Below are 72089 nucleotides of genomic sequence, written 5' to 3' on the forward strand. Positions count from 1 at the left end.
GTTTGTGAAGTTGGGGCGTTTTTATTATTTTATTATAGGGCGGATATAGAAATTAAACCTCATTTTATAAGCAATTTTGTGCTGTATGTAAAATTTAACTCTAATAAGAGTGCTTAAATTAAATATAAAAGCGGTGTTTCTTATCAGAATTGATGCCAGTTTTTTTTCTATATTGCCAGATTTTGCAAATTTTTTAGCGAAATTTTTATGGCAACACTATAAATTTCTGCGAAATTAATATGGCAACGCTATTCAGTGCCCGTTTTGGAAAGTTGTAATTGAATCAATTAATGTTATGAAAATAATTTAAAGCAATCATAATTTTCGACTAAAGTTATTTTTATTTAACAAACAAAATTTTAAATAATATTTGAAGTTCATTTTGGTATTATTGTAAACAGTTTGTTTTTGGGACCGTCGATATTAAACACCATTACTTAAATGTATATCCTGTGTACTACTTCTTATACCAGATAAAATATATTTTTGAAACTTTAAAAGACGGTCTCAATAATTGTCACAAAAATATGGAAGAAAAATTGAATAAGAAATAAAAAAAGAACAATATAAGAGAAACTTTTTTGTTTATCATAATATTTTGGATTTTTTAGAATTACCCAGAGAGAAATTTTCCATGGAAATGAAATGGTTGTTTGGTATTTAAATTTCATTCTAAATTCTATAATATATATATAGCTTTGTAGTATACATGTATTGTATAAAATAATATATTTATGGCAAAATTAAGTGAATTTTTAGGTTAGGTAAATTTGATCCTATCCAACAAAAAAAGTTTATGAAGATTTCAAAAGAAAATCTTATTTCGAAATAATTTTTTTTTTTTTCAATTTCCTTATTATTATTAAAAGTCCAATGTGAGTAATAATTTTTTATTAGCAAATTGTGGCTGTTGTAAATTTTGAGTAGTAGCAAGTCCATGTAGTTTACGGCAAATTATTTAATTTAAAAAAATAAATTGAAATCTGTTTTTGCTTTATGTTCTTGTCTTATATATTTTGTATTCTTGCATAAGTGTAGGATGAATTCCGTTTCTGAGAAAAAGAAAACCTTTTGCAAAGAAAGATGACATAAGTTTAGGCGTTCCTTAAATATTTTTTAAGTTATGTTCTATTTTTAAATTTAAGCTTGTCGTTAGGATAACTACTTAAAAGTTGAAAAATATAAATATTATTAACAATAGAGCTTCAATAGTGGAAACGTAATATAATATTAAATTTTAAAGTTCCTAATCAAAAGTACAATTTACGTACTTTTGATTATAGAACAACGTTACGTTCTGTTCATAAGTAATGTTTTTCAAATATTTTTTAATATTGCTAAATTCGAATATATAATTAGAGGCGCTCACATTTTTACAAAAGTGAGTTATTATGTTTAATATAGAGCTGTAATGGCCTAAAGAATTGTTCTAGATTTCCAAAATACTTCACTTTTCATTCTATTTGGACATAAGTTCGTTTTTGCCTTTTAAACATTTTCTTAAAAATTAAATATTTGAATCGCATTTTACTCAAAATGTCATTTTCGAATGTAGGCTACTAATGTGATAAAGGCCTCAATTATTATCGTTAATGCTACAATTATTATCGTTAGTGGCGTCATAAAATCGAATTCTCTTTCATCTGCGACCAATATCTAATGATAATGCCAAAACTAGACATCTTCATGATGAATTATTTGTTATTGCTAAATTTTGTATCTTTAACAGTCAATATCTCCAAATCAATAATAGCGAGTTAGCTAGTTGCAGCATTAAATTCACGATTTTTAAGTGTATACAGGTGACTATATTTAACAAATTTTGAATTTTTTCGAAAATAAAAACAAAATTATGATTATTTTTAAATGAATTTGAATTCTTCCCAAAAATCAAAAATTAAAGACTTGTTATAGAAATAGAAGCCATATGGATATCAATTAAATAGATTCCATATCGCGAAATTTCTTTAAATCAAATGATAGACAAGCTGAAATAATAAAAAAGTAAATCAAATATTTGACATTGATAAGAATAAATTCCAGTCAAAGAGGAAAGTATTTGACTGTATCAATTGGGTCTTGCTTTAAATAAAAGAAAAATTGAAGAACTTTTAGACAATTTTCAATTAGGAACTTACCTAGGCCTCCCTTTGTAGTATAGTTTACAAGAGGCCAATGTCAGTTCTAAGAACAGCAACATATTATAATAAATTAAAATTATGCAATTCAAATACATATGTATATTAGGAATATAGTTTTACATATAGCAAACAATGCTAATTTAATCTTGAAATTTAATCTTCTTCAAAATATTATAGATTTGTATTTATTATTTATTTTAAGACCTTGTTTTTCCACCTTCCTCCGAATTAAATCAAAAAATTTAGTAAATGCTTTCATAAATTTTTAAACAGCCATTATAAATATTATATTAATTCATTTCTAATTTAAAATTTTAAAAAATTAAAAAATTTAAATACATACATTAAGAAAAATATTATTAAAATTCTGGCATTTGACTTTTTAACCATTTTAAATGTGATCCAGTATGTGTATAAACGGAAGGATAATTTCTTTGACCACATGGAACGTAACCCCAAGAAACAACACCAACTTGAACTACTTTATCATCGTATTTTTTTATTAATGGACCACCAGAATCACCATTACATGCAGAAATTTTTTCATCCCTTGAACTTGAACATATATTTGTTGAATGAATTGGTGCATCTTTTGGTAATTTTTCTTTACATTCATCATATGGTAATAAATCAGTTGTTACAGTCATTAAATTTTTTGGTAAACCACCACCAGATGGATTATCACGACCCCAACCAAATAATATTCCCTCACCAGTTTGTTGATTTTCATCTTCTGGCAATTCAATTAATTGCACTTTATCATTTAATTCAACAGAATTTTCTAATTTTAATAAGGCAATATCATATGGTCCAACACCACCTGTATACGATTCATGACCAAAATTTTCAATAACTTTTATAGTTTGGGCATCTTTATCTTCATTACGATTATGTAAACCAGCAACAATATATGTATTTCTAGTAAGACAATGAGCAGCTGTTAATACCCAATTGGGTTGAATTAATGAACCACCACAAAAATGTGAACCATTAATACCACGTTTTAATGATACAATATAAGGTGCTGAATGTGGTGTTGCTTCTTTACCATTAATAATTCGTCCTAAATTTATGTCATCTTCTGGAAAACCAAAATGTGGTGTCTCTTTTGTTAATCGAGCAAATGCAATCGAAAGAATCCCAATAAAAATTAATTGCTTCAATGTTATATACATTTCGTTCTATGTATATATGATCAATATTATTTATGAATTGATGCAAATAGGAAAATGCTAAACTGACGAATGAAACAAATTTTCATTTTTACTTTGCCTTTTTATATGTACGGTATGAATTTTTGAGTTAAATAAACAATATTTGGTTTAAACCAATGATATCAGAATTTATCATTTTGAAATTTCATGCTGTGAAATAATGTGGTTTTGTGTTTTTTTTTACTACTAGGTTTTTTATGTTATAGTTTATTGAATACGTAACTGTACAATATACTTTTTGAAGGTTTTTTTTTGTTCTAACAGCAGGACATAAAATAAAAAGAAATTCTTATCAAATTTCGAATAAATACCACATATACCTGTTGCATTGAATAAAATATATAACGTACGAAATTAACGTTATCAGGTAGACTATAATTATAGGTAATAGTAATGTTAGTACACGTAATGTTCCATGGGAAAGTTTTACTTAAAGTATTAACCAGTACAATAAGGTCTTGCTTTTTGCGGCAAGTGTATATAAAAAATTTGTAATAAAAACTTTACTTGCCTAGAAAAAGTAGAGATACATTTCGTAATTTTCTAAAATCGTATAAAACCAAAACAGAAGTTAAAATTAATTTTCAACTAAATTGTAGAAAAGAAATTAGAAAAATGTGGACTTACGGTATTAAGAATGCAAAAATCTTTTCTAATAAGAAATAAATCTTAACGACTTATGTTTCAAGCAAGAAATTAAAATGTTCTTCTTATTGCTGGAACTTGAAATTAGAAAAAATTTAAACCTTCCATTTATAAAAAAAATTTACAGTTTATTCCTTTTAATGCGAAACTCAGGATATGGTAAAAGCGATTTGTCGATTGTAATTATAATGTAAAGGAGAATTCCCAGATTAAAAAAGTTCACCTTCAAAAGCAGACACTTACATTTCAATCTGAAAAGTTAAGGTAAATTTAGTTGGACAAATAAAGTGAGATTTGAGCGTTCCATGATTTTTGGTGACTGTCTATATACGCAAACTTTCTAAACAACACAAACTTTCTAAGCCTATATTATGTGGGTTTTGTTTAAGAAATTAGATGAAGTACAAACTGAACAATTTCAAAAGCGAATTAAAATAATAAATGCATAAAAAGAGACCTTACTGTATTGTTAAATTTAAACTTTTGACATATTTGCCTTATTTTATATTGTCACAATAATTTTGTTAAGGTTAAGTGATATCAAAATTGAATTTTTGTTAAACATTGGAAGTTTATAAGTACATACGAGTACACGCATACCATTTCTAAAAACTTTTCTCTTACAAATAGCCTTAAAGCCCAATTTTAAATTACTACAGTTTTTGTTCCCTTTCATTCTAATTTTTTTAATTATAATTTTAATTCTATCATGGGTAGGTAAACTTGTAATGAATTTAGATTCAAAGAAAATACTAATAGGAAAAATTGTGCATTTTTTGTAATCCATTTTAATAATAGTGTTTAAAATTATTCAGTTGCGGAACTAGAAACCCAGATTGCATATTTCTCAAAAGTTTGAGCAAAATTTTACATTCAAACTTATTTAATAGTTATTTTGAGAAATTTTGGAAGTTGTTCTAATCTGCCACAATTTTTTAAAATAATATTTGAATTCTTTATTTATTATTCCTTTATAATTTAAAAATATTCATTTTTTAAAAGCCATTAAACAATATGAAAAAAACAATTGAAATCAAATTTGAATAACCAAAATTTTGTTTAAAATTTTCATTTTAAATTTTGAAAATATTTATTTTACAAAAAATATCTGCCATTCTATGAACCTTTTCATAATTTTCACAAATTTTTCCTTCTTAAGATTAATTTGAATATTTCTTTATAAATGGTTTTAAATAAATGGACCTGAAAAAATTCTTTGTTTGCTCCTTTAAATTTCATTGTCATTCTTGCTGTCATTAAGATGAGTGAGTATAAGAAAATTTAAAAAAAAGAATTACGAAATTAACTGAAAACAAAAAAAAATAAAATATGTTCTTTCAACCTTAAAATTTATTCTACCCTTTCTTTTTTGTTTCAAAGAAATTTACAGTAATAAACAATGTAAAAAATGATAGAAAGCAGCTAAATTACCTCATCAGAAAATCGTAGATATTAATTTATACAATATAGCACAATAAAAAAGGATTAAATGAAAAAATAATGGAATTCTATTTCATGCTATTTTTATGAATGCGGTGAGGAAAGTTAAAGAATTAGTAGTAATGTTACGGAAACTGATTAAATTTAACGCTACCTAAGGAAAAATAAAATCTGTTTCAAGGAAGAACAAAAACGGAAAGGAAAATGCAAGAAAGACTCCTTAACCGAACTCACGCGTAACTTTAATTTAAATTCAATTGAAATGAGGGTTAAAAAACGCATTAGAAAATAATAAAAAGTGCTTTTAAGACATTGTAACTTAAGAAATTTTGAAATATTATCAGAAATCGTATATTTTAAAATCTAGATTATTAAAATTTGAGTAACATTTAAAATGGCGTGGATTTAAAGAAAATTTATAAGAAGTAGCAAAAGATCAAATAACTCGGACAAGTGAATAAGTGACTTTTATAACTAGCAAATATAATTCTCATATAAGGAAAATACTTCTATAAAAAATATTTTCTATTAAAAATAGCTTTCAACAATTTTACGAAATTGCTTCATAAATTTTATTCGAAAAAAGAAAATAATATGCTTAAATTGGCTTCCTGATATGCTTAAATAAGGTTGCACAAGTATTAAAAACTTTAACCATTTTTAGTCATTTCTTGAGCTAGAAAAATTGTGATCAATAGAGTTTGAAGTATTTTAGGGTTTTCATGGAGAAAGCTGTATCTAATAAATATCTAATATTTTTGAATATCTGTATCTAATATTTTTTAATTTTAATAGCAAATTTATTGCAAGCCATGCTTAAAACACACGAGTCGAGTGAAAACACCCAAACATGCACAAAAATGATGCTCGTGATTTCTGAAATTTTTGATTAAATATTTTAAAATCAGAAAGAAGAGATTCATGACTGGAATAGTAAACAGCCTCTTTTGAAAGGTACTAATATTCACATCAGTGTCTCTTAAAAGAGGTTGTTACCCAAATAGGGAAATTAGCGTTAAAATCATCTTCAAGTTTAAATGATTTAAAATTAACAAACAATATCCCATCCATTATACAAAAATACAAAATGATAATGCCAAATGCTTAGCTTAATTGCTTTTTGTACAAGTTACTACAGAAACGTATTTCATTTAAAAGTATGAATCAATTTTAATATAAATGATTGACTTTGTATAAAATATGTAATACAAAAAATTTGTTCTCAAGTTGCCTCCTTTTCATTTTTATGAAAATTATTTAAAGTGGATAATATCCAGTGGATATGAAAATTTTTATTCCTACCGAATTTACCACCCCTTGTGGAGCTTAAATTTTTTTTTGTTTGTCATATTATTCATGATAAAAAATTCCAAAAAAAAAAAAAAATAATCAGAACATTAAAAGGAAAAAAAAATTTAAGTGCTACTTAGCTTAGCTTAAGAAATATTATTAACAAAAATGAAGAGTACAATATTGTAGAGTAAAGATGGGGGCACTTAAAATTTCAACACTACCTCAATTACCTATTATGAATTCATTAATTTTCATTTGTTTTTAATAGATAAACAGAAATTATTTTATTGTATTCTTAAAAAAAGCAGAGTAGAAGATAAAAACAAGAACGAATATTGAAAGTTTATTTTTACATTATGATAAAAAACGAACGGACACTTGAATTAAAAAGTAAAAAAACATCGGAACGCAAAAATTATGATGGATAAAAAATAAATTGTAATTTTTTAATGATGTGGGATTTAAAGAAGCTTGTTTTTCGTTGGTAATGTTGGTGAAGAATTAAGAAAAAAATTTTATTACTACAATATTAGCGATGATAACAAATACTTAAGTAAGCATTAAATATTTTGAAAGAGGATTCATTTTCTTTTACAAATTAAAATTGCCAGAATAATTTTTATAGTTTATAGCAGAAAATTTTAAGAAAAGTTAAGAGTCCTTCACATACATAGTATAATTCATTAAAAGTAAATCTTGATCTCTTATGAAAATTTCCTTCTATGCATAGTAATCCATCTTTTCAATCAAATTTCTATACGTAGTTTTTCTATGAATTTCATAAATTTATATGACAATACAATAGTATCATTATTCAGATTCCCATAGCACATGATTTTATGTCTATATTAAAAAAAAAATTCTCGTTATTAGCAGGTCTACACTAAAAATATAGATATGGAGAAAAATTTGTTTTGGGGACATATTTGAATTGACCGTTATTCTACTATTTCTGCTAGTTACTAATATTTTTTAGCAACGTTACGTAAATTGAAGCTTATTTTAATAATTTGAAAGAAAAAATTTAAATTTTAAAAAATTAAATAAATTATAATTTTGCTTTACTGCACCTTTTTTGAGTTTAATCTTAAAAGTGTAATAAGTTTTACATATAATGTGCAATCCTATTGAATCGGCGATTAGATTTATATTCAACTCTTAAGTTTATGTTCGTAAGCAATTTTCATTTATAAAATATCTGCAAAAATTTTGTGACATGCAAAGTGCATCTCGATAATGAAATTCGTTTTTATTTGCAGAACAGTTATCGTTTTTAATACAGAAGTTATTGGAGATTTCGTCTGTCATTTCGATTATTTTTAGCACTTTTCCAAAAAATTTTTTGAAAAAAGTGCTTATTAGTTTCACTCTGTCCGTCCGTCCGTCCGTCCGTCCGTCCGTCCGTCCGTCCGTGGACACTTTTTTTGTTTACAAAACTTCTACAGCCTTTAAGATAGAAAGCTGAAATTTCATACGTACATAGATCTTCACTAGAAACTTATTTCCGTAGAACAAAATTTTTACCTATCTCCCCCCCTCTAGAAGTTTTACCCACCCAAAACCCTAAAAATGGCCTTTTTTAAATATTTGTTGCAATGAAACCATAAGCATTTTTGAAATTTTGCAAACGCAGAAAGGCAGTAGCTTGCTTCCCCTAGCGCGATATGCTATAGTTAAACTTTAGAAAAACAAAATGGCCGTTCAAATTTACCGTTATCTAAAGTCCTTTTTTTCCAAATTTTTGATGTCATTTTTCTTCTAGACCCCAGCCTGTAGAAGCTTGAAATTTTAGGAGCTTTTAGACATTAACAAATAGTTCATTTCGTTTGAAGAAAATTTTTTTCCATCTCCACCCCCTCTCAAGTTATCACCTCTTGAAATTCGTAAAATTTGAATTTTTGACTCCTTATATTTCCGAAACCGCAAGGTTTTCCAAATTTTTATAAACGCAAAAAGCTAACGGTAAATTCCATGAAATTAAAAAATATAATTATTTTTCTTAACTCACACAATTAACCCTTAAAATCGAGCATTATGTTAACCCCATTTTATATTAATTTTTGCTTTATTTCAAACATTTCATATATGCGTCATCCTAAATATATGCAATTCTAGAAATAGTTTTGTATATGAATGAAAATAATTTTAATAGTTTGATAGGTATACAATATAGACTGTATATAAAAGCAGAATTTTCAGTTGTTGAAGGGAAAAGTGCTACAATACAAACCATTGGTTTGACCTAACTTTATTTGTTATTTGTGACGTTTTACCAACCTTAAAAACACAAGAATTTTCATACTTCTAAAGTTTTCCTTGTAAAAAATTCTTATCTTAATATTATTTGTTACTAATATCGATTCCTCTTGGAGCATACTGTATTTAATAGTCAGTTTTGAAATATTAACAAAAAAAGCGATTCCGAAGACGTCATTTAATTCATGGATGTTAAAAACTTCAATTTTGAAATTCTCAAAAACCATTTCTAAGGTGGAGAAGTATGATCTTTTATTGAGTAGAGGTTGTAAGCCATTTTTTCCGGTCTGGAGCCTATTTGATATTATTGAAAGCTTCATTTAAATCATTAAAAATATTCTTTGGCTTCTGTGGCCTGGCTGAATCGGCTCCAAAATTTGGTTAAACAAAACTCGTATTTTAATTCAATTCAATTCAATTCTTTATCATCTCATAAGAGCATTTTGCTCGTACAGCATATTTAGCATTGTGATGGTCTGCTGCACGAATATAATATTATTTTGTAAGTTATTTAGCCCCTTCTTGAAATTATCTTTCTACTTTCAATGCCGATTGTCGGAAAAGGTCCCGACAAAAATTATTCGAAGGCTTTTTTGTTGTATTTGTATCTATATAAGAGATCCTTTTGTTTCGGCTCCCTATTGTTTTATGTTTTGGGGAGGGGAAAGTAGAGAACACTTATATTTCGCCAAAAAGTCTAGAGTTAATTTCAAATTCCACTTTCTTGAATCATTTTAAATTTTACGAATTTTTATTGTAAATCAAACTAATTTAATTTTGGATTTTAATCTATAAACTTATTTATGTTTTTTAATTTTACTTTTAATAAATTAAACTTAGGCAGTTTAATTAAAATTAAAAACATTTTAATCTAATTTATTTTAAAAACAATTCTTATTTGGTATTCAAACATGTCTCTGCAGTTATGAGTCCCCAAACCCAAATTTTGATTTTTTTTTATTATTGAGAATTAAATGGATAATGTGGCACTGTTATAATGATTTCGTAAAAAAATGGTAATTATTTTATTATTCAATCCTTGGCTTCTGAATAAATTTCATTTCAGTAAAATATTAAATATTTGTATAATTGTTATCATGAAGGCTTATATTAATTCTTAGCGAATCTTTTTTGCCAGTCTATTTTATAATGTATGTATATAGATATAGATATAGTTATCCTATAACATTATTATTGTATAGGCAAAAAGAAATTCAACATGCCAATTTATACAGAACAATCAATCACACTGCCGTCTTCTTTTCAATTTGATGGATAAACCATCTTGCGGATTATTTTTGACATGACTTATGTAATTTTTTATATCTATTCAAAATAAATATTTACAACATTTTCTTTTCCTCAAAAAATGAATGTTATAAGACTTGTGATTGTGTTTATAATGCTATTTTCTTAATGAAATTTGTCAGAACTCTACTTTGCATTTCGAAAATCGTTGCCACCGGTACGTTATATAGGTCTACTTTAGTTAAAACATTTTAAATTATTTAAATAATTGCAGGGTAAATTCCAGAGTATTCATTTAGTATACTTTCTAAAATATGTAGCGATTTTTAAACAGTAAGTAGAATGGTTCGATGGGATTTGTAAAATTTTTCATATCTCCTCTCAAATGTTTTTAAAAAGCAGAATATACTTAAATTTAGTGACAGTAACAGTATCAACTGAAGCGCAAAATAATTTTATTCCTTCAAGAATCTTAAAATGGACAAACCCAATCCATTCAGTTCGTGGTAAATTAAGGTTCTTATAATTCTTTTCTTTTACAATTCAGTTTTTATTATAAGCTAAGAGATAAAATCGATTTTTCCAGGAAAATTAAAATTCTATATTGTGTATGTATAGTGTGTGTATGTATATAGAAGAATTTAAGCTAATTAGCCAGAATTATAATTATTCATTTGTGTTTTTTCTTCACTACTTTTTTGCTGTTGCAAATTTAAGATTATTATTATTTCTTTTTCTCATTTCTTTGTTTATTGTGACGTTAAAAAAGAAAATTGAATTTGATTGATTTTCTTTTTTATTCAATGGAATGTTATACAAGCTATTATTCATAATGTCCTTTAGAACGGTTCCCCCCCATCAACCACCCCAATAAGTTTTTGTTAAAGTTCGAATGAAAGGCGGCTTTATTTTTATTGTTTAATCAAAGGGAAATTATATAATATTAAATATGAAATTTTGTCAAATCAGATTTTTGTTGCTGGACTTTATTTCCATAGAATTTTGTTTTAATAAAACGAAGAAAAAAAAATAATTTTATCTAATGAAATATTAAAAGAAATTAATAATAATTTTTGACTTATGAATGAAATAAAAAAGATGACTGAATGATATTATCATTGTTAAAATATTATTATTAAAGATTAGAATTATGAAAAATTAATTAATTCCTTTTTGTATACACGACAACTCAAAATTTTTATGGATACCAATTTTGTAAAACAAAAATTTAAAACGTATTTTGAAATAGCAATATCGTAATAAAAAACATTACCCCCTTTTTAATAATTTAAGAAACAACTTAGCATTTGTCAGTGCTAAAAATTTGAATTTTGCTGGAAATAAATTGCTAAGAATTTAAGGGAGTAAAAAATTTTATCTCGCATTTTAATTGAAGCAAAACTTTCAGTAAGATTTCAATATTCTAATAATATAATGAAATTGCAATCGCAAATAATGGAGTCTTTGGATCTGTTTTGAGATAGCAACAATTAATTGGCGAAAAAAATAAAAAGGAAATTAAAAATTTTGAAAATTTAAGCAAATTCTATGTCTAGTTACTGCTGTACAGAATCCTCAATATTTCAGTGTAACTCATTTAATTATGTCTATTGCGGACAGGACTTTATTACAGGACTATAGAGACAAGTATAATAAAAATATTTTTTATTTGTAAATTTTTGTTTTTACATTCGATTTATTCTTAGCTTAATAATTTGATTTTTGATTTGCGTTTTTCATATAATTTTTAAAACAGCAATATTGTGGTTATTCCTAGCAATCATAAGCCTGAATTACTTTGACATATACTACTAAGTTTTGGGAAATATTCAACAAAAAAAAATTTAATGACCTTTTATATCCTGAAAAAAATTTTTACATCTTACATCGGATAAGGTACCAATACTAAAATTGGTGAATCCTAAATAGCAAGCAGGTTGGAAAACGGAGACTTATAAACGGTAAAATAAGAGTAATAAGGTCAACATAATTAAGTCAATAGCACAATATAATTTATAAAACAAAGAAATTTAAACAATTGTTCAATAATGACAAAAATTTGGAGGGAGGGGGGGAGGGGGGAATTTTTAAGCGAAATTCAATTCTGTGTTCTTTTGATTAGTCTCCTAGGTAAACTATTTTAAATGACAAAAATATTAAATTCAATGAATGCATATTTTCATTACTCACTCTCTTTCGTATTTGAAACCGGTATTATGTTACAATATTTGTTGAATAAATACTTTGCTAAAACAAATTTTTTTATTGCATTTTTAATACTTAACAAAGTTTTATCGTATTTTTTTTGAATACAAAGAAAGAGAGAAAAAAAAAGAGTAGCCTTTGGTTAGTCAATTTTAAAATCCTTTTTTATTTTTTTTAATTTTGTCTTCTTGTTAAAATTTTCATCTTCCTTTGATATGCATAGGAAGAATGGTTCTCAATATGAGGTTATTATGCAAAATCACCATTTTTGAATTTATACATATAAAATGAAATGTAATCTATACGTCAGTATAATATTATGCATATTATACACTAAGGATATTTGTATGAAAAAACCTATTATACTGGGTGTTTCTCGTCTGGTGACAAATAATTTCGAGGAGGATTTCCTGATCGATTTCCAACAAAAAATTGTATTAGTGCAGGAGGTGCAGAACACTAATTTTTGATCTACAGCCTGTTGATAAAAAAAGGTACCAGATTTTTCCTGTATATAAGTAAATGCTTATAGCTTCGGAACCATGCAACCATGATTAATTGATTTTTATTTTCCGTCCTACAACCAATTTGATTTAAGTCATAGTTTTTGATATAAAGCTCATTAAGGTCAGAATTTTTTTTTCGAAATTTCTCAAAAATTTGCATTTTAAGCATGTTTTTAAACAAATTTAACAAATTTTATTGGGAAGGCTATGAGAGAGACAGCAAAATGTTATATGGGTTAACTTTTAGATTCTATTGTGGTGCGTCAAAAGAAACAAAAAAAAAATAGTAAAAAAGAAGATTTCAAAAAAAAAAGAAAGAAAAATTCTAATTTTCACGAGCTCTACCTGGAAAGCTATCACACATATCAAATTGATTACAGCAATCAATCAAGACCGACAGCAAACAGCAATCAATTGCCTGTAAAACAGATCCCCGAAGTTTACTCTATACTGGAAAAACCTGGTACCTTTTCTTTTAACAGACTATAGCTCCATACATTTTTTTTGTTTGAAATTAATCAAAGAATCATCCCTTAAGTTATTTGTCGTCTTATGAGAAACACCCTGTATAACAAAGAGAACTATAAACTAAATGTTATAATGCGTATACAATATTAAAAATGGACATATAAATGTATGCACACTCACATAAATGTGTGATAGGTATAGAAACAACAACAAAAAAAATGTTATAAAGAAAGTTTATAAGAGGAATCCTTAAAAGCCTTTTAATGCTTCGGAAATCCTTTAGAAATATATTTTTATGGACGATAATAAAATCATTTCTGTAGAGAGTAGGAATTATTAAAATGTATTCTGATATTTTAATGGAAAAATACATTTATATATTAAAAAAAAAATAGTTTAAATTTAAAATCCTTTTTTAAATGTCTAAAGTTATTTTTAGGACTTCTTTGAAGAATATACACATATAGGTATGAATTGTAAAACAATAAGAATAAAAAAATAAAAAGTTATTAATATGACGATGATAGGAGTAACTAAAAAAAATTTGTGACCATAAAAATATTTTAAGCAGAAAATTTCATTTTAATAGGATCTAAGATATTTTCAATACTTTCGAACAAGAAGCATAAGAAGAAAACTATTAAGAACTTTGAAATCAGAAATTATTATCTTTGGTGTGTTTATGTTGTTTGTCTCATACATTTGCAAAATTGACTTAATTAAGCTGTAACAAAGATTTTCTATTTTAAAAGTCAGGAAGATAGAATAAAAAAATTTTAAATTATTTCGCTTTGGTGTATTAAAAATATTGCTTCTCTATTAAAGTTAATAAAATTCTGCCTCATTGTTCAAAATGAAAATTTTATGGCAAAAAATTTGTAGTATTTTCTAGTCTGAAAATATTTTTAATTAAAAAACAAACCCGTTAATTTTATTGGAACAATGACAAATCTAATTATATGAGCGTAAATCCAATTTTTCAGATTTTTGTATGACAAAGTTTCCTGAAATGCGGCGAGCCAATAAATATTATTGATTTTGAACAACTATTTGTATTAATTTCGATGGATATTTTAGTTGATTCGCAAACCTAAGATGCATAGTGATGTTGAAAAAATATTTCACATTCAAGTAGCAGTTTTCCCTTAAACAAATGGCGCAAAGGTAATTTGTTTTTAATATAATCTTCTTAGATTACTATTTAAAAATCTTTTATTAATATTACATACCAAAGTATAATATGAAATTATTGCATACATTCAGGATGGGAGAAAAAAATTGAGAAGCTTTAAACTAGCGGTTGAATTTGACGATTAAATAAATGGTTGAACATGCATAATTATATTTTTAACTGTAACGGGTAATTATTATTTTTATTGAAATAATTATATGTATTTCATCAAGTACAATATTCAATACATAGTCAAAAAATTGAATTTCACGAATTTCAGAGGCAGCCACGATTTACGACAAATTGTTTTAAACGAACGGCCGGGAAAAAAGTTTTCTTCGCCATTATATTAAAAATGTCATTATTATGACACAATGTACACACGAAAATTTTAGGATAGTAAAGCTAATTTTAATTGTTAATGTGCTTTGAAAAGTACTTATACTTATTTAAAATTAAGATTTTTCTTTAAAATTTCTTTCTTGAACACTTTGAGAGTTTGGATTGTTTATGTTCTCTTTTTATAGTATTTTTATGTTTATACAGGGTGATTCAGTAATCATTCGCATAATATTATATACCATTCTTTAGAAGCTTGTGAAAGTAGCACCAATTGGGATAAAAAAAATTTTCAAAGTTTCAAAAAATTTTATACGAAATTATCGGGTTGGAGAAAAATTAAAACATAGACGAAGAAAACAATTGGATTTGTTCCAAAGTGTGGATGCTTGGTATTCCGAAAAACCATAAAATACAAAACAAAATAATATATTGCTTTCAAACCATGTGCCATGCATTCTTTTGTAAAAACTTTGTTGTTTATTTGAAACTTTTATCTTTTTCAGAAGTTATACGCAAAAAAACCTGGGCAAGTAGAAATTTCGCCGTTGAAATTTGACGCCAAGTTTTGAACAAAAAATTTACTCATTTTTGACCCAAATGATGATCTTTGTTATATCACTGATTACTGAATCACCCTGTTTAGGTACATACATGCGATAAGTTTACCTATGGCAACCCATATAAAAGATTCTAAACCAAAGCAAGTACAATAAAAAATAAAAAGGCAAGAACAAATATTCACTGATAAAACAAAGCTTTTTGCTAAAGACATTGTTAGCAAAACAGAAATTCATTAAAGTATCCTTCTATTTTTGAGGTTTTTGTTAATTAGATCCCTGATGGTGTCCTTTTGCCGCATTCACTTAAACTTTAGTAAAAAAAAAATTAATTAAAAACTCTTTTATATTCTATTTATTTTGCATATATCAAGAAAAAAAAATTCTTTTTATTTACTTAGATGCTTTTAACTTTTTTTTTAGTTCTTTAAATAAAATTCATAGTTTTAGTTTAAGATTGAGTAAAACTTTTTTACTGTACATAAACAATACCAATCATGTGGTCTTCTTTTTTAATCTAACACCATTATAAATTTAATACAAAGTTGTAGAAAATTTAATGTGATCTTTTACAGCATAAGGACATTGCTGTACTATTGTAATATTAATTCTATATTGATACTTATAAAAAGATTTGACTCTGTAAATTTCATTAGGATTTTTCTGTTAATTTCTGATAATCTTTTTCAAGTGTTGCTTTAGGTGTCCGGAATTTCGGTTTTCATATAAATAGTTATTAATTTTGGAAATTCGTGATTACAGCGAAAAATAATCGTACATTTCTGTAATATAATTTTGTAATCTACGATTTCTTCTGGATTGATTAAAGCATGCTGTCATTTAATATTATAAAAATTTTGTAAAATTCTAGACAAAATTGATTATTCAGGCCTTAAAACTTTATCTCGCGTTAAATGTTTATAAAAATTATACGGAAAAATTATGTGTAATAATGTGTTAACCATATAAAAGGAACTGGGTTCGAAAAGTCAAACTATTCTTAAAGACAAACATTAATTATTATGCTAAGAGTTTGAACAATAGTCTCGCGAAAACTCATTGAAACAATGCTATAAATATTTCTGTTTGATGCAGGAATTTGAACTATAATTTTAAAATTATGTAAATTTTAAGATTTTACAGACATTTGAATCAGTTAATCTGAGTAGTAACTCGTTCGAGGTGTATTTATAATTTATAGTGTCCACACCATGGCTTAAAAATTTAAACACTCATTCTCCATTGAAATATTTAGCTTAACCAAATTTATATCAAGTACATATATCTGTAGGTCAATATCGGATATACCACATATGCAATATTCAATATTTATTGCATATTTTTCATTTTTTCAGAGCGGGAGAGCGTACTTTTTTAAGCGCGCCGAGCCATTCAGAAGTATGCTTGCTGTATGTGAAGGATTTGTGAAGTTTCAAAATTTTGAACTTTATTTTTAATACATATAATTAAAATTACATTAGCGTCAACACAACTGTTAATTTTATACTGCTTACTTAGTATTCCGATTTTCACTATTTAATATTCTAGTTCTTATAGAACTAATTGTGTAGAGTCAAATATCCTAGCTTTATATTATGGGACGTAATTTTAATTAAATCGTTTATTAGTGTCCATAATATGACTATGTATATATACAATTAAAACTTATTTAATGCGCTTGATATTTAATTAGTTATTTTGTTGTTTTTAATGAACTCTATCTATGTACTCTTAGTTACTTTGCATTACTCGAATTACATAAAATTTTCGTTATAAACAAGTAATTTTATTTCTTTCTTTACTCATTTATTTATTTTTAATTTAATTTTTTTTTCCTCTTTATTTTTTTGGGAGAATTACTCAAATAAATAAAGGATGTTGCCATGTATATTAAAAAAAATTTAAAAGTACTTTCAACTCAATATTTACTTGTCGGTCTCTGATATTTCAATCATCGTCATCATCATCTGTAATTTATATTTTTTATGGTACTATATAGCATTGCTGTTTGATATTTACATTTTACTACAGTAGATATTATACAGTTAGTATACTGCATTATTAATGTTGCTTCTGAGGAGTTATATTAATTATTTGTACATATTATACGTCATATACTATGTGTTATATTATATTGAGTACATTATATATTTACTTATAATGCATTTAAGGAAAAAGTAATATTTTGCTATTGCATTTTACATTAACATTTTTGCTAACTAATTATCATTAAAGTAGAGTCCAAGGGATTTACGCTTATTTTATTTATTTTTCCACTCGGATGAATTTATTTATCATACATGTGTATACATATGTACATCTTATGTTGTGTAAATTTAGTGAGAGTAATGCAGTATACATGTGTGGATGTGTATGAAAATAATTATATCTTACATTTCATTTACTTATTTTGGTTTGTATGTTGATTTTTCATGTTTTCGTTTCTTTTTTTGTTTGGAAATGAAAATACTTTGGAAAAATAAAGAATAAAAAAAATAAAATTTAAAAAAAATTTTAAAAATAATAAACAAAATGGAACGGGGAATAGTTGAAAAAGGATTTTAAATCTTTGATTTAATAGCAATTTGAATTTTTTAAAACTTTTTAATTGGAAATTTTTCAAAGGACTTTAATACATCAATTTATAAAAAAGAAAAAATAATCTTTTAATTTGTATTTTTTTGTACTTTTTGCAATGTGATGTAAGTGACATAATATGTAGGAAAATTAAAAAGGGAAATTGCACAAAAATCAAATAAAATAACTGTGTAAAGTGTGGGTAGCTACGATTCGCATAGTGTGGGTACTTTTTATCATAATATTAAAAAAACATGAGCCAATATTAGAGTTGCAATGGGATTCGCATTATATGTTGGGTTTATTACGAATCAGCTTGTGAATTCTCTTAATAAAACGTTTACTAAATATTAAAATTTTGAAAAAGAGAAACTATTTCTTTTAAACTTCTACATATGCTTTTAAAAATCAAAAAGAAAAATAATTCGAAGTTGATCATATAGAATTGAAAATTAATTTTTATTTATTGCTGAACGATGAATAATTCAGAAGATCAATTCAAATTTAAAAAAAAATTTTTTTTTAATTAAATCTCTTTGGAATATAAATTAATTTAAATGAAATCATGAGTATCAGTATGATTATAATTATACTATTATTTTACGATCTGCAATCGATTATTTCTTCTCATTTAGAATTAAATTTATACAAGGCTAAATTTCGTGAAACAAAATTTGAGTAAAAATTTTTTATTAATTTTTTAGTTTTAATATTAGCTTTGTGATTATTTATTAATTTTGTGATAATTAAATTTAAGTTCTCATGTTATCGCTCTTCGAAATTTATAAATTTCCAATTTTCGACACCATAACATATTTCCTAATTTCTGTAAATACAGGAAGCTAACAGTAAATGCTATACCATTAAAAAAATATAATTATTTTTCTTAACGCACTCAATTAAACTTTAAATTCGAGTATTATTTTAACGATTCTTTCAATTTTATATTTACCTCATCCTAAATGTATGCAATTTTTAAAATATTTTATTATGTGAATGAAATTAGCTTAAATAACGTAAAAGCTAGATAGTTTTAAACAAAAATGTTAATAGTCTGTTGACGTACTTTATTGAAGGGAAAAAAGTTTTGTTTTTTTTTGGCTACAAACATGCAAAATATGTTGGAGTATAGTAAAAGCGCATGTTTTTGTGAAAATTCGTATAAATATAAGAAATTTTTCGTAAATTGTACCTATCCGCTTTTGATTGTAAAGATAATTAAGACAGGACATTAAGATTTTACGATATTATGTGTTCTAATGATATTAAAATGATATTATGACATTCAAAAGTGGATGAACCTTCTTACTCTTTTCTCAATTTCACTTAAAATTTTAATGAATTTATTGAAATAATATGCGTGCTTTTATAATATGTGTGCCAGATTTTTAATAATATGTGTGCTAATATATATCAAAATAACTGATTATAAATGCTATAAAACAGCTTTTTTAAATTATTTAATTTTACATAATGTTGTTATGTAACAATATTTGGAATAATATACGTAATTTACCTTGGTATATTATAACAATGAACATTTAAATATAATAAGGGTGGAACCAATATTAAAATGAATTCAAATTTCAATAAAATTTTCCTCTTAACAAAATTTTGTAGTTAATAATATAGAAATTCAAATGAATGGGTAATGGTATTTATTTATTATGTAAGAAAATTCTCATTAAGCAAAATTAATGATTAAAATTAAAGTTTTTTTATTATTCTGAAAAAAAAACAAAACTAATTTATTTCATTACAAAAAAGTTTCCTTTTTCTTAAACTTTTTTAATGTTTTAATGGTTAAATTCAAAGATTATTTTACTATTTATAATATAAAATAAGTATTTGTAAGTATAACAATTAAATTCTGTATAAAATATTATATAACAAATGTGTATTTCATAGAGAAGTTAAAATACCTTATACCAAATAGAAAATGAGAAAAAATAATACAAAAATTATTTTGTGCCTGGAACATCCCATGTATCTAACATCAAAGATCAAAAAGTAAGAATTTAAATTAGAAAAGACAATTGATGCATTAAATTGTCTTTATATTATACATTTACGTTATTATATTGTATACATACATACATACGTGGATTGAATTTTTTTCTAATTTCCTGTTTATTTGATATTTTACTGTTATATTGCTATCGTAAACAGAGTTTCGAGCAATTACAAGTACACAAGGAATAAGATCGAATATACATGGGAGAAATTCGAGCAAAATATACAAAGATGACTTGTTATATAAATTGGGTTAGAATGTAATAGTACATAACTTGCATATAATAATAAGCACATGTAGGATGTAAGAGCAAAAGGTAGAGGTAGTGTGTACATTTTTGCTTCAATACTAAATTTCTTTTATTTAAATTGCTATCGAAGTTGTAATACGTCAATTTTATTCGATTTTTTAATTTGTTTTCTTTTTTTTCATTATGTTTTTTTCGTTCTTGTTTTGTGGAAATTTTTATTTTTCTTATTGTTATTACATTATTCCTGATGATGAACAGATGAAGAAACAAAAATTAGATAGAAAAATGGTTTACCACAATTCAGTTCTCGTTTCTTTTTCTCGTTTTGCTATAGAAATGATATTTTTTTTTTAATTTTATTTTTAATTTGAATAAAGAATTGAATTTTTTGTAATTTGATATTTTTTGTAATTTGAGAAAAGTTTCTTATTTTACAACTTTAATAATGTGTTCTTTAGGTATGGCAGGAGACTAAAATAATGGAAATACTAAGAATTTTATTTTAGTATAAGTATGTAATTTTTGTTTGTAAGTTTCCTTAAGTAGAATGCAGTTAACATTACATTTGTGTATGGCTCTGAATTAAATGTTTTTCAATAAGAAAAATAAATATTTTCAATATTTGAAAATTCATTTGTATACTGTATTTGAATTCATCTTAAATATTGGAAAAAGTTAGGCACAGCAGTTACAAATTAGCAAATTTATGGAAAGTTTTTGGAAAAGTCATAATCTAATTTAGAAAGCTGGCAAATTTATTATTTATAGTAGTTTCCTAAGCTAAAAATTTTTCAGCTGGTGTGGCTCAAAAAAATCTGAGTTACGAATTTTAAAACTTGAGCTCAATAACTCAGAGTTATTTCACTCTTTTGCGTGCTTATTGTGAATTTCATATTAAATAGAGACTTCTCGTATAAAAATAGTTGTATGCTTTTGAAAATACAAAAAATATACTCGCTCAAAACTTTACATTTTGATTTAGATGGTAATTTCATTGCATTACAGTTAAATTTGACTTAGACTTTTATTTTATCAGAATTGATTTTGTCTTCTAAAATAATATTCCAATAATTTAATTGTTTCATGAAATTTTGCACTAAAAAATCGAAAACTAAATTTGCTCTGCCTCTTTTATATAATATTATTTATTTATTTAATACAATTTTGTTTATTGATTATTGGTTACGCAAGGAAATATGAAAAAGAAAATGATTCTAAGGATATTAGAAAAAAATTGGATATTGTGCTTTGATGTCATTCTGATTGAGTTTTTTTACACACCCGGTTTACAGTATCAAATTTCCTATAAAAAAATGTATAGTACAAAGGAAAACAATTTAAAAGTTTACAATTTTGCATAAAATAATCATTTTATAAAATAGAAAACTGTGGTTGAACGATATTAGTTACAACACACATATTCTTGCACTTTCAATATCTGCACCTACTTTGGATGGAATACATTTCTGTTGAAAAATATTTTTATTTCAATGTTAAGAAATTTTTAATTGTATACAGAAACTACTTGTATTTGTGTACTTAATTAACAAATTTAAATTAAATTTGAGACTTACGCATTCCATGTAGATATGTTCAACACAAAAACTTTTTACAACACGATTCAATAGCAAATTTATAGCAGCTATTTCGTGGTTCCATTGCTAGTCCAAAAGAATATTTTTTATCTCAAAAGTAGACTAAAATGAATAGAATACAGAATGAAATCTTTTAATGTCAAATTTGTCATTAATAATTTAACTAGTTTCGTTTGTTTAACTCATTCCGTGGAGCGGTCATTCTTTATTCTATACTTTTTCTATTGCTTATTTAGAATGAATTATTTTCAATTATTTCTTAATATTTTTCCTAATATTAAAGTTTAATAATATGAAAATCCGATTAAATATTCTTATTGCTAAAAAAGAAAATAAAAACAAATTTTCAGTTGTAACAAAAAAAATACAGCCTTTGTATCAATACTTTGTACCTTAAAATCAATACTTTGTAAAACAGCACATTTCCTATAAAAACTTTAAATAAGTAATGACCATTTTCATATACATATGAAATAAAGGATGATATAATAAAGAGGATGACTTACAAAACCTTTTGTTTTCATTATGCTGTGTCTTCTTTTTCAAAAAAACAAAGTTGAATTTCACTGCTTCTTAAAGTATATTCTTTTATGAGAACACGTTTATTGAGGTTTTCTCATTAAATACTTTTATAAAACATTGATAAAGTCCTTACAGTTTTGCAGACACATATACATTAATTATACATTAATTATAAAATTATTGTGTTATCGTTGAACAATTATAATTCTGTTGAAATTCCAAGTTTTCGAATGGCAGTTATAAAGGCGAGAATAATATGAAAAATTTTGTAAATAATAAAAATAGATTTGAAGTTAACCAATCATTTTAATGCATGCAGTATATTGCTAATATTAAGTCTTATAATATTTTTTAACATTTGTATAGATATGATGAGCCCCAATCTGCTGATTTTTAATATTAAAAATTAATTCTTAGAAATTTCTAAACAAAGGGTTTCGAAATTTTATAAAAAGATAGAGAGACGAGCAGACAGGAGCACATATAAGAAGCATCTAATAACCGATCTTCCCAATTTTACTGGAAATCTATCAAAAATATATTTGTACTAAACAAAACCTAATACTTACTAGTTTTTAACTCTATTCTAATTAAATTTGTTTTTATATATATATTTTTGATTTGTAAACATATTACGAGTATTCATTAAATATGAAAAAAGAAAATATGAAAATATTTAATTTTAAAATATTATGTAAGGATAGATAAAATATTCAATAAAATATTGAGTGTGCTCCGGTGTGTATTATAAAATTCCTTTAGGAAAATTTTGTTTGATTTGCAATAATATAAAAAACAAATTATAAATTTACTAAATATGTATGTAATTATCAATGAACCAAGAAAAACAACATTATTGTTTTTCTCAGAATTTCTAAATATTTAATTTATAATAGAATAAAAAATATAGAATACCACTTTCAATTAATTTAAATTTTATGTTTTATATAATATAAATATGGGTTTTGTATTGATAAATTTTTAATAAAATATGGGAAAAACTAATTAGTTATTTGAAAAATTTTATATAAAATAAAAATCAATATTTGATTTTTATGAGATTTAGAAAAGGATTTCTTTTTCAATATTTGACTTTATTTATTTACATAATATAAAAATATTAAGAGAAAACAAATAAAATTTAATAATTTTATTACATTCTTATGAAAATATTTCAAAAGTCTTTGGAATTTAATTTGTAATATAATAAAATGCAAGTGAGAAATATACTTAAGGAATAGGTGGGTCTCACTACTTATATTTTGAAATGTTTTTCTTAAAAGTATTACATTTTGAATTGTTACAATGTGGACTAAGTAGGTAACGTTTACTTACAAATTTATTAGTGATCCAAATATAAAAATTTTTATTTAATACACAACATATACATACATATATTATATGTATATAATATATAGGGGGTTTCGTATAAGGCAGCAAAAAATTTCAGAGATGATTCATTGATCAATTTCCAGCAAAAAATTGTATAGATGTGGGAGGAGGGCTGCAGATATACTCGTTTTCGAGCTACAGCCTGTTGGAAAAAAGGTACCGGACTTTTCCTGCATATAAATAAATGATTATAACTTCGGAATCATATAGCATAGAGTTATCATTAAGAGCTTGTTTCCAGGCGGTTGATTGTTTTTTATTTTTATTATTAGTCTTACAATTAATTTGATTTGAGCCACAGTTTCCCAGATACAGCTCGTCAAAGTCAGGATTTTTGGTTTTTTTGTTTTGGAATTTTTAAAATACTATATATGTGTCCGGGACTTAATGATATTGCCAAAGCTGGGTGAGAGAATAACTTCAGACGAACAAAAAACACCTGGTGATATTTGACTTTATGGGCCTTCCTTCTTGAGTTAGGGGCTTCAAAGCTGGAATATGTGAAAACCGCCTAACTTTTACATTATTATTTATAACTCGGGAAAAATGACAGAAAAATCCAACTTTGTATATTCATTTTAAAGCTAATGAAATTCTCCTTTTAATGGTCTACCAGTAGTTGCAAAAAATTTTTTAGTTTCGGAGATATTTCAGTGAAAAATCAAATATGTTTCCAATAAATTTTTTTTTAGTCGTCATTTACTCAAAATTCCACATTATGCAGGAAGCAAAGCTCTATATTTTGACTTTCTTCTTGATATTACATAAGGTGAGAAATATTTCAGAAACAACATGTATATCGAGCGAAAAACTGAGGTCAAAAAATTAGAAAATTAACTAAAACGTATTTTCCATACAAAAACAAAATTTTTTAATCTTTATTGCGCAGTATTAACATGTATTTTCTGATTTTCAAAATGACATTTGGATTACCTTTATTTTCCTACAAAATATTTCCAAAAATTTCATGAAACGATAAAATCAACAAAAACAAGTTTTTTCGCAATTAATTATAATCCAAGAAATGTTCACTCTTCGATCTTCCGTGTATTTTGTTATTATTCTATAATTGCAATTAATGACCTTCACGTATAGCTAATATGGAAAATTTTAATTTTCTTATTACTTACAAGAGCGTTTTTTTATTAGGAAAGCGAAATTAAAGTAATCAAATCAAAATTTATCAAAATATGGTCTTATATAGTCGCAATAAAAAATATTTTATTTTCTGATTAAGAATGCTAAAATACTTACTAACTCTACATTCTATTTCATATTATTAAAAGTATTATAATAATAATATTATTATATTAGTAAATTCAGAAGTTAAGTAACTTGTTAAAAAAATTACTTACTTAAAATTGAAGAAGATTGGATAGTCGTGGATGTATGATTTTTCACTATCGATGTTAATAATTTATTAATTATTGTCAATATTTTAGAACCACCTGAAAAGTTGCATAATATAATCAATCTATAATGAAAAGGGAATAAGGATTACAAAATTATCAAATTATTTAAAATATTTTCTAATCTTCAAATGTTTACTGTCAAGTTGAATACTTTATGCGCAGGCTCAAGTCATTTTTTGTGCTGATTTTTAATATCCTATATTCTTCATATTAGTGTATTTCAAAAATATCAAGTTAAAACAATCATAAATTTGATTTTCCTTATAGTGTCAAATGAGCTTCTTGAATATTTTTTTCTTCCCCTCTGTGTGAAATGAAAGTGAATTGAATAAGAGAACAAATTTTTTGTTCTTAATTGTTATAATAAAATAAAATACTCATATTGTTAAAATATTTTTGATCCTGACCCTAAAATATTATTTTTCTTTAATAATTTTGTTATCAAGTCAAATAACTTACACCATTTTTTTTCTAATTTTCGAGTATTAAGAGACACAAAAAAATTGTTCACCATAATTTTCAGTCACACTAAAATTCAATTAAATTGTATAGTCTTTACTTAAAAATAAAAAAATATGTGTACGTGTATAAATTACATACCAAATTAAAAGCATATTCCAAAACAGTAAGTGATTGAAAAGGACACGTTTTTGCTTTTTAGTGAGCCCACGCTGCACAATAACAAAAATATAATTAATGACCTTCAAAAAAAAATTGCAAATATAAAATATATTTAAATATATCTAAAGAAAATTTGCTTCTAAAATTTCAAGCTATGCCCTTTTGATGTTCTTATATAGATTTACATTGAAAAGAAGAAATCTTTTGGGATTTCTATCAATAATTTTCTTATTCATATAGTTCCAGTATATACTCTATTTACAAATTACCCCTACCCAAACAGAGTAAAAAATAATTTCCACCCTTCAATTATCGAATATTTACAAATTTTATTAATATACACTATATAGACTACATTGTATACGCATAAAATTATATGCATGCGTACATATTTGCACGTACGCATGCATTAATGTTCGTTTAAAATATTTTTACTTTTGAAATGCATTCAATCATTTTATTGTCCTTGATTGTCTCCTTATTTAATATTTACTATAAATACACAATAACATTATTTAATCAGACGGAACCCCAGTTTTTGGTCTAGATTGAAATGTACATAAATATATACTTACGTACATAACTATGAAATAAGAAGGTGAAGGTAAAGATATAGAAAGCAACAAAATCCGCCACAAGCCAGACTCATAGATAAATTGTATTAATTGAAAGTATATTCAGATAAGTTGTGTGGTTTATTTTCCTTCATATTCTGAGGAAAGTGTGCGTACGTGTATATTTTATTATTTAATGTATTGTTGTTGTACAAAGAATTTATAGAAAAGAAAATAATCCACCCTAAAAATTTGTTACCCTTTTTTTTTACAATATCAAATTTAATAGTATTGACACACTCTCATGCATATACATAGCATTTTTATTTAAATATGCGTTTGTATTTCTGATGCATAAAATTGTTGATAACGATGTTTTATTGCATAGCCTATGCCTTAATATTCTAACAAAAGTTTCTCAAGATAAAAGATGAAAAATAGTGCTCGTAATTTAAATTAAGTTCTTATACATAATTCAATTGCGAAATTTTTCGTGAAAGGACGTGAAAATTTTCAATAGCTACGGCAATTAGAAATTTTGCTGAAAAAAAGTTAACTAAACCTTGACTTTATTTAGAGTTGTAATGATAACGGACTGCTAGTCGTTAAAATTTCATTTAACGACTAGCAGTCGTTAAACTGCTAAGTAGCACTCAGAAAACAGAACAAAAACGGTGAGCGACAACCACGGGCGATTTTCGTTGTTATTATTGTTAACCCAGAGCAAGAGCGGAACAACAAAAGCAATTAAACAGTATTTTGTATATAATGTCTCATACACATGGTAACAATAAATTATATCAAAAAACCGCAATTTTGCTTGATTCTGGGCAGTTCCATTCAAATATGTGTTTTATATATAAATTCTAATATTTCACCGCGGCTCTTGTTCGGTTTTCAACATTTACCAGGAACTGATAACGGGAGTTATCCAGGAGAGCGGGTAATGGATGACGTAAATTTTAATATTTTACAATACAAAAGCCAATTTTCCAAATGACAAATGTAATTTAAAGCGGATAGTAAAATCTATAGTAAATAAAGTTTTCAATTTTAAAAAATGGAAAAATATTTTTAAATTAAAAATATATGCTTTGATATAAGAATAGAATTCTGTGTGATAACACAATGAATAACTGGCTTTCACAAAATTATTTAAAGCAAAAAAACAGAAAGGCTATTTTATTTAATGCAAGAGTTTTTAAAAGCAAAATATTAAAATTTTGAGAAATTATGTTTTAAAGTGTTCAAGTAAATAATATGAAATAAAAATTTATATTAAAATTATATGAAATACGTCCAGAAAATTTTAATTTTCAGCCTCTAAGGCATCAAATATAATGTTTATATTATATTATTACCTTCTATTTTTTATTCATATCTAATACAAACAGCAATAGTATTTTAAATTCGTAAGTTACTTGGTGTGAGTTTACTATGTATAGTTTAAAATAAAATTAAAGTGGTAAGAAAATTCAAATTTTAAAGACTGAGTCCCTTCGAGGGCATAAGAAAAATATGGTTACTTTTTCATTAAAAATTGAACACGAAAATGTGTTTTTGTTGTTTTTTAAATAGGGTGAGAAAAATATAAAAATCGTATATTATTTTATTAAACAGAAAACATACATACTCGTATATTCCGTGAATTCAATGTTTTATTTAAATTGTAAAACCTTGTAATAACAGCAGGATATTGTACATACACGTATATACAACAAAAAAAGGGAACAATATTGGGATTTATAGTATTAAAATAAATATAAAATTGTTATCTATTAAAATTGATATTGTTTACATTGCATTATTTTTTAACAGTATTCAACAAATGTTGTATAAATATTATAGCAGAAATCAAATAAGAGGGTAGCCTTACCCTCTCCCTCATTCAAAATATAGAAATAGAAAGTGTTTCCTTTCTAAGCAAATTTTTATACGTTTAAATAGAAAAAATTATCGTGCATACAAATTAAGATTACGTCCAAAAATAATAATATAAAAATTTGGCATTATTGGTTTATTTGAAAATTACAAGTTTTTTTTTTGTAATAATTGTGCTCGTATATTACACTTTACGATAATAAGGGAGTTGATTTTTTGTTTTCTCTTGGAAAATAATTTAAAAAAAATTTAAATGTTTAACATACAAATACTCAGTTTGCGAATGACATTTAATAAAACGACAGAAGGTATTGAATAAATGCAAACAGTAACTTAAGATTTTTTGTGTCCTAATTTTTGAGATATATTTTCCATTAAAATCACCACACTAATTATAATAAAATTAACTGATAACGGTAAAAATTGGTACTATTGGCAATTAATTTAATTTGTTTATTTGTTAATTTTGTAACGCTTCAATTTTTTCATCCTTTTTCAAATCTATTTATTTATCCAACAAAATTAATTTTAGTTTTTTATTACAGTGCATTTTAAAATTATTCTATAACAAATAAAGCAATTTATTTCAATAAACATAATTGTTTTTTGTGTCTATTAGAAATACAATTTTGCAAATATTTAACATGTGCAAACATACCATAATACTTTAGTAATAATGTATGTTAAAGTAATTTTTTATTACAATGCTATATTTCAAATCTCAAGGGAAATCTGCTTTTTTAGAACATTTGTAAATTTTTTATATTAGGGTTGGCAAAGTCTTGTTTTTGTACTTAGAATTGCGTATTAAGACTATTTTTTGACCTAAGGCCACCAGGATGAAATTATTTTCCGAAATTTTGTAATCGGAAAAAATTACGAAAACCATTCTTAATGTTTTTACGACTATTTTCACTTATCTTGCGCTTGTAAAAATCTTTGTTTATTAAAAGATTATTGAAATCAAAACTGACTTACGGGACTGTGTCATTGAAAGGCGCCATATGATATTCTTTGGCGCCATTCCTATTTGCAAATGTGAGGGAAACTCGGTTGTTAAGTCAAATATTTGCATAACGGAAGGGGGGCACCATTTTGAACGGTTGTACATTTTTCTAAGTCATTGAAGATAATTATAATAGTCTATTTTTCTCAATAAATTCTAAGCCAGATCATGTAACGTGATGAGTCATACACCAAATTGAAGCTCAGATGTCAAGATTGCCACCTACGCTAAAATTGGAGAAAGCTTCAAAAGTCACCTAGAAAATTAACGTTTTTTAAAAATGCATAGTTAAAATTTCAATTTTTTCTTCAACTTTAAAGTCATGTGATTCCGAAATCTAAACAGATTATAACTAAATAAGATATAAGTATCCGTTACCTTGAGGTTTCTAAAGCATATTTAAAACATATTTGTTAATGCCGCTGTCTTACACAGTCGCGGAGTTATACTTAAAAATTCAAAAAGTAAAAAATCAGTCGAAATTGACTTTAAGCTTCTGTAACTCCGAACCTGTTGGACTTTAAACATTATCTTCGTACAAAAGTTTTGTCTACTCATAAGGGTCTAATCATATGTGCAATGGCATATTGCAGTGCACTTTGGTACGAGATACCCTGTATATGGCATTATTTGACCTCATAAGAAATATTTTGACTCCCAATGTAATAGTCGCTGTAGAGGATATTATTCCAAAAGATAACCTATTTCTAAATATGTTCTGTAACAAAATTTAAATACCGTTTAACGTTAGTTTGCAGAGATAAGTATGCGGTATTTTACTATAAATTCGCTCAAGTAGCTCAGTTTCTTCTCTCAGTCTATATCTCAGTTTCGTCAATGTTCTGCTATAATTTGTTCAGTTATTCAGTTATTCCTTTGCGAACTTAGTTTTAAAAAATTTAAATGGACCTTTTGAGAAAAAACTTTAACAATTAGGATTAATAAAGGAAATTTACCGTCAATTATTATGGGGTTAATATAAATTGCATTGTTAACTGGTAGCTTTTTTACTTGTACTTCTTGAAAATCCACAAGCATTGCAATATACTCGTACTGTCAATTATTTTTAAAAAATAGTAAAAAAATTAAAAAAAATATTTAAATTATCCTATAATTCTTTCCATACCTTTAATTATTTAACGAAAATTTTTTTAGTGTTCAAGATTTCCGAACTCAAATAATGCTTAAAAAATAACATTAAGTTCAAGTATAGTGATATTTAAGTTTAAGTATAGCATACATTTTTGTTATTCAAATACTCTTTAATCTCTTTGACTGTGTAAATTTCAAATAAAATTGTTTATTTCATTTATTTGCAACATTTTTTGCAGTTAATATACAAATTATTTATATTGTATATCATGTGCAAAAACTATAATTTTCTTATAATTAACAAGATTTCACTTTAAGTTCGTATACACACAATATAACAAAGGAAAAATAGAGAATTTTTTAAAAATTAAAATGAATCCATTCGTAATTTCGCTAATTAAGTCGAAATATTTGGGTAATCTATAAAATTTTTTGATTAGCAAAAATATCTTTTGTTTTTTTTTATTTTTTGTTCTTTTCAGAAATTTTATTTGGACAGCTAATTGGTTAATACAAAGAATTTGGAATTTATTTTATCTACAATTTAAACACAAAATGAGAACGCTAAAACAAAGAATTGTGATATAGGCATCAAAGAATTTTTTTAATATTAAAATATTATTTGTGAAAATATAAAATACATTCTTTTATTAATTAAATTTCTCTTTTTAAATGCATTTTTTTTTAATTATATTTCAATTAATTTGAAAAATGTGAAATATTATGAAATTATGAAGTATGAAAATTATTATATGGAATTAAAAATTTTCTAATTAAGTCAAATTTTTAAAAATTTTAAATAATCACATTTCACTTGTAAGTTCATTATGAAATTAGTTTACGGACGGAGGGACGAACAGACAAAGCTGAATTGACTCAGAATTTGACCATGATTAAAAACATGTATTTGAGTCTATATCTTAAACTATTATTTCAATAATATGTTACAAACGGCATGGCAAATTTAGTATACCCTTCGAATATACGTTCGTACGGGTAAAAACCATTATGCGTATATGAAAATGAATAAAACAATTAAAACGTTAAGATATGTTTCGTATATGAATGAAAATAATTTTAATAATGTAGTATATAGCTAGATTGCTTTTAAAAGTAGTATTTTCACTTGTTGAAGTGAAAAATGCTACATTACGAACCATAGGTTCGACCTAACTTTGTTGGGCTTTCTTTTTGGAAAAATAAATTTAAAAATGATAACGTTGTGAATTAAAACGTTGTGAAATTTTACTAATTAATAATGTTTTAATAAAAAATTATTTAAATTATTTTCTGTCCACTATACGGAGATGTTGAAAACAGAATTCAAGCCACTTCATTAAAGAAAATAAAAATATAAACTCTATTTAGTGGAATGGGTTTTTCATTCATCTACTCTTCCTGTTTCTTAAAAAATTCTTTTTTTTTGTTTGCAAATTTAATAAAACTAGTTTGCATTATTAATTTTAATAGTTAAATAGTTGACAATTACTAATATATACGCATTAATTCATACTTATTTACATTTTCATATTTTCCTCAAAAGTTTTGCCTTTATACAAATAAATTTTTAATGCTATATTGAGTTAAGTAACATTTTTTAGAAAATAATATTTACGTTATGTAAAAACTATAATTTCTATTAGAACAATGAAAACATCTAACGATATTGTATAAGGATTTCTTAGGTTAACTCTATAAGGACATTCATAAATTTTAAATAAAAACAAAGGTAAAAGAAGAACGTAATATGAAATGTTTAAAAGTTATGATAAAAGCATTAAAAAGCTACTTTTGCCCATTCTCTGAATATAACAATGTTGATGATTTGTACGCTAACTTTTTATAATCAGCAGGATTTCAAATAATAATGTTAAAGACAAAAAAATAAAAAAAAAATAAAAGTTCAACTGACAAGTTCAGAGTTCATTCTATTCATTTTCTGTTTTATTAATGTGACGATGCCTAAAGGGTATGTAAAAATTATTACAAAGGAAAATATACTTTTCTCTTTTTTTTTATAAAAATAATGACTAAACGATATTTGAAAAATGACAGTAAAGGAAAGAAAGCATGTTTCGTTTTTTTTTCTCAACTTCAACTTCTGTACTATAGGTTTCTCCATTTAAATGAGGTGAAAAATTTACAAACATTATTTTATTATAGTGCATTATGATACGAGGGGGCCAATATGTTGCAATGAAGGTATTTTATGGAATCTTCGTTCAAATGTTCTATAAGGAAAAAAGAAGAGTTTTTGTGATTTTGATGCATTTCTTCAATTTTTAGTGTGAGCTTGAAAACTCCCTAGTAGGGTCTTGACCTTTTTACAGGAGGTTCGGTTTGATGAACGTTTTCCATAAAAATCCATTACTGAAATTAGATCTTTTTAGTATCTCGAAAGCCGCGCGTATTTTTTAACGATATGTAGGGCAAGATATCATACTGTGCCGTCTTTTGCTAAGAATAATATTTGAATATGTGCTTAACCATTGCAAGAAAGTATCAGTTTTACAATTGCGATTAATTAATGATAAAGTTATACGTGTTTCGCACAATTACAAATATATCAAGATACTCGAATAACTTATATTGAAAATTTTACGAGACAGAAGGAAATTCTGACGTTTTTTTTTTTAAATTAAATATTCTAAAATAATCTAAAGATAATTTATTGAGTCAGCATCTTATTTAATCGACAATGGAATATTAAAATAAATAATTTGCTGACGTTATTTTTGCAAGTACATGTATACAAACATAGAAACTACAATATGCAGTTAAATTTTTATAAACTTTCTATCAGAATTTTAATGCTCATAAATCAAATTTTGGAATAATACCTCAAATAAGAAAAAAAAAATATTAAAATGTATAATAAATTTAAATTCAGTCAATTTCCCTAAGGAATCCCTGGAAAATATAAGAGTCAAAATAAAAACTATAACAATTTTACTGACATTGTTATCTTTAAAAAAAATAAATAAGCACAAAAACTATAAAAAAATATGTAAAAGAAAAAATATTAACAATTGCATTGCTCTGTGTACACTTCTCCCATCAGTTTTCCACTTTTCTTTCTTTTTTTTATGAATTAAATTCTAGCAATGCACTCGTATTACGACACCTCTTCATAACGTCACTATAACTCGTTGGATAGCTTTTCACCTATTCTTCATATTTTATTTTTATTTGTGAAAATGTGTTGGATGATTTTTAAGTTTACCTGTATTTTTCCTTTTAATGTTTTGTTCTTGTTTTTTTTCGAGAAATATTGCATGAATTTTTAAAATAAGATTTTGTTTTACATAAATGAATACCGTTATTACTGTTACATTTACCGTTACAAAATATGAAAAATAAAAAGGAAAACAAAAATAATGTAGTAAAACAATGAATTGGAAATTTTTTTTGAAGTCTTTTGATTTCATTTTTTTTTTTGTTCATTGTTGTTAATGAAAGGATGTTACTATTTTAGTAGTAGAAATGAAGTTAAGTTTCATTCAACTTGAGTCTTTGTGTAAAATAAACATAATTTTTTGCCAAAGTTCTGGCCAGTCTTGTATGAATTTTACTGACCATATTGAGCATACAATAACGGAAATATGTATTCAAATTTTACACGTCCAGCTTTAATACAAAATGTACTTTTGCAATAAATTTATTAAGAAATCTTAATAAATTTTCAGGACTTTTCTGAAGAAATTAATAAAGTAATAGAGAATTTCCATCAATACAGAATTTGGATATATTTTTACAAGCCTTATATAAAATATCTTGTAGAAGGAGCTTGCCAATTATTTCTTATGTTCACCTATTATAGAAAATTTTATTAGTAATATTATTGAATATTTCGTTGAATAAAACAAAAGTTGAAGAATGCAATTTTATTTTCTCTCTTATGGGTTTTGAGTATATTTTCTATTATTTTTTAACGAAAAAAAAATGTTTTTTTTTTTTAGTTATTTTCAGGTGATGGAACGGCGAATAGAAATTAGAATTTACTATAAAAATGTTGGTATGTAGCTTGAAGCGATTTTCTAACTTCATTCTATTTTTTTTAGTTTTATGATTTTTTATTTTTTCCTTCAATTTATTTTCCTTTCGTACTCATCATATTATTTAAATTTAATATAGAATAAAGTATCTTTGAAATAATTTATTATGTGAAAACTATAAGGTTAACATTTTTCAAAAGAAGAAAACTATATACAGCTATAAATTGGCATTAAATTAAATTATTCGCTCGTGAAGAAGATCTCCTCTGGGCCACCGTAGCAATTCGAGTCTAATTGCAGTCTCCCTACGCTAAAGCCTATAATATCACCTTTCCAGATATATCCACAAGAGAGTAAATTACAAGCCCGTATGATATTATATTAATATGTAATGTGTATACATTACACGTATTGTCATGGCATGGCGTCTGTGTATAATGGCAACTATACAATAAATAACATCAATAATATATTTGGCGTATTTCCCAAAAGAATCCCTGGGAAATAAAATCAAATCCTTTAACTTATGCAATATTATACGATGAAAGAATAATTTCAATGGAAAGTATTTATTACTGAGACCTAAAGCTGCCCAGTTTAAGATATACAAGCGAGAAATGTGCCATTTTACAAAGTTCAGTTAATTGATAAAGCATACTTTTAATTCCTGTTTCATTTAAATGCTTATATGCCGAAGAATTTTACACAGCTAATAAATCCAATCTTACCAAATTTTGGAAACTGGTTAAAAATTAATTAAAATATTCAAAAAGTGTTTGCATAAGTGTTACTAAAGGAGTTAGAATTTTGTTATATGTATTTTTCAAAATGTGATATAAGGAATAAAGGAGTTGAAAAAATTATGAAGAAATAAATTCATGAACACCTACAATCAAACATTATATGATAGCCATGTGTATATTAAAGAACATGTAAAATACAAATTGTACAGGGAAAGAGTGAAAAAGTAAAAAAGGAAAGACCATGTTTATTTTTTCTGAAAAAAATTGAAATGAATTTCAAAACTTCATGTAAAATGAAATTCAAGAATTTTTTATTCTAGATCCCTTTACAGCAATAATAAGTTAACTAACATTTTAACAGTTAAACAAGTACTCAACTTGTGTACACTACAAAAGCAAGTAAAAGAAGAAGTAAAAGAAATGCAAGTACAGAAGCGAAACATTGAAGTTTAAATATTCTGTTTAAAGGTGTTCTCGAGACTGAAAGTCCTTAACTAACTGAATACTTTTAGAGAATTTTATTTTTATTTTTTCAATTTACATAATTTCTTCTTATTTTTTTCTTCCATTTTAACAATTTTTGATTTACATACATATTAACTTATGACTTTCATTTTTATTGCATTCATTTTTCAATTTATTTAACTATTTCCGTATAATTGTTATATTTTCGCGTTAATTTAGTCGTAAGATAAAGTGGGTTTTTTTTGATGAAATTGTAATTAACTAGGGTACAAGAATGATTTTTGGTTGAGAAACATAATTTTAATATCCTGCTTAACTTATGATATGATGATATATAGGATTTTTTTTTAATATCCTGCAAAATAATGTAAAAAAATTTTTTGTGAAAAAAAGATTGTAATGGGAATATGAAAATGCAAATCTAGAACTCTCGTGATTTTCAATTCAAAATTGTAATATAAAATTTAAATAGCTGTCTTGTTCGTATAGCATCATAGAACTATTGAATGAATATAATATAAAGTTGTAATAGTTGAATTCTTAATGTTCTATTGAAACTGTTATATTTTTAACTGTAATTTTAAAATTAACTTGAGATATATACATTGGTACATTGACTGTCAGACTGATTTTCTTGCTTATAATTATACTTGTTTCTTTATTCAAAGGTAATGGGCTACTGTACAAACCATTAGTTTGATCCGAATATTGATATTCAGTAATCAAATCGTTTGTAATTTAAACTGAGATTGCTAGCGATCTTGTGATCAAATAGAATCAGTATTCCTATTCGATAAAAACAAAATGACTCAACTCCGTAAAGTATAGAATTATTATACTAAGTCGTCTTATTAGGTAAAAATTAACTCATAATTAGTGTTACTTAATGTTAATTTTTTAAGATATCACAAGTAATTTATATTGAAGAAGTTGCGATTAAAAAATATACGTTTTGTGGTAAAAACACCATGAAAACGGACAAATTTTAAAAAAATATATGTTTTGCTAATGCAGTATCTTTCTTAATTTCTTCTGACGAATTCGAAAAAGCTATTAGTAAAGGCAGAAAATAATAGTTTGTTGAAGATAAAACAATTTCGCCATTTAATATTAGCAGCACTATGGCAGGTTTGCAATATTTTTCGTGTTTAAGAAATGTGAAGGTGTGTATCCATATTTCAGTAAAACTTTAAAATATGTAGCCAATTCCGGCACTAGCAGATTTGAGTATATTTGAATCCACGCTAAATTTAAAGCAAAAATGTATCCAAATCGAACAAGTGGGAATTTTGGATGAAATGTTGAATCGTAACTTTTCTGTTAGCTAGATTTTTACAATTTTATTCACGATTTAATGATGTCAATTCTTGTAAAATAATCTTTTAAATTACTACTCTTTAAACATGTAGATTAAGACAACACAAAATACTGTCGGCAACACTTGTAATTTGTACAAATAAATTGATAGAACATGGTATAAAATCATAAACTACCTTGTATTTTTACACTAATCATAATCCTGTATAAATGCATATTTATACACAAGAGAATAAAATGACATACAAGTAAAATAAAATGACTTTTAAGTGGATTTACGGATTTGTTTGCTGTCCTATTATAATAATTCCAAGAATTTTTTGTCTATCCGTCAATCAATGCAGATAATCTGGTCAAAGGTATTAAATTAATTTCATTTTCGCAAAATAATGGCATAAAATTGACTACAAAATATAAAAAGAAAATGTATGTAGGTCGCAAATGTACTAATACATATAAAAATTATTCAAAATAGAATTTGTGTACATAAATTGTATGTACGTATCTACATATGCGTTGTGTGTGTGTACTCGTAATATGTACTTATACATAAATATTGAAATTCTATATACAGCTATTGTATCTAGATTCGCTAATTAATTGACTTAGGAAAACTAATAATTGGGTAAAATTAATTAAAACTGACAATTTTCTGCGAATATGACAGATTTTTAATAATTTGTTAAAGATATTTTCATGATATGCCTACTTCTATGAATACTTTGTACTTAATAATGTCTAGGAAGATTTATTTGAATACATAAAAATTTATTGGAATACCTTAAAAATTCAATTTGATGCCTTAAAAATATGCAATAATAGAAAATGACATTTAAATGATAGTTTGACTTGAAGTATTGCATAATATAGATTGTATATTTTAAAATATTTGAAGTCAATACTTGAATTTGACTGTATGTACTGTGCAAATCTTTATTTGCTTAAACGCTAGTTAACGCAAAACCAATATTTTGGTAAACGCTATACTGAAATAGACTGTAAGGGAAATAATCTAATTTTCCTAAAATTATAGAGAAACTATATTAATAAAGTACGTATTTATCAGTATTGTTCTATCGAATTAGAAATTAAAAAAAATTAAGGAAGAATTAAAAAAAACAATAAACTGTAGCGAAAAATATTGAAAACTCAATAACGATAACATTTTTTTATACCCGCAAGAAGGCATGTTCGAAGGGTATACTAAATTTGCCATATCCTTTGCAACATGCTAAGAAATAATGGTTTGAGATTGAGACTGAAGTACATATTTTTGATTAGCATCGAGTTTTTATTCAATTTAACCATGTTTGTCCGTTTGCCCGTTCGACCGGTTGGCTCACATCCCGGAAACTATAAAACCACAAAGTTGAAATATTGAACAAAGGAATTCAGTGATGTGGCCATCATTTTCAGTAAAATTCTTTTAGATTGTATGGTTTTGTATGATAACTACTATAATATGCGTGTAAAATAGCACTAAACATATAATAAGCAAGAAGCTGTATGTCAATTATCTTCGATATTTGAAATATTTTATTCGTATCGGTATTACAAAGTTGACATGTTCAACTATGTCCAATCTCGTTCTTTTGAATTAATTTCCAGTATTTAGGTTTTATAATATTGTCAAATTATATAATTTAAATTGAAAATTTTATCGCATTATGTTGCTCTCAAATCTTACCAATTCAGATTAAATTTATAGGTTTAATAAAAAATGTTATTATTTATTTTAATTTTTTCATTTTATTAATAACTATTATTGAACAAAATCTGAATATGATGCACATATAAGGCGACATAATAAGTTTACATAATAAAAGTGAACAATTTGACAGAGAAATAATAACACTTCTTTCAGTTCTGAATACAAATAGAGCTATATACTTTTAACATATAATTCTGTAATGACTGAAAGCCATGTCTGTACAAAATATAATAAAATATAATATGTACATATGTATATATAGAACAAGAATGGTAAAAATGATTGTAAAACTCGCTATCAATGAAAAGCCAAATAAGTGTCGTGCAAAAGACATTATTATTCACTTAAATGCTTTTAGCTAATTAGTTCCGGTAAAGGTAATTCAGTAAGAAATTATGATATTTTTTGTTTTTGCATATTTAACAATTTTATTTGCACGTCGAGTATAAAATTTGCACATTACCTATTTCTTATACTATTATTTTCCTGATTTTTTTTTCGTTTAATTATTCTCATATTTTTGTACATGCAAATATATATATATATATACTTATATTATGTATGCATTGTATTGTTTTCTTTTAGCCCTTTTGATTATTAAATATATATTTTTAATTTATGTATAAATAAAATGTAGCTTTGTTGTATTTTGTTTCATTAAAATTTACACTATAAATGTACATAATATGTACGATATTATGCAATGATATTATTCATATGACTTTCATATACACAAATGCAATGTGGAAATTTATGTAACAGGAAAACCATCAGAAGTTAACTTTAATAATAATAATTTAGTATACTTAATTAATATGGTAAATAATTTTGTTTGTCTTTATGTACGATATTTTATGCATTCACATAGTATATATGTACATAGGTATGGTATGCAATGCTTATATTGTATGTAGTATATTATGGTATGTCGGCTATAATAACCTAAAGCATGTTGTTATTATTATGTAAAATAATTTCTTTTTTTGTAAAATATAAAATAGAGCAATTTATTTGAAAACTGTCTATATATATAATAATCATATTTTATTGATTCAGGTTAAGAAACTCATGTAATTATTGTAGATAAAAGTATATTTAATATTAAAATAGGAAGAAAAACAGAAAAAAACATTAAACAAAACGGCTGACGCGACAGTAATCCTGTACACTTTAAATAAAACCATTGATTGGTTTTCTATTAAATAAGCACAATAGTTTTAATTACAAAATTATCCTATTTATTTTTATATATATATTTATATATTTAAATATATATGTACTAATGTAAAAAGGTGGATAAAAGGGATATTTATTCAATTACTTATATTAACACAATAAGTGTATATATATAAATAATTATATGTATAACAAACTGGAAGTTCTTAAGGACATATTATAAAGATTGTGGCTTGAGGTTCAAGAATACTTCAATATTCATGCATATTATGTACTTATTTATAATGCATATAAATAATATAAATTGGCTAATAATGCAGATATGATAATATTTTTCTTTATTAAATAAATATTTAGTTGAATAATACAAGTTAATTATTAAAACAAGAATTTGTGGTTGCACACGTAAATTTATTTTAGGACTTTATTATTATTATTATTGAATATGTAAATTAATTAAATAAGTAGAAGAAATTTTATTGCAATGAAGTGAACATAGCCAAATAGTAATGTTATGATATATATATATATTGGGTTAAATATTATTATAATATTATAACATTGGATAATATAATGAAATTTTAAAATATCTTTAAGAATTTTTAATCATGTAGCTATGGAGGAATTATGAGACTCCTCTATTTTGGATCATAATCTTAAAAAAATATTGTAAAATAGTACTCAAAATTTGATATAAAATTGTATGGGCTCGCTGATGGCTTTTAATTACAATCATATACGAAGAATTATTGAATTTCGCTCTTCTCCATTAGACCCTTTTAGTCATATAGACTGGAATTCGTCGGATATTAAATTTATGTATAGACTCAGGTTATTACTTTAACAAGGGCTTATGTGGGAGACCCCCTATGACAAAATTTTTAAAATAATTTACCCACATAGTGACATGGATTTTATTATGCATTATTAAAATAGACTATTTTCATTAATTGCAAAATATTTTAAAATTATATCTTATGTTAAATAAAGGGTTCTTCTCATAAACCTTTAATACTGTGTAAAATGGTTTACTTTCTACTTCCGTTCAAAAATTCCGGCTTTTGTTAAGTAATCAGATTAGCTGAAATGTTTTACTTATTTGAAATATGAGTATCAAAATATTTCGAAGTAAAAATTTAAATATTAACACCCAAATTTTGATAAAATTTTTTCTAATATTCCTACCATGAGACAGGAAAAATTTGCTTACAGTTTAATAGTTCCTATTCAAATATGGGCTATATGCAGTTATAGTGTATGCGGTTTTGAATTCCCGTATTATTCAATATTATTTAGAAACCTTATGAAAATTTATGAAAAGAAAATTTTACAAATTATTTGATTTTTTCAATTTTTGTTCAATCTAAACAATTCAATATTGATTTGGTGCCATATTGATTTTTTTTATTAATATATTAACAAATTATTTGAAATAACCATGATTGATGTAAAATTATTGCTAGGACTATTTCAAATGAAATAAAGTTTTATGGATTTCAACTGAAAATTTTCATTAACATTTTTCCATTTTTCGATTTATATTCCAAAAGCCATCTGCTGCTTAAAATGGAAATTTTTTAAAAACAGATTTTTTTTTTTCGTATACACATAATTATACTACACAGCTATGTACATATATGAAAATAAAAATGAGCCGAACAATATTGTAACCTTCTTAAACAGCTGTTGAATGATGGCAAAATAAAATGCATACCAAATTCACTGAAATTTTCTAAAATTTATACATTCATTTTATCATTAAAAAACAAAAATGTAAAAAAATTATTGTTTAAATTTTTCTAATTTAAATTAGAATTTTCTAAAAAAAATAATAATAATTTTATTTAAAAAAGAATTAAACTCAAAATAAAAAATTCTATTCACATATCTTATCAGTCTTCTTATGCCAAAAGATTCTTGTATACTAAATAAGAATTTTCGTAAAAATATCCTAATTCCAGGACATTAAGGATAATCTTGACTGATTATAAAAATTTTCGAAATATTTAAATTCCCTTACCACAAAAGAATAAGTATAAAAAGCAAAACAAAAAACTAAGAATAATAAAAAAGGGAAATTAAATGTACTCTTTGCACTTTGCAGAAATTATACAGAAAATATTTTTTTAACCGATTGAAACGCAACGGAATATGAAATGAAACAGAGAAACGGTTGAGAGAGAAAAAAAAAGAGAATAAAATTTCACGAAAACCTCACGTGAGAATTAATTGAGAAAATTCTTTTTTCATTTCAATAAAGCATGCGTTAATAATATTTTGATTTTCTTCTTTTTTTCTCGGTTTTTTTTTGTTTTTCTCCAGTTTCTATTAGTGAACATTTGTTCGAATATTGTTCTTTTTTTTTTGATATAAAATCGACTGTCATCGGAAAAATTATTACATGAAAATATTAAAAGTGAAACAAAAAACAAAAAAAAACAAAAAAACACCACAACCAAAAATGAACAAAAAAAGAAAAAGAGTAATAAACAAAAGAGTAAAAAAATGGAGTGAATCTAGCGAGAAAATTTCCTTGTTGTATATCACATCACAAATGAATGATAAGAGAATGGTAGTCTCTTTTGTGTTTTTGCATCCCTTATTTTATTTACTGCTGTTTTTTTTTCAATTTCTCACAATTCTTTGTTTTGTTCTTTTTTTTTTTTTATAATTTTTTGCCTTTTTACTTGACGGAAAAGTCAAAAAGCAATTTATAATTTTATTTTTTGTGTGTATGTTTATATTTATACGAATATCTCTCTATAAATATTTTATGTGTATAATCGTGTATATTTGTGTTTCATATAAATCGCATATTCGTGTTTATATAGGTGGGTGTTTAATTTATGAATGTTTGAAGGTAAGTATATCATTTTATATTCGTGACTTCATTTTCAGCGTACATTTTGTTTAGTCATCCTTGCAATAAATTGTTGCTTTTACTTTGTTTATATACACACGTACATACATACACACATTTATGTACATTATATGTGTATACATATATTGTCGTTTTAAAAAAGTTTTTCAATTCTTATGCGATTATCCGTACATGTACATTAGGGGTTGGAATGAGGTGGCGGTATTTTTTTTTGTGTTCATATAAAATAGTATGTATGTATGTACACATACAAAATATATTACTTGTTTTTTCAGTTATATTTTGTCATTTTTTTTCTTGTATTTTTATGAGAGCTATTGTATGTTTATGCGTTCAATTTTTGTAATTTGGCGTGGAAAATTAAATTAATTGAAGTTTTTATTTTTTTTATTTTCATTTTTTTTTTTTTTGAGGAAAATATTTGTTTTTGTGTGTTTTTCCCTGTTTCTTTTTTTTTTATTTTCGTAAATAATTTCAAATGAAATTAGAAGTATTAAAGAATGTGCTTTTGTTGTATTTTGAAGGGGGTGGGGGGAGAGGATGGGGCTTGTTTATGATACATGAATGTAACAAACAACAATATTTAAAATCGTGTTGTTAAAATTTTGTTAATATTTTTTTTTGTTTTTTTTTTTCCTATAAAAAGGATATTTTAATCAAATTTATTAAGGGTATAAAGTTAGCAATATTATTGTAATAGTTTTTAAGGAACATAGATTAAGTTAATGTTAAAAAACATATCCTATTCAATAATTCTAATAATACGAAACGCTATAAAGCATGAGAGTACCATTTGAAAAGAACACTTTTTTATTTGAACGATTTGCAAGATAACCCTTCATTTCTTTCTACTAAAATCCGTTTCTTAGTGTATTTTTTATTACATGAGTTTGTGTATTTTTCATTACTGTTGCGATGAAATTCATCACTGTAAATTTCTATGAAATATAATATTATTCCTGTTTAAATATTTTGCATTTATCTCGAACATTATATTTCCTTATATAATTATAAATGTGTGGTTCGAAACATCATTGTTAACAATAACTATGCGTGGTTTCGTTTAGAATTAGAAAATTACTTGATCAATTTCTTTTCAATTTAACTTAACTTCAAACTTCTTAATTTATAATTAAGAGTAAGCAGGTGATTAATACTTTAAAATTATCTTATTCTCATTGCATTTGATTTCTAAATGCAATAGTCACAATTTGTCTAAAAATTTCATTTTATAAACATAGTTATGCATATTATATGGGCGGTAAAACAAGCTATAACAATGTTATATCAGTAAAAATATCCATATTTTCCATATAACTATATAGTATTTCATGCCATTAAGATTTTGTAAAAGATATTTCATGTAAAGTTAGAATTTAAAATACTGAAAACGAAGAAGACTTCGTAATTTACCTTTACTACTTAATATTAATTATGAATGTGTAATTGTCTTGTTTCAAGTTGTATTGTTCGAACTTGTAATTTCAATTGGAAAATTGTACCAAAAAAGAAAAAAACCAAAAAAAATTTATTACCATATTAAAAGATCTTTGCATCCAAAACAAATTATTGAAGGAATCAAAAATTATATTCACAGTATTATGACTGATTTTATCGTCGATTTATTAATTTGAGAAAGAGGAAAAAAAATTTTATCAGCTTGGAGTTTTGTAATAATTATCATTTCTATCGACCAACATATTTATAGATATAGATTTTGAGTTGAAATTAAAAAAGGAATAGTAAATGAAATTAAATCCTTTTTTACAGTTTCTTTTTCTTTATTAAATATTTAATTAACGTGGAATTATTGTCATTAACAAAATATATGGTAAGGGTAAATAAGAATTTATTCGTTCTTTTATTAGAACAATGTAATTAACTTTTTTCTATAAGAAGATTAAAATTTCTTTTTGCAAATGAATCTTTTGTAAATTCTTGAAATTGCAATTTGAAAAAAATTGTTATTTAATTAATCTTTAAATTTTACTCAGGTTGAAAGGTTTAAAAAAATAAAAATTACTAATGCATATACTGACAATGCTTTCCATATTAAATCCTTTTAGGTGATGTTAAAATACCAACGTTTAGTTTGAGGCTTGAATTTTAATTTGCTCATCAAATCTACTATAATTTCTTTGTTTACCAAATAAAAAAGAAATTTGTGCTATTTTGAAGACGTAGACAGGTAAGACTTTTGTAAAGCGTCAATTTTTTTTTGTTCAGATTTAGTTTTGCAAATTGCAATTTCTATGCAAGACAGACGTTTAATTAAATACGTGCTTAAATAATAACTAAAATTATGGGAGTAATTTGTAAATAAAAATTAATTAAAATAATATAAAAATGTATATAAAATAAACAAAATTATGAAATTATATTATAGATTTAACAATTTGTAGAAGAGGAATTGAATTATAAGTATAAAAGTTTTCCTATTGCATGAGTTTTAAGTAAATTAATAGCACTATATTTTTTTTCATCAATCGGGAGCTGAGGCCCTTAATCTGTTGTTACATCAACTCATAGGATCTTTTGTGATTCCCATCCCCATCTATGTTAGTACTGATCCTATACCTATGAAAAACTGGAGTATAACAGCGAGATTTCCCTCGGGGTCACATTTTAGTTACAGGCGAGAAGAGCAGTATACATAAACACTACTGACATCTGCAATTAAAAACTTTGCCAATGTACATTTTTTTAAATATTTTATTCATTTTTAATTTCATGTTTTATTACAAATATTTTTTAATTGCATATTTCACTTTATTTAATAGCTTTATTATTCAATTTTATCCTTCCTCTTTTCTGTTTATTACATTAATCCTTTATCAATATGGTATAATAATTTCTTAAAGCTCCAGAGAATGGTTTTTTTTTGTTTTTGCTTTTTTTCATTTTTTTTCAAAAATTAATATTATAAATATTTCATTTTTAGTCACCCCATATCTCGTGAATGTTATTTCTCGCAAATATCTACCTTATATATAACGTATGTATAAAATTTATTTTATTTCGAAAGGTGCACCCTAAATACTTTATAAAGCCACAAAGAGCTCCAAATTGTTTTTGTATACTCTTTTTTTTGTGTGTTTTTTTTTCTTTATTATTATTATTTTCCATTTGAAAATTTTATTAAAAGGTACACACTAAAGCTATGTAATATATATACTCTGTGTACAATCAATGTAAATATATTCATATATATGTAAGTATGTAGTTATATTGACATGATATAAGAGTGTATTTCTTTGACTATATCAATCAATTTAAAAATTATCATCATTATCAATAACACAATCATCATTACTATTTTATTATACCTTTTAAATATTGTATGTGAATATACTGTTATAACTTTATATATGTATGTATTTGAATGGATAGGTATGGATGTATGTATGTTTGTGTATTAATCATGGGAAAATTGCAGCAACAACCGTTACATGAATAATGTCAAATACTTTTCTTTATTTTTATTGTTTTTCTTTTATAATTTTATTATTTTATTTTTAAAATTTGAAGTCATTCATTGCCAGCCACTATTTCATTAAGTGAAATTTTCTCACTGCAAGCGCAACAATAGGTACATTCATATATTGTATATGTACATGTATATGGTATACTTATAAGAAATATTTAAAATTTATAATAAATTTATCTATGACTATGTGCATAATATTGATATACATAATTTATAACACCATATCATATATTAAGCAAGCATATAATATGTATGTATACCTGTGCATGATGTTATATCTATGCAAATAAATAAATATCAAAATTAATCGAGTTTCATTATTTTTTTTTCTATCTTTTATTTTGCAGTTCTGCAAATATTTTAACAAAAATTAAAATTAAAAATACCCATGCTGCATGTATGTTGTATGTATGCAATATTCATTATGAATACGTAATAACGTATAAGAAGGAAATTTGTGTGTGTTTTTTTTTGAAATTTATTAAAAAAAAAAATAAAATGTCAAAAATTCATTCACTTCTGTCAACTATATTTTAAATTCAAAAAATTTCATTTCCCATCTTCTTATAGAGGAACACACATTTTAAAAATTTACTAAGAATCATAAAATAATTTCCCAAAAAATGGAATGAATTGGAAAATGGAACATTTGATTTTCGGATTTTTACATATTATGGAATGAAATGGTTATGAACGAACAACTGTTTTTGGAAAATATTATAAAAAAAAATGTTTTTGTGACGAAGTTTTTGAAGAGATACAGAAATTTTTTATATAATGCGCCCTCTTCTTAATTTTTGTTTTTATTTTTTTGTGTGTGATAACATGAGAATATTGGAAATCAGATTCGGTCTTTTATTTTTCGATATTTACCGAAAATAATTCTGTTTTCTTTACCTTATTATTATTCGCAATTACAAACTTTTTATGTGGATAGATGCTTGAGTTTTTGTACTCGTAGAAATAATTTTTTTTGTTTTCAAAAATTAAGTAGGAAAAAGAATTAATAATAAGGAAAAAAAATATCCTATAACTGTAAATGTTTTTCTCATATAATATTGGAATGAAAATAGCATTAAAATAAAATTTCAAACAAAATACGAAAAATAACAAAACAAGAAAAAAATAATAAGAAATTTTTCACATTTTTCTTAAGGATAATATAAAACTGCGCTGTTCATATTTAACCGATTCAGTCTTCGTGATTTCACAGACGCGATAAAACGTTGTAAAGAAAATTATTTTATTTAATTTTTTTTTTCAAAAATAAAAAATAAACAAAAAATAACTAAAAATAAAAACAGGAAAATGTAATCAAAAAAAAAGGACATTAAATGAAAATAATAAGAAGCAAATTTTTGATTATAAAAATTTAATATTTCCTTTTTTATTATCCTTCTTCAAATTGTACTTTAAGTAAAAGAAAATTATGATAAAAATAAATAATAACCTACATATGAATTGAAAGAAGAATAATAAGAGAATAATAATAATTTAATTTAATTGTTATTTAATAATAAATAAGGAAAAATAATTATCGGTCGAAAACAAAAATAATACAATTTTTGATATTTTGTACAATATAAATACAAGATACACATAATTATTTCTAAATGTAAATTTATATATACATATATATTTAGATATGTATATCTGCGTGTACAAATATGTGAAAAAATTTTCATTGTGAAAATTCATTTTCCATTGAAATGAAAAATAAAAGAAATTTGTAATAATAATAACAAAGAATAAGTAAAGTGAATATTATTGCATTTACACAGAAAAAAAAATTTGAGAAAAATAAAATAAATTAAAATTAAACAATTAACAAATTGTGTATTTTAAGATTAAAATAAATTGAAATAATTAAAATTATCATTAAAAATTTAAAAAAAAAATGTGTATTGGAAGTTATAAAAGGCTCGAGTCTAAAAATATTTACAAGAAAAAAATTAATTTCTAAATAATTAATTGAGAAAATTTAAATAATAAAAAACTGAAATTATCCTGTACCTAAATGCATTTCTGTATCCTTAATTTTATTAAAATACATAGTTATAATTAACTATAAAATATATATATAAATGTATTGGTAAACAAAAAGTATATAGAAGAGTAGTGTACAAGAAAAAAATCAAAATCAAAATTGTTGTTCTGAATTTTTTTTCCATTTATAAGATTTTGTGCATTCTTCAACTTTATGCAATTCCAATTAGTATAATGGGAAAACTAAAATAATTGTAAGTTTTCTAATTTTATGTACCCATATATTTTGTAAATTTTAATTTCCTTTTTTTTGTTCATCAATAGTTTTAAGAGAAATTGGAATGATTTTGATGTTATTGTATAAGTATTAGTGATCAATGGATTTTGGAAATATTGTCTATGTATATAAATGCAGCCCATATCGATGCATCGTTGTATGACGTAAAAATTAAAAGAAGAAGTTAAAATTATTTTTTGATACTTAATTAAAATTCTTGGAAATTTTTTTTTTATTTTAAATGAAAATTGATGGGATTTAGTAATGTAATTTATAATAGAATTTTTTATTATTATTAATTGTACGTAGAATCGAATTCCATCGAACAATATTAAATGTAATTGGTGATCGATTTATGTATGTATGTGTGTCTATTCAAATAGTATTTTGTAATCTTAAGAAAAAATTGCTTCAAGATTTCTATAATAAGATTTTTTTAGAAACATGAAAAATATTGAAGATTCTAAAAATATTGTAGTACAAAAGTATTTTGGTACGAATTTGAGCTGTTTTTGATTCAATACACTGAGAAATATGAAGAAAATTGGGTAGTAGATATATCTTTGAATTGTTATACAGATCATTTTGGTTTGGTATATAAAAAATTACCGAGCTCAGTCGATTAGATATTTTATTTTTATAAAATTTATGGTATGTATTTTTGTGAGATGTGAAGATATCCACCTATTTATTAGTTATCTTTGATCTTTTGGTATGACGTTCCAAGTTCATTAAGACAAGATGTGTATTGAAGTCGAGTTTTATATAAATTATAAAACAGTATATCGTAAATAAACATATCGTATATATACCGTAAATAGTTTTACATTGATATTAAAATAATTTTGGACGATATGAGTGATGTTTGAATGATTCTATTAATATTTTGAATTAAATATAATTTTACCGATTTTTTAGTATAGACGTTTCGATATTTATGTGTATAGTCATGTTATGTATTTTTAATAAGTGTATGTTAACATTTACTTCTATATTTTCCATTAGGCAATCTTATTATGTCAGTAATTATTCCCGAAATTATCATTATTCAATAATATTTTAAAATAGTGCCCCAACCAATTTTATTTGAGAACTCTTACATATAGGGTTTCGTATTTTAAGGTCATATTTCAGGATTATCTATATACCTGCAGCCTTTTGAATAATAAAACAATAGCATTTTACATTGTTTTTATTTTGATATCACTACTCTGAAATTTTAACATTTTAAATTTAAAAATTTTTTCAAATCCTTTTTCTGATATAGCTTTCTTCGACTGTTTCCATTACGTTCAGCAAATTGCAACGATTAACCTAAATTTTTAATATCACGATAAAATTTTTGAGAAAAAAATTGAAATCATTTTGAAATCAACTTTAAAGAAGTTCCAATTTCAACTCTTAAGAAATTTGAATATAAAATATGAAAATTATACAAAAGTGGGGAGAAAAAAAATATTTAATTTTCTGAAAATTATCTTGAAACTTTAATATTAAGTTCAATGTGTACAGCAAATTATAAAACTTTTGTGAAAATTATGAAAATTTTTTCGTATTTGTCAGGTGCATACCTGGCATTAGTTGAAATTAATTACCTTTTAAAATCACTTTTCCTTTTGAACTGGAATTGTTTTACATAAAGTGATAAGCACCTTAAACGTGTATGTGAGTTAAAAATTATTTTAAAAACGAATTTTGGCTAAATCATTGACCTTAATATTTAAATTTTGTAATTGAAGTTTTTTTTGTTTCAGTATTCTTAGATTATTGCATTTATTTAATTATCCGATTTCTCTTTTGAATTCCCCCTTAATTTATTATTTAATTAAAATTAGTGGGGTGGATAATTTGATTAAATAGAAAGCAAATTTGAAAAAAAGAAATTGATAAATAATGGAAAGAAAATTTCTTTTAAATTAGAATATTATCAAAAATATGAATTGAAATCTGACACGTTTAATAATAATTTATTTAAAAGCTTTTCTATTTTCATTAAAATTTCATTTATTCATGAAAATTTTAATGTTTTTACTAGAATTTTTTTTTGTGTTCAATAAACTTTTAGCGATATCATTAAATTTGATTCGAAGGATAAAAAATAGCTTAGTGAGGAAAAAATAATTATTTTAAATTCAAATCAATTTATTAGTAATTTCTGCATATGAGTTGCGATATTGTAGTACGAAATTAAATGAGGGGTTCAGAAGTAAAACGGTCTAATCTGCAAACAATTTTTAACGAAATTAATGAGACTTAATAAACAAGATTAATGTTTTCTTAAAATAGTCATAAAATTTTTCATGTTACGATTTTTTCAAAAAGAATAGTGAAAGAGTTTTAGTTTCGTTTATTTTTATGAAAATGTCAATGTCATATATGTACATTTTTAACAAAAAAGCAAAAATTTTGAGAGTAAAGGTTAGGCCACTTTGCTTCTAAGCCCGTCAAATAATTTAAATTATTTTCATTAGCAAACCAATAGTATTTGCTCTTAGTGTAACATATTATCCGCTCATTGCTCACCTAACTCTTGTCCTAATTACGGTTGTCAACGTCATAAATAATTCAAGATTTATTAATAAATATTTATGTAATTCGTCTTTCAAATTCGTGTTTGAAATTAAATAGCTCAGAAGACAGAAACTATTGAAGCTATTATATAACAACTTCAATAGTTTTTTTGGTTCTAATCTTAAAAACTATTGAAATGACAGTGCTGAAATTTCACATAAATTAATATAGTAATACGGAATCAAATCAACGGGATCAAATCAACGTTCAAAGAATGTTATAAATGTACCAATGGGAGAATTTCATATTAGTATCACAAAAGTAGTTTGTCTTGATCAAACAAATTTTATGGTAAAAATATTAAAAATTTTCCTAATTGCTATTTGCATATTTCAAATTAAATCACTTGTATAATTAAATTTTAAACCATTTTATTACAAGAATTATTTTTGACAATAATTGCCACTCGCATATACCAGGTGCAATAAATTTATTATTATACCATATTTAAAGAGCATTAGAAAATTATAATAATTTGAAATTGAAAAAAAAAATTAAAATTTAATCTCTTTCAGGGAAAAAATTACAATATCTAGTAGTCAGAAAAATAAAAATTTCTATGCTTTTTACTACTCATAACAATTTCCAATATATTTTGTTTGCCTACAGGGTACTTATAAAACCATAGAATAAAATGCTTGAAATAATAATTATTTCAAATTTATTATTAGAATTTTAGATAATCTTATATAACCCTTTATTCATATAAATCATTATTGAAAAATTTTTTAAAAATCTAAAAATCTCAAATTTAAAAATTTTTTTCTTTTAAATTTAATTTTATGAAATTTTAAATAATCACTGATTTATGCAGGAATAATCCCACATATCTATATTATTATTTTTATACTTTAAAAAAAAGAATAATTTTGTATAAGCATTTTTGTAGTATTACATTCCCTTTTATACAACAATAATTATTATAGTTAAATATATTAAAAATAAAAGAAAATTAATTATATAAAATATTTATAAAAAATCCTGAAAAGGATGCATAGCTACCTTAAATTCTTTAATATAATAATTTATTTTTTAAAATTTTTGTTTTAATATTTGAAATTAAAGATAACTGTATAATGTAGAAGATTATAATAAAGGCCTAAATTTAAAATTCTTCCTCCTCTTTTTTACTATTTCTATTTGGATTTCATACATTTTGTAAGGAGCATAAAATACTATGCGTATATTTGGGTGTATGGTTGTGTGTATGGTATACATAGGTACATGTACTATGTACCCACATTTTTGATTTTAAATATTAACTCTTCCTTTCGTTTTTATTACTTTTTTTAAAAATAAAAAAAATTTTTTTCTTCATTTTTCATTTTTCATTTTCCAAGTTCAATATTTCAATCTCTTTTTTCATAAAAATTGTTTAATATTTTTGTGCTTTTGTTGAATTTTTTTTATTATTATTGTTATTATTTTTTTTTTCTTTGTGTATTCATAAATTCATTTTTATTTATTTATTTATTTATTCATTATTTTAATATATTTTTTCTCTTGTGTGTTTTTTTTGTATATAAAAAAGTGTAGTTATATTTTCCTTGCTTTTTTTATTTTATTATTATTTTTTCTTGTTTTTTTTGTTTGCTTGTACATATAGATATATAAATTACCTTCTAGTCGATTTAATTTTTATCATATCCCATAAATGGAATGGAATATCCTTTTTCATATTATAAAACTGAATAACTGTATTATATTATACTATACATAATATAGGAAAATTATAAAAGAAGGAAAAATTGAAAAAAAATTATTCGTATACAAAATTTTATAGCGTATAAAAGGATTAAAATACATGGTGTATACACGTTTGTATATTTATTATAATGCTATACCTTATGTATATAATGTTATACACTTATATATAAGTATAATATTTGTGTTTAAATAATTTTTATTTAAAAAAAAATTTCATTTTGAAATTCTTTAGTTTTGATCCTTGTATTTTTTATTTTATTTTTTTTTTAGGGAAAATTACAAACAAAAAAAAAAGAAATCATTTTATATTTTTGTTCCCATTTTTCTATAAATTTTTTTTTTATTCCTTCATTTTTAAGTTGGTTTTGTTGATTTTCTTTATTTTTCCTTTTCCTGGGAAAAAAAAAATTATTGAGTGTGTGTTAAAGTGTGTTAAAATTAATTTGGCACTATCATTTAATTTCATTCAGATATTCTGTTTATTATATAATATACTATATATTTCATATTGTATATATACAATTCAATATTTATAGACTTTGGAAAATATTAATTTTCATTTAAGAAAAGTATATACATATATTATTATGTAGGTGCTATAAATATACTTAAAAAATATAGGAATGAAAAGTAGATGGAATCATTCCTGTAGAAAATTAATAATAAGAAAATTTTTCAATGTTTTTTCTTCTTTTCGGTTTCTTTTTTGTATTTTTTTTTTTCAATTTCTGAGGGAATCCTTTTTATTTGAGTATAAGATAATGAATATTATTTTTTTTTTCTCCTAATAATTTTGCTGCAAATACCAGAAATTTAATAGATTGGAAATTTATTTCTTTTTTTTTCAATTTATTTAAAGACAATATCTGAAAATTGTAGAGTGGATATGATTTTGATTCTATCTATATACTTTATTATAAGGTGAAGAATAAAAATTTTCAGATCTTCTTTCGGTTCTTTAAAATTCAAGTCTATAGGTACATATTTGGAATTTCGTTTTATGCATAGCTATCAACAGAATATGCAGTTCAATATTTTTTTTCAGGATTTCTTCAAATTTTTGTATTTTGATGTACAAGTATAATTACATATGAACATAATAATAGGGTATGATGCAGTTAAATATACAGAATTTTGTTCTCAAGGGTATTATTTAAAAGTAATTCAAAAACTGCAATTTTTTTTCTATGATGTTAATTACTGGTACCATATCTGTAGCCACTTTAATTTTTTTGGAAAACAAAATTTCTAATATTTTTACTATTCAGTTTTTTTTTTGCAAAATTTTGGAACAATCTATAATTCTTAGAGTAAAACTTATTTTTAATAAAATATTGAAAAATATTAATACGACAAATTAATCAAAAACTACTTAAATGTCTTTTTGGTTAAAGAATTCGTATCCTGTAAAGTTAGAACACGACTTATTTTTGTTGCTCCCGATATAGAAGATGTTGCAAAAACCTAAGTAAACAAAAACTGTCTGTCCAAATAAATTAACCTAAAAGTTAAGATTTAATTGTCATAACAAAATAAAACATAAACCACTTATTCTTGTTATTTGGGACGAATCTAATCAACATTTTCATAATCTTTAATGTTTTGTACAATCTCGTATCTATGTATTAGAGCTTAAAATGTGAGTTCATGCTAATAAGATCTTGTCTATCCAATATATATTTATAGTTGAATCTGGATAAGAGGAATTTTTCACCCAACATTTTGTACCACTTATAGAGATTTCTCACTTATCCAGGTCTTTTTTAAAAACTTTTTCGCTTAAAGAGTTTATTCGATAACTAGAATATCAGAAAACGAAAATCTTTTCGTTTTCTTGTTTTAACATTATTTATGTTGCTCACACTTCAACCCGGGCATTTAAATTATCACCAAAATTTTAAAAAAAGAGGAATTTATTGTTACTTTTGTGTTTCTAGATCACTTTTCAGATACATTGGGTGCAATGCTGGTCGTTTTTTTCTGTCAGTACTTCCCATATCTTGTCTTTTTTTTAGAAATATTAGAAATAAACCAAAATAAAAACAAAAATTGCAATCAAAATGGTAATCATATAAAAATATTCCTCTTATGTAAGTAAAAATCTACTGAAATAGTGTCCAAAATTTTTAGAATTTATTTCCACTTATAGAGTATTTAGGAATTCCTCTTATAAAGGGAGACTTTGTTAGAAAATTCAAGGGACCGGAAAACTAATTTTATTTAAAGAAGTTTTCATTTCAGTATCCATGTACTTTTTATCCAGGTTCTACAGGTAATAAGAAACAGGGTTAATTGTACTCACATATCTGAACTAATTGGGATAACCAATTTTGAATGTTGTATGAAAAAAATTATAAATAAAATAATTAAATTTAAATAAATTTTTCAAAAAAATTTCTATATTTGACAATTTTTTATAACGACAACTACACTTGAAATTTAAATCTTTTCCAACGAAAAATTGTGAAAAAATGAAAATTCATTTGCAACGAATACCAATTGAAAATAAAACTTAGAGCCTCATAATTCGAGTTACACAATTTAGATTTTTAAGGCAAAACTGATTCAATTATAATTTTTAAGCTTTTCTCTTTGATCAAAACGTACTTGTATACAAACGTTTACTATAACAACATTTCTCGTACTTTACCCCTAACACATTTTTCAATTCTTGTGTATTAAAAACCATTTTGTAACTGAATTTTTTTTTCAATTGTTTTACTAAAATTCAAATTCAAATTTTTTGGTTTATTTTTCATTTTTATTTTTTATACAAAATTTCATTTTTTTCTTTACATCCTTTGGTTCATTTTTTTTCCATTTTTTAAGCATTTCCTTTTTTTATTGCAATTTTGCCAAATATTTGTAAATCCAGGTAACAGTTAAGTAGTTAAAATGATTTTCTCTAATTTTTAACTCTCTTTCAATTATACCTAAATATTTCCTTTTAAAGAATATTTTTCTTTTATTTTACGATTTTCCAAAGAGAACCAGAAAAAAAGAAGAAATTTAGAAAAGGACAAGAAAAACAGAACACTTACAATAAAACGCAATAACAATTGTGAAGAAAAATAAAAAGGAAAATTAAAATGGAAAAAAAAGCAAAAAAAAAATAAATTAAAGAAGGAAAAATTTCCGTTATTTTTCTGTTATTTCCACCTGAAAAATTCAGTGAGATGAAAATGTAATAATAAAAAGAACGAGTTGTGGTAGTGTTGTCGTTGATGGTTTAATTTTATTTTTTGTTTTCTGTTCTTCTTGTTTTTTCTACTGGTCCAACACAGTTTTTTCCACGCCAATAATTTTTTTCTATTTTTCTTTTTAAGTACTTGACAAAGAATCAAAAAAGAAAATTCTATAAAAAGGTTTTAATTTTATCCTTTTTTTTCAATTTTTTTTTCTTCTTCTGTTTTCTTGGTAGAAAACCTAAAATGTGGTGGTGTTCCTTTTCGTTTTCATTTAAGTATACAGGCAAAAAGTAAGTGTGTTTATATAATTATTGTGTTTATAGTGTAGTAAATGTGTAGGAGAAGAGAAATGAATGGTTTTGCAAATTATAAAATTTCGATTAATCAAAAATGTTCTCTTTTCTTATGGTTTTTTTTCCACTCTTTCATTTTTTTTTCAGGTTTAATTTAAAGAAATAAAAAATGTGAAAGGAATGAAATAGAAAGCTGAATGTCCTTTAAAAATAAAATTCGTTTAAGTATATTCTTTAAAAATGTTTAATTTTCAAGAAATGTAAAAATTTTTTTATCCTTAATAAAATAAGTGTGTATGAGTTTCTAATTCCATGGTATTATACAATTTAAAAATATTTTTTTTTTTTCTAAAATAAAGTCACGTTCTATTTTAAAGGGAAAAAATACATTTAATTAATGTCTAGGCGAAATTTATGAAGTAAAAAGATCATGAACCTTTAATAAATCTTGAAGATGTTTTATGTATGAGGGTATATAGTATGTACGTATTTAAATATATGCGTTAGTTAAAATTGAAGTGTTTAGTGGAATTTTATAAAGCTTTAAAATATTTTCTAAATTAGGCATGATTGCAGCTTCTCAGTGAGAATAAGCAGGATTTTTTCAATGAGATCCTAAAATTTTGTTATTACAAAAAGTGTAATTTTAATCGTAGTCCATAAAGGAAGTAAAAATTCAGAAAATATACGAGTTAGTATTTCTTATAGGAACAACGAAAGGAGCCACTTAAAAATTTAATAGTTCAAAATTTTCCGAGTTTTTTTCTATTAATCATACTGGATTCAATAATGTCACTTTACAATTCAATTCCATTTGAAAACTAATTCTCAGCTGCATAAAAACTTCGCATAAAATCCCTTGTATTGTAATTTAAAAAATTCCTATGGAATTCTTGTATATTTTATGAAATTATTTGAAATATTTAAATGTTTTTATTTTAATGTAATTAATTTTGTTTATCAAGAAAATTCGTACTTGCCCACAAAATTTTGATTAGGATTGTAAAACCATGTATAAAATCAAAAGATTTTTTTTTATTAAAAAAGATTTTTTTCCCAATTTTTATATTAAAATTTTTCCACCCCTTAATATCTTAAAGAAATGCTTTTAATTTATTTAAAAAAAAAAATAAATAAAATTCATATAGGAACGCTAAGAATAGAGCGAGATAAGTTGAATCCACCCTTTGGAAACTTTGAGGTTTTTGAAAATAAAAATATAAAATTAGTTGCTTACTTATTTTTTTGTTCCTTTTTAACGAAAAGTACAAAATAAGGAAAACTTTATTATTGTAAATTTTTTTCATCTTTACAAGTTTGTATCAGACACAGTCACACTCTTGCGCTTACAATATATACCATAAATATGTGAACGTAAATCGTAATATTCTTCGTCCTTAAACTTCTTCTATATTTCATAAAAAAAGAATGTTAACAATTCTGTTTTTTTGTTATTTTCTTCTTAAATTTTTTTGTTCCGTATAAAATTCTATTTAAAGCAGAAAAATAATATTACAGTTGAGAAAAAAAAAAGAAAAAAATAAGTGAAACAGTAAAATTTGTCGTGCACATAAATTCCTTTTAAGAATGCAAGGTTATTATAAAGAAATGAAAAAGTTTTGTATGCCATTAGCAAGGGTTATCCATTTTGGAAATTGATATAAAACTATTCAAATTATAATAACGGATGGCCGATAAATCTAGGCGTATTTTCTAGCGAGATTGGGAATTATGTGTCCCAGATAATATAGGTAGAGATTACTTCAGATTAGAGATACAATGCGACGCAAGAAATTTTTTCTAAAGCTTACGTAGTTAATAATATTATTGTTTAATCGAACACTATAAATAATGAAAAAATTAAAGAAGGAAATCAAAATAAATTTTTCCAAATGTATACTGCGAAAAGAAAGAAAGTTTATCCATTCAATATTCAGTGATAATTTAAAAATTATGTCAAATTCAATATTAATCTAAATTTACTGTACGAGTAGTAAATGTTATTGCAATAACATTCATGTGGCCAAAATCAATAAATTTCATTATTTTCCACCTAGTAATAAAGCTAATATTTGGGGTTGATATAGCAGTTTGCATAGATTAATCCCATATAAGTAAGTTGAATAAAATTTTAAATCTAAAAATTTAATAAAAACTGCTGAAATTTTATGAGGGTTTTATATTCTGTGTTAAATAAAATTTAGCATAACTCATTAGATTTTATTGAAATTTACAGGAGATATAATATGATGTAAGTGACCCAAAAGTGAGCTGATGTTATACAGTTTTAAAGAGGAAGGAGCTTCTATACCTTATATAAAATATTCCGCCATCTTAACAAAATATTTGTAATATAAAAAATGAATTTTTTAATTTTGTTTTTGATTAAGTAAATATTTTTGGAAAAGATTTCCACAACTATCTTCCGAACTTGTACAATTTTAAGAAAAATTTCGAACTGTTAATAAAGGGCAAGAGGTCACATTGTGAAAGTATAATTTTTATTCTGATGTTTTTTATTCTCGTCCAGTAAGGATGAAATGCATGCAAAGTTAAATTCTTGTATAATTTACAGTAACTTATTCCGTAAGCTAGTTGCGCTAACATAAATAATCGAGATTGCATTCTTGATAAAAACAAGATCGCTCCAGTGAAACTTTTACAGTTTCATATAGATACACAAAATGGAAGTCAAAAAAAAAATGAAAAGAAAACGCATACCTCCTTACGAAATAAAAATAAAAGCAGAAGTGAAAAGCAAAAAAAATTAAATTTATGTTTATAAAAAAATATAAAATTGGTAAAGGTAACAGTGTGTGACGGTATGAAGGATGCTGTGGCTTTTTAACAAAAAAAATAAAATTTCTCTGTTTATTGCCTTCACAGTTTCGTGATCTTACTTTTGGACGATTTTCATAATAAACTGTTGTTCCTGTGGACCAAAACAGTATAGAGTTTTCAATGCAACCATTACTGTTTGTGTACTTGTCGAAACTAATTTTATATCTATACTAAATATTCATCCTTTTTACAACATTAATGTTATAATTTCTACAATATTGTTCCTTCACTTAAACATTTTCTCAAATATACATGCATTCATTAAAAAAAAATTGCAATTACTTAATGTAATGCACAATATTAAAACTAAAAGAAACTGTAAAATTCCATAAAATAGAAATGTTGTAGAGTACCTATGCTTTTTATGAAAATATTATTGAAATTGAGAATTTTTCTTATCACTCTTTTAAGAATTTAGGAATATAATTTTGTTCCGTTTTTTCCTCCTTATTAATTAATGTTCAATACCTCGGAGAAGTATATTGAAAGCGGTTAAAGACGAATGTGGGTGGGTACTTAAAATTTCTTGGCTATTCCGGTAGGTGACATATAAGCTATGTTTATTATAAATTGCATTTGTTTATTATGATGAAAATTTCGTGTTTCGTGTACGTGTGTTGAAAAAGGTAAGAGAAATGCAAAATTATATAAATGAATTATGAAATAAGTTTGAAGTGCATTTGAATAATGTGTACTGTAATTTTATTGAAATAAAAAAAAAGTGATACTATAAATGAGTCAGGGGGGCAGAAATAAAATTACATCCGATAAACATGGTGTAAAATAGTTATTATTTATTTATTGTAGTTATTTTAGAATTTTCTTATGAAACCATAATAATTTATCTTTAAATTGTATTGAGGTATTCTGCAGTCATGTATACATATTTTATATATATATAAATATATATTAACAAAAATTCAATTACATTATTATCTTTTGCGTATTTTTAGTAGCAATTTTACTCTATAATTTTATTTAAAAATTCAGCTTTTGAACAGTTTTGCTAAAGTTTTTTCTTGAGATTCAATTTCGTGACGAATATAATGAAACTGTCTGTTACTATTTCAGTAACATGTAACTGCTAATTTTGTATTTTTACAATTAATGTAAAATGTGCCTCGAAAACGTTTTTGATTGTTAATTCTAAGCATTAAACACCAAATTAGATATTCTAATAATCTAAAAATGTTAAGTCACATAAACCATGTGGAAATTTATAACAAAGTTTGTGAGAACATTATTCGCCTAATAATCTGAATTTATAAAAATTAATTCGGAATTCGTAGACGAAAAATAAGTGAATAGAAACGAAAGAAGACTGTTTAGTAAGAAATATTGGTATGTCGAAACTGTAGGGATATTATTCAACTATATTTATTTTTAGTTTTATTCTGTTCAATAAGCTTTAAAATTACAGTGAAGAAATTATTTTTACTCCGATTTTCTTTAAACATTGAATTAATGAATCTTTTACTTTAAAATCAGTAGAATCTGAATAAATAGTAGAAATAAATTTCTTTTACCGAATTGTGAAGCATTGAATTGAATTTACGGTTTATTCAAAATTTCTTTAAGTTTATTCAAAAATTCCTCAATTTATCCGTTATGGTAATTGGCAACACTACCTAATTCGATAATTTATAAAAATTTTACATAAAGACACGTTCTTGATTATTTTCGTAAAGTAGCATTGAGCATTTTCATAATAACGCTTAATCACATTCTAAGAATACATTGTGCACAATTTTCTATTTTATCTTGGAATATTCTTGCAATTTTGGGAATGCCCTTTCTTTAAATCAATGAACCAAAAAAGCAAGAATATGTATAGTTTTCAGGAAAATGACCATTTTCGGTAAAAATTTTTCTTTTTTTATATTTTGATAAAAATAACTAGTTGCTTTATGCTATAAAAAATTCCTATTATTAACAATTTTTCACAAATATAAATGTACGTTTTGTATGACAAAAGAAATTCCTTTTCATTATAATTTCAAAAATTTTTCATCTTTTATTTCATAAAACGCACAAAAATAAAAATAGAAAACCAGAAGCCGAAAAAAAGTCCTTGAAATTCCAACTTCCTGAAAATTCTTTTAATTTTGATTTCTCACACTTCTATCACAATTGAAAAAATACAGAGGAGAAAAATTAAAAGACAACAAAATCCTTCAATAATTTAATGTCACTCACTAGCTCTCCTTTATTCCTTATTGTTTGTGTGATCATGTACAGTTGAACACGTACGTATGCATCCTTTAAATTTAAATATAATGTAGATTCCGAAATGGATACATGTATGTAAATTGTTCATGGAATTCCTTTAAGGGAAAAGGAACAAACTTAATTTTTTTTTTTAAAAATTGTAAAGTTCTAAAATTTTCTCTTTTTTTTGTTTCAAAGTTAAGTATGTATAAAAAAGTTTTTCCGCTCATAAATATGTAAAAGCGTTTATCAACTCAGATAGAGAACCATTTATAAGTTTTTTTTTCTTTTTATTTCTTTTATGTGTGTTGGGGATATCGTTTCCATTCTTCATAAATATTATGTACAAAAATGTTTATAACTCGGAAAAGATATTGTTGTTGAAATAATAAACAGTTATGAATATACAGGTATACAAATATATTTCATAACAAAAGTACAAATATTGTTGAACAAAAAAAATTACATAAGAGATAGAAGAAGAAAAAGATAGGAAAAAAAAGAAGGTATTTTTAACAGAGCACCAACTAAAGTACATTAGAGTTGCAATTTAATGTGAAAAATGGTGCAAATATCATACAAGCACACCATTTCGAAAAATAAAATTGTTCTTTTATATTTTTCTTTTTTCTCATTTTTTATATAGCGTTCATTATATATAGATAATCATATATGAGGAGTTGTTGTACATATGTATGATCAACTGCGGTTATATAGTTATTTTTTAAGTATAACAATGAAGGCATATAAAAAAATTGGTGTGAACGATACATTGCCGATGAAATAATGAGAAAGCCATGTAGGTTGATTTCACTTAAAAATATGTTATGTTTTTACATTACAACTTTGTTTTGGAAACTATTTCAGTTTAAAGTCAAGTTAGAGTAATTGAGTTGTAAACTTGAATTATGGTCAAAGCACTTCAGCAATTAATATTAATTAGAATTGAATTTAATTACCCACATAGCGCAGTTTTAAGTCTAAAACGTTGAATTCGAGTTATAATTGTTAAGTACTAATTTTTAAATCACCTTTTTTAAGATATCATACTTTGAAATTAATGAATAATATCAATTTTGAAAAATTTACTCATTCGAAATTGTAAATTTAACGAAAAATATTCCGACCTTCCCTTACATCCATCCATACCCTACCCAAATCAATAAAAATTTTTACTGTTTTTATAGAATCTTTTATGCTATAGGATAATGTTTTTCAAAAATATCATATTTAGTATATTTGAAAAATTGCATACAATTGGGGGTATACTTTTTGTCTACCTATTTTAGAAATTATTCTGATGGATTTGAACGAACAGAAGTAGTAGATATTAAATTTTTTTAAATAAAAATTTAATTGAAAAATTTTTGATTTTGAATTGTACAAAGTACAATTATTAAAATTTTATTAAAATCCGCTAAAAATTTGATGCCGCGTAAAATTTCATGGTTCGAAATTTAATTTAATAAAATGAAGTTTAAATTTACAATAGAAAGAAAAACTCAGCACAAAATTCAAATTTCACAATTTTACAATCACATAAAAATGATAAACGTGAAACCTTTTATATTTCAAAAACCTGTTTGTTTCTTGTATGTGAGTTTTTCCTATAACGTGTATGAATTTGCAATTCATGATGTTTTTTCAAAATCTCAACATATCAAATTTGTTGTGAAAACAATACCGTGTGTGCATATACGTTATCCAACATACAAGAATGTATTTTGGTAAAATAAAAAAACAAAAAGCGAAAAAATGCAAATTTATGCTTTTCATAATGAATTCAAGGATACACAAAAACTTGTAAATGCACATGAGGATTAGCGTTGGAGTAAAAACAGGAAAAACAAGAGAAATGCATAGGAATCCAAAAAAAATTTTTATTACTTAAACTCTGATATTATATAATAGTAAACATCTTGAATTTTTACCGTTGCATATGTACAACGAAATTTTTTATTACAAAAATAGTATGAAAAAGCTTTAAGTAATTTCTCTCTCGTTGTAATTGTGTATATGTAATTTAAAATTGTACTTCAAAGAACATGTCGGTAGATTAGTACTTAAAATAATCGGAAAAAAGGATCACAAAGGTGTGATCTATATAGGTGAATATTATTCGTTTTTCAAAAATAAAAAGCTTAAATGTGTTTATAGGAATTTTTTATATCATCAGAAAAGCAGGAAGCAGATATTTTGTATAGAATATAAGGAGCAGGTATTTTGCATAGCATAAAAACTACTGCTTATGTTAGGAAACAGATATTTCCGTTCGAAAACGGGAACGAATATTAAATTTCAAAATTTTGGAATAAATATTTTATGGTTAAATTTTATGGCAAATTATTGTTTATGGTTAATGAGTGTTCATAATAAGTGAAAATTTTTTTTAAATTAAAGGGCTTTTAAATTGAATTCTCTCTTAAGTTAATGTCTTAATAAGAGTAACGCAAAAGCACTGTTCTTACAAATCAAATACGAGCAAAAATTTAATAAATTTTCACTATATAATCTAAATAATTCCGAAGAATTCAATATTCGGTAGTTTTAAGAAAAATTTATTTGGAAAAAATTTAAATTACATAAGAATTTATTAGGAAGGTATTAAATATTCGATAGAATTTTAAATTTACGGCTATGAATATATAATTAAGTACATACTAATTGCAATAAGTAAAGTAAAATTTCAGAAATTTTACAGTGTACATGAATCCTGCAGTGTATACGAAAATTTTGCATTTATTCATATAATTCAAATAAATTAACAACGATTGACAGAATCTATAAGCGCATGGTTCAGATTAAACTAATGAATGAGAAAAATTCAGATTTTAGATTTAATTAAAAAAAAGAATTTCTAAAACTGTATTGTAAAAAATTCATTTTTACATACGATTTCGGGATTCGGGATTATTGTGCTCACTAAAATTTTGTTCAAAATAAAATCAAATAATTTTTTCTCCTAAACCATTGAGTTCTTGATAAAAAGGTCTTAAAATTTGTACTTTGCAGTTAGTAATAGAAAAAAATATTAAGTAGAATTTTACTAATCCCTTGAGAATTTTGTTGTACAAAAAACCAAATAGTACGTTTTCTATATATGATATTAAAGTCTTTAAATAGGTTATTTTATATAGTTCTTGGTTAAATGTTTTTTTCCAAAATAAAATTACAAGAATTTTTCATTATACGCGAGCAAACAACTGTTCAAAAAATTAAAAAATTTAAAAACGTTATTGTAATCAAAAAGTCGCTTTTTTCAGGTGCTTTTATGTGCATTCATACCTGTTAATAGCAACTATTGTAGATATTTCAGACACAAAAATTTCATAATCTATTTTAGAAATAAGCTAGAATAAAAATAATAGAAATGAAAAATTAATTTTAAAATTATTATGAAACAAAATAAAATTTTTCCTGAAAAATGTTCATTACATTCGACTAATTTTTTGCAATTTCTATAAAAAAAAAAAACTATTAAAAAACTTATTGTCTTTGAATGCTTGTGATTGCTTGCTTTCCTAATACAAAAAAAAAGTGTAGCTATGCACTTTTAAAACATTGGGGAATTAAAATTTTTTTTTTGCTTTTTGTAACACCGCATTGTATGTACATACATATATATATATATAGTTTACCCATGGTAGAAAAATTAAATTTTGAGTTTATTAAATATTTGAATGAAAGTCATTTAAATGAAAGATTAAACAAAAGGTTGATTTTTTTTTGTTTTAGAAAAATAAGGACATTTTTATGTCAAATTTTTATGTTAATGCATTTATGTTAAGGGTATTTTTATTGAAAAAAAAAAGATTTTGCAAATTTTAGATTAAATGGTTTTGTCTATAAATTTTTTTTTTAAATATCAACGAAGGCGATACTTTCATTCTGCAAGGTATATGAATAGCTTAAAATAAAATAAATTTTTATAAACAGTTGAAGCAATTTTATTGGAGGGAAATATAAAAGTTAATAGATTCTTTTTTTATTGAATTTACCTTATGGAATTTTTATTGTCATGCTAAGTTATTCTTTCAAATTCATGCACAAATTCTTTTTGAACTGAAAACAATTGATTCGAATATATTGGGAATTAAAATTTAAAATGCATTATTGCTCAGATTTTGCTAAGAAAAAAAAATTACATTACGTTTTTAAAGGGCTTTTAGGTGCTCATATAGAGATTACATTGCACTATTAATTAATATTTGATTAAGACCAAATAAGATGAAAGAATAATTCTTATATGAGAAGTTTTAAATATTATTAAAGAGGAAGAGCTCAAGTACACAATTATGTAAATTTTCCATTTGATTTTATTATATTCTTACTATAGGACCTGGTCTATTTTCATAATTATTGTATTAGTTTGTAAGAATCATAATAATACATAATATTACACATTTTCTTTTTTTTTATTGTTGAAGTTAAACATTTGCAAAGGAATTCTTCCCCTCCAACCACCGCAACCAGTCATGGCTTATTGCAGCCTTCCCATATACGACTTAAATCACTCGGGTTCCAAGTAAATATTTTACAAAAAATTCCTAGAGAATTTCCGTTCCATCAGGAATTTGGACGGGAGCTTCATAACATTGAAAAGCCCCGCTCAACCATCTGCACCTCTTGAGAGTTGTAGCAGGACGGTCAAATATAATATGTATGGCCGTCTCCTCGACGTCCCGGCAAAACCTTTACAAAAAAGAGTCTTATTTACCCAGTTTGTGCAAGTGATATTTCAGCGGATAATTAACAGTGAAGAAGCTAGTAAATGCACGAATCTAATTTTGTCCCATCCCATGCAGCTTTGAGGAAAACTTAACTTCTTTGCGCAAAATGGAAGGAATAATTTCGCCTGAGGAGCTACAGCCCTCTGTAGCTCCTCAGATTCTCTCCGCGCAAACCCGTCGGCGGTCTCGTTATAATATTATTCATAATATAGTGATAGGTACAAATAAAAATGAAAATATCCCATAATAACAAGTTTTTGTTATTATTGTACTATTCTAGTGCATTGCTTCTGATCAATCCAATGAACAGACTATAAAAATATCAAGTTGATTTTCAATAACTTTTAAATTAAATTTTTATAGAACATGATTTTCGCCCCACTATCCCAAAAAAATATAAACTTAATCTGCCAAATGTGAATTGAGTAATTTATAAAGAATAATTTTACTTCGGTATATTTTAATTTTATTTTCTAATTCCCTAAGCCTAAAATTTAAAGTTTTTATATAAGTATTTTAAAATTATTAAAAATTCTTGACTATGTAACGTTACAATTTATTCACTCTTGCATAATACATACATACTACGTCATTTATTGTTGAATCATATAATATGAAAACATACTGACAAACTCAAAGAATAAATAATTTGCTGTGAATTTCAATTATTATAAATTATTTATAAACTTTTCTTACATATTTCCATATAGTTTGTACATTGTGTATTCATTTACAAAATTATAGTAGCTACCGTAACACACACAACTATTGAGACTCTGGGAATTTGGTGCAATTCTTGACATCCCAATTGGAAAAGCGCTTTTCAAGTGTTTATAATTATTAATCAAAAAAAATTAAATACGTATTTTAATTATTTGACATTTTTTTCATTCTTTGCTTATTATAAAATTGGTAGACTTTTAATTTCCAAAAATAATACCTTGCATATATTTTAGTTCATTATTAATTATCTGAATAATAAACTTAAATTCATGGCAATAGCTATGTTTGGGTGTCAATAATAGTACTGATGTCAGTAATTGTGCCAGGGTGTCAATAATTGTACATTTTGGTATTAGTGCTTACTAGTTTCACTATGTCCGTCCGTCCGCCCGTCTGTCTGTCCGTGTGTCTGTTTAAAAAACTTCTAAACGCTTGGAGATAGAAAGCTGAAATATATGTATGTACATACCGTACCATAGAAGAAAATTTTTACCTATCTTCTCCACCACTAAAAGTTATAGCCCCTCAAAACCCTAAAAATGCCATTTTTCTTAACTCACGAAATTAACCATTACAATCGAGCATTATGTTAACGCCTTTTTCAATTTTTTTTTGCTTTCTTTACAATATTTTGACTTGTTGAAGGGAAAAGTGCTATATTGCAAGCCATTGGTTAGACACAACTTTATTTTATTATCTTTTTTTTGTAAAGCACAGAAATTTTATAATTTTAATGTATAAAAATTTTTCAAAATTTTTAAAATTTATTCATTTTTATTATATAATTTTGTCGTATTTTCTCTTATTTGTTTTTTTAATTCTTTTACTCGTACACAGACACTCCACATATAGAAATAAAAGTTAAACTTTAAAAATCTAAGCACTCTAGAAATGGCAGTGAGTAGGTTAAACAAGAATTCTGTAAATTTTTATAGTATAAGAAGAAGAGGGAAAATATGAAAATTAATAAAAACAGAAGAAGAAAAGTTTGAATAATTTTCCTTGTCTTTTATTTGTTTCAATTTTTAAAATAAAATCAACTAGAATTTTCTTTTTTACATTTTTTTTTATTTTTCTTCTTCATATGTTTTTAATAAAAATAAAATAGCCTGAAAATATGTTGAAAATTATCTCTTATTGCTTTGTTTTGTTATTTCTTGCTTATTGTTCTTTATTTTCCTGAATTTAAAATGTCTAATATATTTTTCTACACATTCATATTATATACAGGCGCGGTCCTGATGTATTCGCCGCCCTAAGCGGCTCCTAAAAAGTGCGCCCCCCCCCCCCCCCCCTTCAACCGTTTCACCTATTTTATTACTGTGAACAAAATTTAATGGGCATTGCACATTGTGCATCATAAAGCACTTTCTTGTAACCTTATTGTGCTGAATTATAGAATTAAAGTCTGGAACTAAACTTTCAATTTTTTGTTTTATAAACTCAAAGACAAGGTAATTTATTTAACAGTATGTTTTTTTATGAAATTATGATCAGATTTATATCAATCACTTAAACTTGATTTTTTGATTTTAACAACCAAAAAATTTACTTTTTGACGTAAGTGAAACTTATTGTAAAAGGTTCTATGAAAATTATATCAAATGAACTTTTTCAAAGCTTATTTGAATATGAAAAAAAGTAAAAAATTATTTTTATTTTTATTCGTAATTTTATTTTTATTTTTATAATTATTTTTATTTTTATTCGTAAAATTTGGCTTTTTATTTCACAAATCGCCTGAGAAATGAAGCAGCGTATAAAAAAAGTTTCGACTTGCATTCAAAAATTTAAGGAAAATCAAAGTTTCGTTCTAAAATTTGTGACTTAAAAACTAAGCTTTTCATGTACATAGCTATAAGCTTTTATACTGTTCATTATATTTTTTAGATTTTATTAAAATAAATGCATTTACTGGTATTTATAGGCTCGTGGTATTGAAATTTCAGAATGTCGTTTTGCTTAACTGTTTTAATTTTGGAGATAAATGTGTGAAGCAAATTATGCGCCATTTCATTTTACTCTTATTTTTTGGATGACTTACACTACATCAATTCAGCATAAAAATTCTTAACATTCACTTGATTATTAAACAACATTTTTTCAATTCAATATACATAAGTAGTAGATTTTATCAATTAAAATTTAATTCTGTGATTGATAACAGTTTTTTCAAAAACGAAAGCAGAACATAGTAGTAGAAATTCATAACGATCATGTAATTTTAAAATTCATTCAAAATTTTTTGTTGTTAAACAAAAACAAAATATTGGTATACACAATCTCAATATCAAGCTATGCTTTCCATCATTTAAGAATATTGCTCTCATTCTCTTTTTCTAATTTCTTTCTATTCTCATTCTTAATTTGTGTTTTTTTTGTTTTGTTCTTGTTGTTTACTAATGCAATAGTATACAGAAAAGTAATACATTATAATAATGTGTTTGTTTGTTTGGTGAGTGGGCGCCAACTAAGCAAAAATAAAATTTTGCATGTATGAAACAATTTAAATATAATGTGTACGAACGAGTGTAGCCACTAAGCATAATAAAAACATTGCTTTGTGATATAATTATATGTGTACGAGCGAGTGTTGATAGGGAGCAATCTCAGCAAAATAAAAATTTTGCTTTATGAGATAATTATATGTGTACGCATGAGTGTTGATCTTATTCATATTAGACAATATAAATTATGTGTACATGTGTATTTTTGAATATTTTTATTTGTTGCGTACATTGCTTCTATATATGTATGTATATTATATGAGACGATTTCACTTATATATATGAACGATTGAATGTATACAGCTGTGTGAAATAATATTCTGTGTTTATAGGCATATACAGTACATAAAAAATAAGAATGAAAGAGTAATTTTAATTCTATGAACTTTTTTGTTACATGGTGCAAATAGAAAATATGTGTAGGAACAAAATATTATGTTTGCATGTAGGTAGATTTTATTAAGTTAATTTCGCTATAAATTGATGTATAAAAAAAAACTTGGAATCCTTTTTTTGGGTGAAAATTTTTTTTTTTAAATTTAGGGGTTTTTTAAGTTTTCAATGGCGCCCCTATTTTTTATCGCCCATTGCAAATGCATACTTTGCATGTATGATAAATCCGGGGCTGATTATATACATACAAATAATTATGTATGTAATTTAAAATTATGTGAGGATTTTGTTGTGTATGAGTGTGTGTATGTGACTTATAGTCTGTTTTTAACTATACTTGTAAAATAGACGTAGAGTGAAGACAGAAAACTGAACACAAAATTGTGAATAAAAACTTGTTAAGTATGTTTCTAATATTATACATAATGTGTATGAAAGAATACCCCGTACAAAAATGTTAACAGAAAGTAGATACATACATCCATAAGTATGTAAAGGGAAAAAATTTATTTAATTTTTGTCAGTAAAAATTCCTTTGCTTTATTCTTGTTCTTATTTACTGTTATTATTATTATTGTTACTGTTATTTTTTTTTATGATTATTTTACTGACTTTAAATTTTTTTGTGTTTTCTTTTTAGCTATACCTTACTTTTGTTATAGTGCATGTCTATATTGTAACAATAATAATGTCTATGAGATGAAAATTCTTTTAAAATAAACTTGAAGAAAACAAAAAAAAAAAGTATTTTAGCAATTGTTATTTTTATTTAGAATAGGGAGACCATGCGGTTCTTTGATTATTGATTGCTTGCGTTGCTTTACTTTGTGTTATACTTCTTACGTTATACAGGAATACCTATAACAAACCTAGAACATTGCTTTATATGAAATTCTTTGCATATACATAAGAGAAAAATTTAACTTAAAAGTTGAAGATTTGACGTAAATTTACCAGAGGAAATAAGACACGTTTATAACTACCTTTTTCAACTACTCTTTTGTATTGGTTGATATAGTTGGGATTTAAGAGTGTTATACAAGAGTTATGTAGGTTATAAGGTTTTCAAAAGTTGTGTATGTATTCTTAATTTACACATATTAGGTGCATGATTTTTCTTTCGAAACTGCGGCATCCACGTTGTAATAAAAATCTATTTATTGGAGTGAAATTTAGCAACGAGCGTGACAAAGAGAGCTGTACTATTTTTGATTTTAAAAAAATATTTTAACGATTTTCGCTCTACGATAACATTTTATTGAATAGTGAAACTTATATAATGCAGAAAATTTACTCACACAATTTAAAATTCACTATTAAAATTTGTGGCGCAAAACAAATTTTCTGAAAATTTCAAATTTTTTATCTCACATTTTTTTTGTCCTCTCTTAGAATTATCATATGGTCACCATATTATAGAGTGATATTTAAATAAAATAATAACAGAGTAATGTTAGTCACAGATATATGATATATATTATACCATGACTAACATTCTAATATCAGAGGTAAATACGTTCATGCGATATGAAGTTGTATGTGCCTAAATATTGAATAGGTCGTATTTGTTTTTAAATAAAAGAAACTATAATTTAATTTTATTCATAAATTTCTGATTCTTTTATATTAATTAAAATAACAACTGAGGTGAAAAATTGGAATTTTGTATCTAGTGCGGTTTTAATATAATATTGAAGTTGAAGAAATTCGAACATGTGAAATAAGTACTTAAGGCCCTATACATTACGTACACACATGTACATGTACATGTTGAAACATACAAGAAGCGAGACTATATAGAATGAAACTTAATCCTAGAAATGAAACTATGAATAATTTTAACTTTTTTGCAATTGGAGCAAAGGCTTAGAATCGTGTCTTAACTGAAAATAATATCTTTTTAACTATTAAAATAATTTTTACTTCGTTAGTAAAAATTAGTATAAAATTTTTCTGACTGCATTGCATAATACAATAAAAAAATCTGATGTGGTCAGCACATAACCGACCGCATTGTGTATTGTCTAGTTAAATGAAAGTGTTACAGAATATTATAAAAATGTCTTTTAAATACTTCTTTCCAATTTTTAGGACATTAGTAAGCTTATAGTTAACATACTTAGAAAAATGTAAATTTGGCTCTTAGTAGAGTTTCGCTTTGTGCTACCCGAATTCCCTGAAATGCTCGCCAGTTAGTTTGGGTAACAACCGGAACTCAAATATCAAATTTCAAGAAATTCCATCAATTTGTTCTGTGGATATGGTGAAAAATGTAAAATCGGCCCGCAAATCAGTTCTCGAGCCCTGATCTTTCCAAAAAAGTTATATGTTCATTGCTTTAATATGAGGAATTCATATATTAAATTTCAATGAAATCGGTTGATTATTTCTCTTTATATACACAAAAGTGTATGTTTGGCCCGTAGTAAACGTCTAGTTGCCGATGCCTGATCTTTCCAAAAAATTTACATGTTCATTGTTTTAATAC

General features: G+C 24.6%; 1 protein-coding gene across 1 annotated transcript; it reads right to left on the reverse strand.

Annotated features, from left to right (window-relative positions):
* Nucleotides 1–2500: 2500 nt before the first annotated feature.
* LOC129615161 (lectizyme-like) lies at nucleotides 2501–29415 on the reverse strand. The gene is made up of 2 exons (XM_055530256.1): nucleotides 29283–29415; nucleotides 2501–3246 (listed from the first exon to the last, which is right to left on the reverse strand). The coding sequence occupies exons 1-2, from the start codon at nucleotides 29413–29415 to the stop codon at nucleotides 2501–2503; spliced, it is 879 nt and encodes a 292-aa protein (XP_055386231.1).
* Nucleotides 29416–72089: the final 42674 nt, after the last annotated feature.

This window comes from Condylostylus longicornis, unplaced genomic scaffold, assembly GCF_029603195.1.
Source record: "Condylostylus longicornis isolate FDR11 unplaced genomic scaffold, ASM2960319v2 ptg000135l, whole genome shotgun sequence".
NCBI lineage: Eukaryota > Metazoa > Arthropoda > Insecta > Diptera > Dolichopodidae > Condylostylus > Condylostylus longicornis.

Excerpts from the sequence above, each read along its gene's own strand:
- LOC129615161 (XM_055530256.1), bottom strand. The coding sequence starts at position 29,415 with ATGTACAACCGTTCAAAATGGTGCCCCCCTTCCGTTATGCAAATATTT. Across the intron at positions 3,247-29,282 it reads CCTTTCAATGACACAGTCCC|AGACACCACATTTTGGTTTT; the intron begins GTAAGTCAGTTT and ends GATTAACAAAAG.